The sequence below is a fragment of the Glycine max genome, chromosome 3 (assembly GCF_000004515.6).
Source record: "Glycine max cultivar Williams 82 chromosome 3, Glycine_max_v4.0, whole genome shotgun sequence".
NCBI classification, from domain to species: Eukaryota; Viridiplantae; Streptophyta; class Magnoliopsida; order Fabales; family Fabaceae; genus Glycine; species Glycine max.
In genome coordinates this window covers 7,450,493-7,522,581 of record NC_016090.4, presented here as the reverse complement: position 1 = coordinate 7,522,581, position 72,089 = coordinate 7,450,493, and the positions used below count along the sequence as shown (strand labels likewise).

At 33.1% G+C, this 72,089-nt stretch overlaps 2 protein-coding genes and 1 pseudogene across 5 annotated transcripts; 2 read left to right on the top strand and 1 right to left on the bottom strand.

Annotated features, from left to right (window-relative positions):
* Positions 1-1,747: 1,747 nt before the first annotated feature.
* On the bottom strand, positions 1,748-4,554 carry LOC100807694 (lupeol synthase-like; annotated as a pseudogene).
* Positions 4,555-26,197: 21,643 nt separating this feature from the next.
* On the top strand, positions 26,198-31,111 carry LOC100807167 (G-type lectin S-receptor-like serine/threonine-protein kinase At4g27290). 4 transcript variants are annotated; one of them, XM_041014362.1, is made up of 9 exons: positions 26,198-26,371; positions 26,629-27,846; positions 27,990-28,097; positions 28,972-29,117; positions 29,221-29,431; positions 29,568-29,805; positions 29,888-30,038; positions 30,121-30,477; positions 30,570-31,111. In XM_041014362.1, the coding sequence occupies exons 1-8, from the start codon at positions 26,317-26,319 to the stop codon at positions 30,424-30,426; spliced, it is 2,433 nt and encodes an 810-aa protein (XP_040870296.1). In that variant the 5' UTR covers positions 26,198-26,316; the 3' UTR covers positions 30,427-30,477; positions 30,570-31,111. The 4 variants fall into 4 exon arrangements, with proteins under 4 accessions (XP_040870296.1, XP_006576520.2, XP_006576519.2 ...); XM_006576457.4 differs by having other exon boundaries at positions 26,199-26,371; positions 26,626-27,846; XM_006576456.3 differs by having other exon boundaries at positions 26,354-27,846.
* An 8,933-nt stretch (positions 31,112-40,044) lies between these two features.
* Positions 40,045-44,176, top strand: LOC100806632 (receptor-like protein 6). Its single transcript, XM_014773525.3, has 2 exons — positions 40,045-43,435; positions 44,059-44,176. Exon 1 carries the CDS (start codon positions 40,211-40,213, stop codon positions 43,412-43,414), a length of 3,204 nt encoding a protein of 1,067 aa, XP_014629011.2. The 5' UTR covers positions 40,045-40,210; the 3' UTR covers positions 43,415-43,435; positions 44,059-44,176.
* Positions 44,177-72,089: the final 27,913 nt, after the last annotated feature.

The following is a 72,089-nucleotide window of genomic DNA, read 5'->3' as shown; positions in this document are numbered from 1 at the left end:
TAGAATTAACCACTAGCACAGGTACATATCTTTTGAGAACAATCCTGGTGTTTTTCACCTTGTATTGTTTTTACCATTTTATTGCAATTCTAATTTTTGGCTATGTTTACTTAACGACCTAAACAGAGGTCAAGCTATTAGCAAGATTGATAAATAACTTTCTACCTCAACCTCTTTTCACATTCCTAAAAAGCACAACTCTTGTTTTTCTTTGATTTTATTTTTATAATATTTTCCTTTTACCTGACCACTATAGTGGCTAAGTGATTTTCTTTGGGTTGACTGTCTTAAATGTAGCTTCCTTCTTCATCTTCTTTAAAACTCTTCCAAAGCTTTTTCACGTTGGGAATGGAGTCTTTAAACTTCAAGCTCTAAATGTTCTTTTCTCCTTAACTTCTTTTATCAAGAGCTACTTGATCTCAATCCATACACTAATAAAAAAACTCATTCTATGACGATCCTTTGAAGCTTTCTACGATGGTTGACAACCGTCTTTGAAGGTGACATTGTGGAAAGTGTTGACATTCCACAACAACACTTTCCACGACGGTCCCATAATACACTGACTTTGAAAAGGCACCATATTTAAGACGATCCTTATAGCAAAATCATCTTTGAATTCCATCATTCAAAGACGATTTTTAGTTAATGACCATCTTTGAATGACACCATTCTACAACGGTCATTAACTAAAAACCGTCTTAGAATGGTGAAATTCAAAGACGGCTAAGGCCTAAAAACTGTCTTTGTATGATTCATTTCTACGATGTTTTCTTCTTTAGGACTGTCGTAGAATGTTGGAATTCAAAGACGGTTTCTACATAAAAAAACGTCTTTGAATTGTATCATTCTACAACGTTTTCTTCTTCAGGATCGTTGTAGAATGGTACATTCAAAGACGTTTTTTTATTTAAAAACCAACTTTGAATTGCACTATTCCAAGACGGTTTTCAGTTATTGACCGTCATAGAATGGTACTAAGCTTAATCAGGCAGCATTTGCATACATATAGCCTCAAATCTGATATTCCATGAGTAGACCAAACATATTGAGATAGAACATGTTATCCAAGGACATCACCATTAGCATTTTTAATTCAAACAATGAACTGGAAGATGTTTTCACTAAGGCATTCAGAGTTCCTTAGATTAATTATATATCTAGCAAGCAACTTCATGGGGAGTATATTTCTTGTAATTATGTTTAATTATCCTTGTACTTACAACACTTAAATGTGTATACTGCTATGTAATATCACATAGTATTCATCATATGTCTCTCATTTTGTCTCTGTTAACATCATTAGATAAAAGCATTGACCATTATCCAAAATATACATTCAGGATTAACAAACATGGTTGAATTATGATCATCAAATATAAAAGAAAATAGCAACTAACGATCTTGGTGCACATGTTGAACTTACTTGCTGACCAACAGTAAAGAGAAGCAAAGTAGTTAGTATTTTTTCCCTTTAGGACATAATCAATTTCATCGAACGTGTGCCTGACCTGTTGCATTAATCTACAACGACTAACACATAAAGCAATTTAATGCATACTAAAATATAGTAGTCCCTAACAATCATATAGTATAATGATCATACATAAGTAAAATATTAAATTTCTGAAAATGTTGGCTGAAAAATGTCATACAAAGCAGACTATGAAATCTGCGCTCCGCATCAAGGAACTTACCATTTCATTTACTGCCACCAAAAGATCTTTTCGATCCTTGGCAAATTGCTTTAATTGACCCCAATCATATTGAATGACATGGCATCAAGGGTCAATGAAAGGGACATACCAAGCCTTTGTACTTTTACAGTTACAAGCTCTCCAAAATGCAAGTGAGCTGCAACACTTGAAGCAACAAAAGTAAAGACTTCAATCTTCCTCAAAGATGTAGATATTATTCTAAAATTCCAAATATGTTTAAAACAAGAAACCAAGCAAATGTGAAATATTCAAATCAGAATAAAACATAAGCTATTATTGTCGGCAAAAAAACCTTTATGTACATTTCATTGCAACATCAGTTGGAAACGAAGGTATTTCATCCTATAGCACGAACAACAAAATTATAAGGCTTTATCAATATAATTTGACTTCATCATTTTCATCAGTGTACAAAGCTTCTATTATAGCATTGAGGCCAAAATAATAGCACCAAACTTGTACAACCTATGATCTACTAATTATAATGATCTAAACACACAACAACCAATTATAACCACTAATGAATGGTACACACTACACTTTATATCAATGCTAATGAATGTCACAAATGAAAGTTTGACATAAAAAGACAGGAAAATGATGAAGTTTGAACACTAACAGTATTAACCAACCTTCCTTCCAGCAACTGCACAATTAATTGGCACAGATAACACAATTGGTTGAGGGAACTTAGTGTTAAGTTAAGCATTAGGAACAAACCTACAGTAGATTGAGTAGACTTGACTGCTGCTTCTGAATCTTCACTCTCTTTGCCATTCCTTTGGAGATCTTTAGAGACAAAACTGACAAGAACTGAGTCTTCACTCTGATCTTCATGATATGGAACCACACGAGATCCAACTTTGGACCGACCATACTTTTGCATTTTATCCTCAGCAGTTGTAGTTAGCAGTGCCCGTTTCATTAATGGGTTTGAAACTCTGCTTTTATCCCTTTTGCTCTTATCCAAAACAATTCCATCCCTTTCATAAAGATCTCCCTGATCAACCATAGCAATTGGATACATGACATAATTGTGTTACAAGGGCTATTCAAGCAATAACATACCTTGCTTTGGCTTGACAAGTAACTCTCACCCCATCCTCCATTAGGAAGCTATTTTGACAACAAAAAGTTGCAAGCTTTACACAAGGCAGGAGTGTTACGGTACTTTTTTCCACTATCTATTAACCCTTTTATGAAAAACCAGGTGCCATAGGTATAGCAAATTCCCTAACAACCAATCTTGAAAAGCGTAAATGTTTAGCATTTTTAGCTCACGTAAATGATCTTGTTCTTTTTCAACGAACTATAACTCAAGGAAATCAAGAATCCTCGTGAAATAAAAAATTTGTTTGGCATTAATATAATTAGTTTAGTCATAGATATAGGCGTATAGCACATTGCACATCATCTAATATGTCTTTAGGACTTCTATGGTAAAAAAATGAAGTCGTTTGAATGCCATAATGGCAAGCCTCCAAAAGTGAAAATAGTTAAATAAGTCCTAAATTCTAATGTTGATTGCATGTTTGGGTTCAAGTGTTCAACTTATCTTAAAGAAGTAATCACTTATTTTTGTCAACCTTTTGAAAAAACTTTTACCTATACAAACTAGTATATCTTGGGATAAAAGATAGCTAGAGACTTGCCAACCCCGATTCTGCATTGAGAATGTCCATGCTCCTTTGGATATGCGTTGATGCTTTGCTTTGAAAACACCTGGTGGATTTTCAAGTACCTTAAATAAAGAAAAAAATGGCATTAAATCCTTCACCATGGTTCTGATCCTTAGTGCATGTTTTGGAGCGTGTCGAGTACGCACGTCTCCCCCTAAAACTATGACAACAATTAAGTTGTTTTACATGGAAACAACAATTTGTTGATTCTGTGAAACATGGAGAGAGAAGTTATACGTGCGTTTCAAAATTGTATTCAAACACACATATAGCCTTTTAGGATTCTTCATGTTTAAGTATGCATTATTAAGTCTAACCTAGCAAGCCTTGACGAAGTCGTTTGCTTTCCTAAGTGTACATACATATTCTTCACTCAAATCACATGAAAGGATTGCTTGTATAGCTAATGCAGCATCCCACAGTTGAGAGCCAAAGCTTCGTAATTTTGTTTAGTGAATTAACATGCATAATTGCATTTTCATAAGTAATATAAAGGTTAATAGGTGATCATTGTGATACTAACCTAGGTTTTCAAGGCATCTTCTGCAAGTCAGAAGTAATTAGGGATTCTGGCTAAATGAAGCTGATATGCCTCTGAGTTTGGATAACCCAACGTGCAATCAAACATGACACGTCACATGTGAGTAACTGCATTTAGATATCAATCTCCTAGTAATAATAATGTTATTTAATGGTTAAGCTTGTTACTGTTATAAGAATTATGTTTACCTACGCTGCACTACCAATGCAAAGGTATCTACTATTCTCATCCTTATAACGTATATGATCAATAGCGACTTCTAGTGCCTTCTCTCTCAGCATGGAAAAGGGCCAACAATTCAGAAGGGGCTCTGCCACGTGATGAAGAGATGCCCATAACATATCTTGAGTAACAGGATGTGGCTAATAGAGATCCTCCTGAAATTCCATATTGCTCTTCGATTAAAATTAAAATTAAAATTTTATCTTGATGATTCATGTAAGGTGTGCATTGAAGATTACTATAGATTACCGACATAAAGATGCAATTTTAAAGAGAGAAAACTAGAAATATCTAAAAAAATTTCATCTAAATTTTGTCAAATGGGAAAGAAAACCCTAGGAACTATGCTTCAAGTGTTATTCCAATCGATTTGATCATAAGGCTGTTTGTACATTTACTTCATGCATTGGGACAGTGACCTTAAGTGCATGCTCAATTTCCTGCATCAAAGCCTTCAAAGTAGAAACGCATGTGAAGTATAAGCTATTAAAACACAAAGACATCCTCCGCAAAATAGCATGATGGAATTATGATATATTACAAAGCGTATAATATTTGACAACATCGAGCATTAATCATTGCTAAGGAAACAATGAAGTCCTTGTGATTCAGAAGCATAGAAACAAAAATACATGAATCTCTGGACCATTCCCACCTGCAGCACCTGTGTATAAAGAAAGAATTGCCCGTTACTAATTAATAACTTCACAAAATAGGGAAAGTTGCATGGAAAAATAAATCTCTTAACCCGTAATAAGGTGAATTATTTCTAGATTCCAAAAGTTCTTTTGACCTATTTCTAGCCAAGGTAGCTTCTTCTGTCTTCCTTTGCAATACCTGTAATGAAATTGTAAATAATGGGAAATATATCAAACACGTATAAACAGAAGATAAGAAATATATCAACCACCTTTAAGTATACTCCCTTCGTACATTTGTTGTAGTGACCTAAAGTGATAAACGATAATTAAGCAAGTACTAGAGAACATAAGTGAAAAGACTGTTGCCATATATAATCTTTCAGAACCAAATGAGACCTTGTCATATGTCTTCATGATTTTTGAGAATGCCATCAAGTTCAAAAACCTGCAAATGAATTGAGAATATCTTTGTTAGTTTTGTAAAGATAATCACACTTTGTCAAATTTTAAGTTAAAAAGTGAAAGAGGGAGCCAATTTCCCTATGACGTTTCACAAGTTCAAGCTTGTGATAGAATTCCTTCAAGACTTTGCTCATTTGTTCCTCTACCTTCCACAACTCTTTGTTGTTGAAAGACAAGTGATCATGATTTGAAGCCAAGAGCAAGCCTCTTAATGTTGATACTAGAGTTACAGGTGTGACGACATTAATCTTCACCTCGGCTCCACGTTCTTCATTGAGATTTGTAATTATGAAACAACAAGGACATTTTTTAATTAGTTATAGCATTAATAACTTCAAAATTGATAATAAAGACAATTTGAAAGGTAAAACCTTGAACTCAACAAACAAAAGTGTGGTTGTAATACCTCATATTTATCTCAGACGTAAATTGGAGTATCATCAGGAGTATCGAAATCCTCAGCTTGACAATCAACTGAAAAAATGGGCAGCTTGGTGGCACAAAAAGCACACATCCTGTCAACGCAAATACCCATTGCGAATACAATGCATTGTCCAAATCTTTTGGTGTAGAACAAAATCAAATAAACAAATATGTATTTTTATTCTCAAATAATACTCAATACAACTACAAACTTGTTTACAATATTTAAAGAAAGACATCAAATACACCATAGTGCTTGTTCGAATCTCATTTAAAGCTTTCTACATTGGATGTTTTTAACTCTTAAAAAATATGCTGCCCATTTTTTGTGAATTGTTGTCATGGTCTTGATGTCTAATGGTGTGCCATCACCAAACCACTACAAATTATAAAATATAAAAATTAGTGATGTTCATTTGACAATAGTAAAATATGTTAGTCAAGTAAAATTTTTTTAGAAAAGTAAATATACCATGCTCCAATCATTCTTCAACTCCCCGCTTATTATGTTCCAGATCTAATGCATGACATAGTAGCCACACTCATAGCCTCCGCTTTGAACGTGACTCTACATTCGATATGAAAAATAATTCAATCTTACAATTCAAATGTTACACAACATTAGGAATCAGAAATAACCATAAATTATATGACTAATCTTCACTTCAATCCACTGAGGTGTACCTTAATCAATTTTACCGTTAGAAGTAGTGTTTAATGTCTTCAATGCACTACATAGAAAGATTTGGATGTATAAACAAGGACAAAACTATTTATGTATCCACATTTAAAATACATTAAATGACTTATAATATAAAACTTAACTTGTTAATTGCATCTTTGATATGAACATTAGGCTTCTTGTGCAACGAACAGAACTAGACGACAACATTGTTTGTAGGACACAAAATAACTAACTGCCAATGGGCCCTGAATTCGACAATAATTAGGTATGAATAACACAAACATTCTTTACAGGGATATCATAAATTTACTTACCGATTAAAATAAGCTCCTAGGTAGACCTCTCGTTGGGATTCCTTAACCTGTTTGAATGTAATGTTGACATTCAACACGTCTATCCTTTGCATCATGTATAGACTGAGACTCAAGGAATCCATACGCCGAACCATGACCCAAGCTAAAACTCCACTCATCCATAAACCTATTTTCAACATTTCAAATGAAAAGTTAACATGATGTATATCATAATGAATATTATTAATTAGTCAATGATATGGAATTTACTTACATCATCCACAACTATAGTATAGCTATGTTCAAACACTTGTCACTTGATATTATTTCATTGACATAAGAATATGTTAAGAAGAAAGATACATCTACCTTTGAAATCCCAAATTTAGTCCCATCCGACAACAACTGAATAGGCTTTTCATAAATTTCTTACAAACTCTTAATCAAGTCACAAAAGGGATCATCTACAACAACATCATTCGACCTTTGAATAGGTTCAGTCACTCTCTTTGGAGTAATAGCTGAATTCTATATGGTTAACGAAAAGAAAAATTAAACTGATGTTAGTAACTAATTTATATATATGTACGAATGTGTTAATATATGTTAGAGAAAATGAAAATTACCTCATCTGATACAAGTTTCACAAGAAGTGTCGACCATGCAATGAATGTGCTAAGGGCCTGCCTGATATATTGTATTTCTGACGTCGGCATAGGGACTTGAGCGTCACCGTCAATAACTTTTTCAACAATAACCCTTACGAATTCATCTGCATAAGCCACATTGTGTATGGTAGATCCCCCCTCATATATTTGTCCCAAGGCCACAAAGTGTGTAGAATGTTGACGTTGCACATACAACTCCATAGTTAGCATCACATGAGCAACATGTTCTTCCCCTAATGGTTTGGTAGCAGTTTCAGCATTGCTCCCCTATGTGCTAACGCGTGCATCTAATAACTGTATATCCGTCTCAATCGAGGGTGAGTATTATGATCCCCTTTGGGAAAACTCAATTTCGATGACCTCCTTCAACTTTTATTTCAATATCTCTAGGGTCCGTTTGTTTTCTTCTCCAATCTCATTCTTGACTTCTTCCTTAATCTCATTCCTCCACTCTTCCTTAAGGCTTCCAATTATCTCAGCCAACTATTGTTGGGTGATGAATGTGGATGAGCTGCTGGAGCCACGTGATGCCCTTCCATAGTATTCATTTATTACCACACCAGAACCCACTGCACGAACATGATCACCATGATCCGGTCGTCCAATGGCAGTGTTAAGTATGTTGTGACGACCATGGGGAACAAACGTACCCTGTGTCGTTTGTTCTTGTAGCGAGTCCTTTATCAAACTCATAACCATCAAATGAGGTCGTTGTTATTATTAAAAAACAATTAACTAAAGTTATATGTAAAAATAAATTGATAATTTTATTAGATATTTCTTGTGCCGCCTGAGATGTCATTTTCCTATATCTCTTCGTGCGTGTCAACTTCCACTTAACATGTTTTTCAATGGGAGATGGGGGTCGTCAATCTGTGGTGTATTCCCAGTCATCATTGCCTCATGTTGTCTTTTCTTTATTTTCTTGTCTAATAGCTTCTTTTCAAGCAAATCATATCCCCCACGAGACAACAAATGAGGGCTATCATTATATTTTTTAATTTATTGTGCCTTTCTCCTGATTTCCTATCATGCAACATATATTATTCGAATAAAAACAATTAAAATTAAATGATAATGACAAATAGTTAGTACTAAAGTCAAACACATCCACATCTAACCTGCTAGCTAGCGGTTTTGTAGGTTGCAGCAAATTCCTCCCAAGTTTGTGGATCTAGACCATATTTTACAGAAGGATCATGTTTGTGTTGCCCCTCAGAGTTAACATACATAAATTTCATGGTGAGGGAAGATTTAAATTGCCTTCATCTAGTGGCCACTGTTGACATGACCTTTTTCTTGGCATTTTGTGCTTCTGGGATATCAAATTTTGCATGCATAAGACATTGTTGTGTAACAGTTAGATAATGTCAACATTTGCTCTTTGTGATACCAGAAAAATAAATACACATCCATGTTAAGTTGACTTACCAAAATGTCATCCCAGACGAGGTCCTTTAGAGATTCCAGTACATCTTTCCAATTGCTATGTACAATTGGAATCTTTTCTCTAGCTACGACCCCCTGATAGCTATGAAACTTTTTTTAATGGGGGTCCGATCCTCACCTAATTGTAGCATTGACATTAACCGTTGGTCTTGGTTGATCCAAGGTTCTTAAAGTCAACCTTCTTAGTCGTGTGGATTGTCTACTCTTCCTAGATGTAGCCTCTGACTGACCATCTGATTGTAGAGGGGACCTTAGTGGTGTTCCCATGACCTTGTGAAAATTAAACAAATTCATTAATGATAACGACTTACAAATAGCATATACGTAACAAACTGGAAATATCAACAATATAAAATTAGAAAACAAATAACGCAATATGTTATACATTACTTTGATACATTGCAGTTATGTCAGAATGTTCTCCCATAATACTTCATCATGATTATTAAGATTTGCATGTACACATCATCAAAGTCTTGTGCTTCATTTATAGAAGGCATTCTATTGGAAAAACCTGGTGTCTCACAAATGTCAAGTGTTGAATCATCATATGGGTGATTGATACCACTGTGTCTTCCTTGTAGAATCACTGAAAATCTTGAATCACATGGATCTTGGACGTAAAACACCTGTTGGGCCTGTTCTACCATAATGAAAGGTTCGTCCATGTAACCCACCTTATTTAGGTCTACTAAAGTAAATCCCAATTGATCTTGACGGACACCAATATTGTCATTAACCCACTTACACTTAAAAGCATGCACTCTAAATTCATTGTAATCAAGCTCCTAGATTTGTTCAATGACTCTAAAGTACGACATAGACGCTTGAATTGGGTTGTTGTCTAATGCACTGCAAAAAGTGATCAGAATCAACATCAACACTCATCCCACTGTTCTGCATGGTACTTTTATATCTTGTGACTTTGTGTAGAAGGAATTATTATTGATATCATATCCTTTCCAAGTAGGCACATTGAGATTTGGTCCAACAACCAAAAATTGTAATGTTTTGGAAGCATAGTCATCAATAAATATTGTGTCTCTAAACCAATTAATGAAACTTCTATTGTGCTCTTGCAACACCCTCATCATGTTCATTTTGGGGTTTGTTGTTGTGAATTTTTTTTTGTATATCTATGTACTGAATCACCTCTGCTGTGTTGTTTAATATATATAGATGCGCTTGGTTGACCTCCTGCCAAGTCATTGTCATAGCATTGTATCCTCGTGTACCCTTACCCCCCCTCCCCCCTCATATCCGGTCATGATGAGTTTCAAGAAGCCCGACAGATTTAACAGTTTCAATGTACTAGGAGCAAAACTCAATACATTATTCAGCAATGTACCTTTTGACAATGGACGCTTCTGGTCGGCATTGACTCTTGGTATAACCCTTTAACACCTTCATGTATCACTTAACTGGATACATCCACCATAAAAAAAAATAGGACCACACAATCGGATCTCCCTCACGAGATGAACAATTAAGTGAATCATTATGTCAAAAAATGATGGAGGAAAATACATCTCCATTTGACAAAGGACAATGGCAGCCTCATTCTCCAATTCATCCAATTTTTTAGGGTCAATGACTTTGCTTCATATAGCATTAAAAATAAAGCACAAATGAGTTATGGCAACCCTAACTTTGTCAGGCAAGATATCGCATAACCACTTAAATTGCCATATTCTGGATAGTCATTAATGGTATAAAAAATCATTGCATGCAACCTAAAGGTCTGCTGGAGATTTGCATCCCATACATCAACCCCATCTTCCCACAATCTTCTGAAGTCTTCAATCAACAGAGTCAGATAGACGTCAATATCATTACTTGGCTGCCTTGAACCCACTATCATCATACAAAGCATCATGTACTTTTGCTTGATGTACAACCAAGGAGGGAGGTTGTAAATCATCAGCAAAATAGGCCACGAACTGTGGTTAGTGCTTAAGTTACCAAAAGGATTCATTCCATCCGAAGCAAGACCAAGCCATAGATTTCTTGGCTCGTCCCCAAAATTAAGATACAAACGATCGATTGCCTTCCATTGTGGACTATCAATCAGATGTTGGAGCAATCCATCACTTTTTCTGTCGTCTGCATGCCATGTAAGGTTTTCTGCATCATGTCCTTTACCAAACAATGCATATACCTTGGTATTATTGGAAGATACCAACACATATTTGTTGGACGACTATTGTTTGTGGTTGCATCATAACTGCATTCGTCGTTGTTGACTTTGTACTGTGATACACCACATCTAGGACACTTAGCATTTCTGCAAATTGATTTATGTACAATATGCAATCATTTAGACATGCATGTATCTTCTAGTACTCCATTCCCACTGGACATAAAATATTCTTCGCCTCATAGTGATTTTTCGGCATAGTGTTATCTTCAGGAAGCTTTTGTCACTCGAGCCAAATCGTTCCTTCAAGTTTACCAAAGCTAACACTGCTGACAACCTTGTGAAAGTTGTGCACCCCAAATACAAAGGCGTCTTTGAATCATTTTCTATTTTCTCATACAAAGCTGCATGTGGTTGTTGAAAACTATTTTCATCAATCGGCTTTGAATCATGTCTTCTATACGATCTTCGATGTCTTCGTCAACCGGCTCAGTGCGAGCAACTATTGGTATGAAAGACAATTCCCCATGCCATATCCATTTTGTGTAATTCGAAATGATCCTGTCACATATAAGATGTGATCTTATTTCATTTATCGAGTGGTGTCTCCCGTTCAAACATTTAAGACATGGACAGAAAAATTTTATGCCCACACTTTGTGCATTATGTTCAGTAAATTGTATGAATTGTTCAACCCCATTCGCATACTTGTCACTTATGTGTGATGCTTTCATTCAACTTTGATCCATCTTTATCCTTTACTGTCACATTTCATTAAGTTATCCGTCATGCATGACAACCTCAATTCTTTCATTAAAGATGTGACCCTATCCCATTCAGAAAGACTTATTTTTATAGTCGATTCATATGTATAGGTAAATTCTCTTGTTAGATTTGACGAAATTTTGGCAGCATTTCGCATTGATCTCCAAGTACATAAAATGAAAGCGGTGACATATTCCACATCCACCACAGTCAAGTATGCACCCGAAGAACAAAGTGAAATGCACTATACTGAAATTTCTTCAAATCTTAGAAAAGAGAATTTACCTATACATATGAATCAACTATAAAAATAAGTCTCCCCAAACTGTCCAAACGAACAATTCAAGATTCAATACATTGACTAATGCAAACTATCCGTATTAATCAATGTATTGAATCTCAAACGGGAAACTAAGGTTCACTCACAATGCACGTTATAGAAGGATATAAAACAATGCTCATATATCAATTAGGTAGTTGTCATACCCTAATTTCGTCCGGGGGACCATCTGTTTGTTGGGATGTGACCCTCGCTTGACCACTTCGAGGCACTTGACACCCATCGTTAGGCAATCCGTGAAGTTCCGCGACATGTCGGGAGTTGAAAGGACGTGTTAATGTGCAATCCATAAAGTTCCGTAACATTCCGGAAGCCAAAGAAGGGATGATTGCGTAATCCGTAAGGTTTTGCGACATTACAGAAAGAAAACAAGTATCGTTACGTAATTCGTGAGGTTCCGTAACGTTACGGAAAAAGAATCAACAAAAAAGGGGCAAAGGGGGGTGTATTTAGTAAAATGTGGGGTGCAAATAGTAATTTTTAAATCTGGGCCCTTCTGGATATTCCCATAATCCTAAATAAGCATATTTCACTTAATGTGGGTGAGAAGGAAGAGAAAACAGAAGAAAATCAAATCCTATAGGCTTCCGTAACTTTTCCGTAAATTACGAAAGAAGGGGGGTGAACTTATCAAAATGGGGGGTGTGCAAATAGCAATTTTGAAATTTTGAATTGGGCATTCCGGAGTGTTTCTCAAAGCTGGATTGCTTCTGGAAGAAGTAACCCAGCTCGCCTGGGCGAGCTGGGCGGCAACCTCCTCCCCCTTTTTCCTATAAATAGGCTGAAGGGGGCTGTTCTAAGGATCCCTCAGCCCCCTTGCTATGTATTTCAGCTGTTTTGGGTGAAAAAAATTGTTTCCGTGAAGAAAATCCAAGCCAAGGTGCTTCCGTAACGCTTCCGAGATGTTTTCGTGAGCGAATCCGTGAAGATTTTCCGTCGTTCTTCACCGTTCTTCATTCGTTCTTCGTTCTTCAACGGGTAAGTTTTCGAATCCGAGACTTTCAATTCATTTCTTGTTTTTTAAGATTTCATCTTTATTTCGTTCATTTTCGGTTTTCTTTTCTTCCATTTTTAACGAGCTTTAACCCATCATTTAAGGTGTTTTCTCACCTAATAAATGATAAAATGAATTTCAACCGATCATTTGCGTTGTAATCTCATTTAGTTATTGTTAAAACAAAATCTAACCGATCGTTGACGTTGTATCCTCGGTTAAACCAAAAAAAGCAAAATAATAATAAAATAATCAAAATATCTTGAAAAATAATAATAAAATAATCAAAATATCTTTGAATAAAATAATAAAAAAATCAATCAGACGTTTTTCTTTGAAAGTTTCCTTGGATCAATTGACTAATAACCAAAGTGAAACTAAGGCTAAAATCAACTCACAAATCAAGCTTTGTCCGCAAAAATCACTTAAAAACCGTTTTAAGGTCCAACGCCTTAAAACGGTCCTCTTTGCTTTTATCGGTTAACATGGACCGTTCAAAAGCATAAAATCAACACATAACTTTACCGCTTTTGCAAGAACTATGTAGGTCTGATTTCCTCATCGCAATTGAGGATACGTAGGAGCAAAAGCCCCGCTTTTGTCGACCACCCCAAGAGATCGTTAATGGTCCAAATGCCTTAATGTTTCTCTCCTTTCAAAAACAAGAGATCGTTAATGGTCCAACGTCTTAACGTTTCTCTCCTTTCAAAAACAAGAGATCGTTAATGGTCCAACGCCTTAACGTTTTTCTCCTTTCAAAATCAAAAGACCGTTTAATGGTCCAACACCTTAAATGACCTTTTGTTCAATCAAAATATATCTTGCAAAAATAAGATAAAAACAACTTAACCAACGCTTAGTTCTCAAAGAACTACGTAGGTCTGATTTCCTTATCGCAATTGAGGAATACGTAGGAGCAAGGGAAACACCCTTGTCGACTACAAAAAAGATAAAAAAATACAAAAGGCATAAAAAGACATAAAGACGTAAAAGGGAACATAAAACAATTTGAAGTCATATTTGAACACTTGATTGAAGGTTGTCGTCCCTTGTGATGGACGCATGGGGTGCTAATACCTTGCCCGTGCGTAAATACAACTCCCGAACCTTTCACACTCAAAGTTCGTAGACCACGTCTTTTCTAGTTTTTTCGACGTTTTCCTCGAATAAACGTTGGTGGCGACTTTGTGCATATTCCTTTCTTGGAAGACGCACCCGTGAGCCCTCGCGTCGCCCTCCCGCCAAAGGGTAGGTTGCGGCAGTAGTAATAACCACAACAGTGTCACAAATAAATACATACCTCAAAAGAAGCTTAGTAACTACCAGAAGGAGTGCGGTGATGCAGTGCTATAGTATAGCAGAATGCTGACTTGATTACAATATTGTTAGTAAAACAATACTTGTTCTCAAGAGAAGATTTTATCTGTAAGGACAATGAGGGAAATAATCAAAACATGAATGTAAAACCTCATTTTACATAAGGGTGTAGTTTAGATAAACTTCTCATCAAGTACTTATAGGAAAGGATCCTTGATTTTCTTTATTAGCCAAATAAATTTTTATGTACTAAAAATAAATTTATGCCTAACTATGGACCAATAAAATTTCACTAATAACGTTTATCATATAATTAAAGAACTAATAATTAATACATACATATATATACACTAATATGTTTGATTTTATTTCATTATTTTAAGGTAAATTAAACTATCCACTATTATGTTATTATGTATGCTCATTTGCTAAAAGTTCATAATTAGAAAGCACTGCTCATTCGCTACATGCCTCTTTTTTCTAGGTCTTGTTATAACCTTATCTTATTATTAGGATTTTCAAATGAACTACTTGTGTTGCTGTTGGTGTTGTTGTTGATGTCTGCTGACCAGTCAAAGAGATGAAATGGATCTAAGACCTTGGATTCCTTTTCATCACCAACACCACCAAAACCCTATGTGAACAAAAGGTGAAGTGTGTCACCTTCTTTTTCTCCCAACTCAGCAAAGAAGTTCTCAAATTGTTGATTATTAGTACTATGATCCATTAAACTAGGCTTACAAGGGAGTCCATCACTGAACTCTCCCTCAACCAATAAATACATGTTTATTCTTAAAGTATAAATCTATTATTGATACTATTTGAAAAAGAGATTTGTGTCTCTATCTTTATTTTAAAAAAAATATTCATAAACTGTTGAACAATGAATATAAAAAAGCTAAATAGTCAAAGACTGGAAACAAGCCCAATGTTATAGAAGGTAGCATGGGTAATATAGACCAAATTCCCAGTTTTCTTCAGTTTGAACTTAACTGCAACAATAGTCAAATTTATTGCTTACAGAGTTGATGTTGTCAGACTGAATTAAGCATTGAGTAAAAGTGATATTTTTGAATTATTGTGTATCATGGTATTGAGATGGGGTGTTTAAAAGGGGTTCTCTTTTGCTTTCCACTTAGAAAAAAAGGGTAAATGAAGAGATGAATAGGAGCTTTCATTGATGAATCACACTCCAAATGGGCGTCAATCCAAGCTTTACATAGAAAGAAATACTGTTAGTCCTATTTATAGCTCAAGCAATGGCTGTGGCAAGTGGAGTGGACAGTAAAATAGAACATGTTTTCACAAAAATTAAAGATTACTAAAAAGTAAGTGCTAAAAACTAAAAAATTTAGGTAGTTATGGGCAGGGTTGTTCTACCTTGAGTATTGCATTTCATATGCACAAATATATAGTTTCCAATATCACACTTCATGGTTGTATTCATCCTATTAAAATTCCTATCGTCCTATAGTAGGAATATTTATTTTTGAAGTATATCTAGTAAGCATATTACAAGGAAAAATAAGATCAATTCCAATAAGAACATGTCTTCTAGATAATGAATAATTAAAACTCAACATTGTACTCATCTTATCAAAATAAGTTAATTTCACATTGGAACATTCACTCTATGCCCTTGGACAAAGAGTGGTAGCTACATATAATGCACCTACTATTTTGCTACACTCCTAGCCAATTCGATAGTGAATCATTGATCACCTTCTTTGGATAAGACCTAAAGAATGGAATACAAAGTTGAAAAATATATTATCTATTATAAGTGCTTCAAGTAAAGAAGAAAATTTTCCTGAATATAGGCAGCAACAACAATTAGAGCAAACTTCATTGTGCACAATGGTATTACTGATGAAAAAAAGTAAAAAGTTGTGTTTATATCCTCGAAAAAAAGGGAACCCTTCATGCAAAAAAAGAAAGAAACTTAGGGCTGTTTGATTCCCTTCTTACTTTTTTGTTCATTTTTTTCCTCCTAAAACAACTTCACACCTCTATCAATTAATTTTTCATCTATAATTATTAAGTTTTCATAATTGTATTAAAAAAACAAAAACATTTGGAAAATATTTTCTCATCTATTTTCTTCAAGTGCTTTAACAAACTCTTAGAAAAAATAAATGTCTCAAGGGTTCTCATATATGCTTTAGAGATAATATTACATAATATAGACAAAAGGGTGATTCTGATTTTTTCTTCTGCATGAAAAAGATGAAGAATAAAAGCATGAGAGAGAGAGAAAAAAAAGGACAACCTGAGTTAGAGGTAGAAGAGAAGACAAAGTTGAAGAAGCATATGAATGAATGAGGAATCATGGTTCCTAGGAACGAACTTCGATTACTTCAGAAATTGGCAAGGAATTAATCCAAAATTTGTATTGACCACCAATCAACAAAACCTTGAATTCAGAGCATAGATGGATCAATCTTCTTCCCTATTTCCCTAAACTAACAAACAGAAGAACATCCATTGGAACAAAACCTTTCTTTCCAGAGAGAATATCAAATCAAATAACAAGTGACTTCTAATAACTATCTAGCAAATTATCAAAAAATTCTGATGTGTGATATTGAGTAAATAAAACACTTCAAATATAAACACGAGCCCCCTTCCCCAATTCTTCCACTTCCCAATCTTCTCAGGTTGCAATAAGAGTATTGAAAGTACCAATAACTAACAACACCCAACAAATATTGGGAGATTTCTTTGTAAAATAGCACAAAACGCCTTTGTCTAAAGCCAAAATTAAATATCAATTGTCGCCTTACCTTTTATGATCGTAGTGATATGCTAACATCAATCCAATGTCAAATATCAACTTCCCAAGTGCTTTGAAAGCTATACATGAAAGATAAATATAAGGTGAATTGTACCATCTACAAAAAATAAACGAATGCAAGTTAGTTTTGGTTCAATGCTTCTAACTAATTTATGCGACTGTTCTAATACCAGACTTACATTTATACTAATTAATATAGGTCAACTACTAATGATGTTTATGACTAATAGAAGCTAAGACCAATAACATTCATTGCCTCGACTTATAACATTTAACTTATATAACTGGACACAGTGTTATTCTCTAGCAAAGTTCTTACAAAACACACACACACTATTTCATGCCACCAATTAGTCATAGACAAATGGCTATGGCACTATCATGTCAAAACTATTTCACTATGACACCAAACTAACAAGGATAAGTAAGCTTAGATCACTTTCTACAATCAACATATAATCTCATTACAGATGGATCAATCTTCTTCCCTATTTCCCTAAACTAACAAACAGAAGAACATCCATTGGAACAAAACCTTTCTTTCCAGAGAGAATATCAAATCAAATAACAAGTGACTTCTAATAACTATCTAGCAAATTATCAAAAAATTCTGATGTGTGATATTGAGTAAATAAAACACTTCAAATATAAACACGAGCCCCCTTCCCCAATTCTTCCACTTCCCAATCTTCTCAGGTTGCAATAAGAGTATTGAAAGTACCAATAACTAACAACACCCAACAAATATTGGGAGATTTCTTTGTAAAATAGCACAAAACGCCTTTGTCTAAAGCCAAAATTAAATATCAATTGTCGCCTTACCTTTTATGATCGTAGTGATATGCTAACATCAATCCAATGTCAAATATCAACTTCCCAAGTGCTTTGAAAGCTATACATGAAAGATAAATATAAGGTGAATTGTACCATCTACAAAAAATAAACGAATGCAAGTTAGTTTTGGTTCAATGCTTCTAACTAATTTATGCGACTGTTCTAATACCAGACTTACATTTATACTAATTAATATAGGTCAACTACTAATGATGTTTATGACTAATAGAAGCTAAGACCAATAACATTCATTGCCTCGACTTATAACATTTAACTTATATAACTGGACACAGTGTTATTCTCTAGCAAAGTTCTTACAAAACACACACACACTATTTCATGCCACCAATTAGTCATAGACAAATGGCTATGGCACTATCATGTCAAAACTATTTCACTATGACACCAAACTAACAAGGATAAGTAAGCTTAGATCACTTTCTACAATCAACATATAATCTCATTACATTAAAGAGCATTTATAATGGATGGGGTGAACAATAACAGACCATCAACTGAAACCAAAGGAAGGAAAAATGAACACGAGGTAACTAAGTATAATTACATCAAATGATATTGTAGAACATATGTACATTTGCTCCATGTTTTACACCATGTTAACACTGGCAGTCCGCTATCTTCTATTTTGATCCTTATAGCTGGAGTAGAATGCAATGCAACTTCAAGTTCAATAAATGCAAAAAAAAAAAACATCACAAATTTTCTGTTTGTTTTTAATAGTGTCATTTCTAGCTTAATCAACTACTAAAAACAAGAAAATAAAAGCTCAAAGATCCATTTCATAATTTGCATAGAATCCAGTGTAAATGTCAAAGGCATATCAATCAGCCAACGGAATCCACAGAATTCAAACCACACTTCCTAACAAGCTACTTGGGACATTCAATAAGTCCTAAATGACTATGAATCCCTAAATACACAGTGTCTTAGCATTTATTTCACAAGGTATTTTTCAAGACCACATAACGAAAGAGCAAGGGAACCTCACCGAACGACGATAGTGACAAAGGTAAGAGTAACACAGAGTTGCAGTTGGCGACAGCGTCAACAGCACGACGGTGAGGTCACGACACGAGATGAGCTACAAGGAGTTTATGGTGTGACCTAGGGTGATGGCACAACGCGAGCTATAGTGACGACATGGGGGGAGCTTGGGTAAAGGCACAACACGAGCTATATAGTGAGGGATTCGTGGGTTATGAGCGCAAGAATGAAGGATTATCAAAACCAGAGTGATGAGCACGCACGAGAGGCTACGACACAAATTAATTATTTGTATCTTTCAAATTAAAGACGGTCCTTATATGATAACCATCTTTGTCTCTCTGCCTTCAAAGACGGTGTATCTTGAAACCGTCTTAAATTATTTTCACTTAATTGCAAAAAGGCCATTGGGTTTATGATGCAATGGATTCTAAGATGGTTTTATAAGTAACCGTCGTCAAATAGGACATTTGAAGACAATGTTTGAAAACTGTCTTCGTATAGCAAGTTGGGATTTACAAAAATACCACCGCCTTATTTTTTAAGACGGTTATTTGACGATTATCGTAGAAACTGCGTCGTAAAATAGACTTTTTTTAGTAGTGATAGGGACATCACAATAATGAAATATCTTTAGACTAAAATATTTTTTCAATCCTTAATATATACTTGGGTTTTGTGTTTGCTTCCGGATAAATATTTTTTCTTTTTGCAAATACAAAAATGAAGAAATTTTTTATTAAACAACAATCACAAAATTAAAGTATTTATTAAGAATTACAAATATATTTTAACCATATCTTTATTAGTTGTATAATGATAGACTTTTTTCATACGCATACATACAACTGTGATCATGTATGAACGACGTGCATCAAATTTAACTTTCTTTGAAGTAAAAAATAGAACATTACAACTTTTTAACTCCTAGGTCTATTTCCATATATCTTCCCTTTGGTGCAAGTATGTGGCATAGCCAATCAATGCAATAACTTTCATAAGGAATTGGGGTTTATAGCCTTCTTGCTTTTTTCTTTTCTTTTTGTGGTTGGTGAAAAGTTCTTCAACAAGTCTTCCTTGTTATGTTGTATTTTGTATAAGAATATTGGTAGGAGATGCTAGTGATTTCAAGTTGATGTGACTACAAATCATAGATCTCAAAGAACAAGGAGAATGTTGGAAAAATAAAAAGAGGAGACAAGAGAGAATAAAGGTGATTCCATTTCATTTGGCTTATGTGGCATACAAGTTACATGGTTTGGTACTCTATTTATAGTAGTGCAACCCATAACCATTATACAACTCTTCATTTAAGATACTAAATGGGTATAATGTCAATAACCTATTACAATGGAATAGTGTCCCTTAATGCTTATTAAATCACACCCCTTCATCTTCTAACACTAACTCACAATCCTTCATTTCTAATTATTATTTCTAGCATCCCCCTTAATTAGAAAAGTCTCTACAAATTTTTTACACTCCAATTCTTACTCAATATTATAAAATTTTCAAATTTGAGGAGTTTCGTGAAATATCTGCAACTTGATCTTGTGTTCTCACATGAACTAACTCTACTTCTTTTCGTGCAACACATTCTCTAATGAAATGATATATTGTGCCTATGTGCTTGCTTTGTTCATAAAACATCAGATTATTAGCAAGAACTTGAGCAGATTTGTTATCAATATGAATCTTTATACTTTTCTCTTGGTCCATGTTAAACTCCTTCAACCGTCTTAGACATATGCAAGAAGTTGCAACTATGTACTCAACTTCACAAGTAGAAAGTGTAACAATGACTTGCTTATTAATGTTCCTAGTAAAAGCACAATCACACATAAAAACACAAATTCGGTAGTTCTATTTTCTATCATCAACATCTCTCACAAAATCACTATCACAAAATTTCGTAAACTTAGCTTATTAGAAGGTGAGTAAAACAAGCCAAAATCAAGTGTACCTTGAAGGTAACAAAGAATTTTGTTACCTTCATATAAGTAGGGGTAGGATACTCCATAAAGCAGCAAACAACACTAACCACATACATAACATCCGACCTTGTACATGTTAAGTACCTCAAGTTTCCTACAACAATTTCGAATGAAGTATGATCTTCCTTATTGCCACCATCGAGCTTTGACAATTTCAAGTTACCCTCCATGGGCGTGTTCACATGCTTGCGATAAAATACGATATTGTTGTTTTTGACAAACCAATTGATGTCCTAATGTGAATTGGTTGATAAAATTGAGTGCTTTTGGTGTTTTCGTGTTTTTTGCCTATGATTTTGATTCATTGATTTTAATATGATTGTGTGAAATTGTTTGAGGGATTTTACTCCCCATGTTGTGAGAAATATTTTTGTATAAATTGTTATATTGAGATTATGAAATGGTGATTGAAATTGTGAGTAAGTGACAAATTGAACCTATGATGAATGGTGAGATACATGTGTATTAAGATGTTGTATGTATTGAGTTGTGAGCTATGAACTGTGCAATCACACAATTGTAAGACCCTTTAAGGGCGACGAGTTTTTGCACGACGAGTATTGTGATGGGATCCACTATGGGAACCCGACGAGTTGAATCACTTTGAGGCACAACGAGTTAAAATGATTTTGAAAACAATTGAGTAGTTGTGTGCATTGCATAGTTCATAGGTAAAGTGTATATGATTCATGAGGTGTGATAACATGCTACTTTGGGATTATACCATTGTGATTGAGACCAAGTGTATGTGATAAATTGAGTATGTATTGACTTGTAATATATATGTGCATTGAGATGTTGTGTGCATTAAGTTATGAGCTATGAACTATACAATCATACGACTGTAAGACCCTTTAAGGATGATGAGTTAATGTGTGACGAGTATTGTGATGGGAACCATTATGGGGACCTGACGAGTTTAATCACAAGCACGACGAGATAAAATTATTTTGAGAATAATTGAGGAGTCATGTGGTTTGTACCATTCATAGATAGAGTCTGTGTGCTAAAATGTTTTATGGGTTGGACCTGAATTAGGAGGGAGAGGCCCTGACGAACTCTTCAGAGTGTATGCCTTGGGGGTAAATACACCCGGTTTGAGTGCTCCTTCAAGTCTGTGCCAATCCTACATGGTTGGAGCATTCTCGCAAAATAGCATGACCCTGATTAGTCTCCCTATGATTTTACCTAGTAAGAGTGACTTGATTTACTAGTGTGTGGTTTGTCTTATCATGTACTCCTAGGCGCCTGATGAGGTTTTTCATTGACATGGTACCACATTGCATATAGGATTGAGTCTTAGTGTATTTGTTGCATAACGCTTGTGTATTGATAGATATTGATTGATTTAGTGATATTGTGTTTTGATCTTTAGGTACAAAATGATGTGAAAATGAATGAGACGTGTTGTGTTGTGATGTGATGTTACACGACAAAGTGATAGAATGACGTGAGCTATGTTTAAGTAAGTTGTATCTCATTTATATGATATGTATATTTATGTTGTCATGTTTCTCTCTATTAGTTAGGAATGTGATAACTCACTCCTCAGGTGCTATTTGTGTTTGAATCATGTGATGGTCTCGAACTTTGTGTTCGTGGAAGCAGATGGTTAGGTGGATGAATATGGATAACCTCATGCTAGAGGAAGCTGGAACACAATGTTTTGATAGGATGTGACATTGGGGTATAGGTTTCTATATTAAATGCATGAAGTCTTGAACGACCTTGTTTTGAGCCGAGATGATTTTATTATTTATTTGGACAAGTTCTATTATGATGTTAAAAAAGTGAATGAGCCTTTTTACCCTTTGAAATGCTTTTATTTAAATGTGTTTTAAAACTTTTAATTAATTCTACATTCCTATTTATTTAATTATTAGTACCTATATGTGTGGGATAGAGGGTGTCACAGGTTGAGGTTGTTTTCGGCTGATCAAGGCCAAGGAATTTCTTGGCCAATCTCGACAGGGCTCTTTTTGGCTCACCGAACTAAGGTTAATTACAACCAACCTCATCTAGGGTTAGTTTTGGTCGACTTCTACCAGAACTATTTTTGGTCAACCTTGATTAGGGTTAATTTTGGTTGATCTCGCTCAAGGCTATTTTCAGTCGACCTTGGTTAAGGTTATTTTAGGCTGACCTTGGCCAAGGTTATTTTAGGCCAACCTTGACTAAGGTTAATTTTGGCAAAGGTTATTTTTTGTCAACATTGACTAGGGTTAATTTTGATCGATTTTGGCCAACCTCTTATACAAAAATAAAGAAGTATTATACTAAAATAAATTTTTGAATTTTGAGAATTAGAAAAAAGGTCAATTTTTTTTGCCTATGGACCAGCCCTAGCCCACAAGGCTTTGTTGGCTTTTTGGCCTTGTGGGCCATTTATATATGTGGCCCATTTGGCCCTAACCCACATGGGTTAGGGTTAAAATGGGTTAAGGCTGACCCATTTGACAACTTTACCTATATATGTCATCTCAATTTCACAAGACATAGCTTACTTGAAATCTTCAAACAAAGTTGGTAAAGATAATATCATCCACATAAAGAAAAACAATGAGAATATCACCATTATCATTTTTTTAACATAAAGAGCATACTCATTTTGACAACGAGGAAATCCATTATCTTGAAAGTATTTGTCAATGTGGTTATTCCATGCCCTTGGTGCTTGCTTTAGCTGGCCATACAATGCCTTTTTCAATTTCAATACCTTCTCTTTTTCCCTATGACGAAAAAACTCATTGGTTGTTCAACATAGACATCTTCCTCAAGATAGCCATTTAGGATGGCCAATTTGACATCAAGTCGAAAAATTCTCCACCCCATTTGAGCTGCTAAAGAGGCAAGAAGACAAATTGATTCCATACGAGCAACCAATGCAAACACTTCATCATAATCAACTCCATGTTATTGCTTATGGCCTTTAGCAACAAGCCTTCCTTTGTATCTTTCCACCTCTCATTTGACATTTTTCTTAATCTTGAACATCAACTTGAGTCCAATTGCTTCATGATCCTTAGGAAGTTTTGATAACTTCCAAGTGTTATTCTTCTTGATGACATTGATTTCTTCCTCCATGACTTGTCTTCACCTTTTTTATTCCATAGCTTCATCAATGGTTAAAGACTCATTGTCAACAAAAATAAAAAATAAATCATTTATAATTCTAGTTTCATCATATATTTTTTAAATTCTTCTCATTTTTTTAGTCTTTCACTTGATATATTAATTTAATAATTCAATGGTCAAATAACCTCTTGTAAGAGTTTTAGGTAAAAGTTTTTATAATTACATATAGAATTTAGTTGAACTCTATATTTAGAATAATTTTTGGCAAATTATATTTCAAAAAATAAAATATTTATGTATTTTAATTATTTTTATTTTTATTTTATATTCTTAATTAATGATGAAATATATCATGTATAAGATATATATTATTCTGAATTTATTATAGAAACAATATTTAACTATTCCTATTTAAATTAAATAAAAGATTGGATGTGGATTTTAATTAATATAATGTAGTTTCCATTGGTAACTTTTATATATAATATATATAATTAATCGCTCTCCAAACTAGTTTTTAATCAAAACATTATGAAATTCTTAATGATTCTAAAATGAGAAAAGGGATTGTACCAACTAATTTTCATGAAAAAATACTGATTTTTAAAAAATAATGAAATTTTATAAAGAGCTATGCATGAGAGGGGTGCATCTGTAGTGAAGCAAGTGACGAAAGATTTTCGTCGCGGTCAAACATTCTCGGCTGCTCCTCCGTGTAGGGAGACTTCACCTCCGGTAGAAGCTCCGGAGACACCGCTGACTACAGCACCTTTGTTCGCACGGACGCCGTTGTCGTCCCTGAGCTTCCCGATGAAGAAAAATTCAGAGAGTATTTGAATTTTGAAACATCGATGAGGAGAAAGAGAAGAAGAGGGAGAATCAAAAATTTGTTTTTTAGTTCTTGCAAATTATGTTTTAATTCATGCAAATTATGTATTTGCAAGAATTAAAAGATTTTTTTTTGTAAAGAGGAAAACAAAAAACATTAAATTATAAGGATTAAAATAATATTTAAGTCTAGTTTAAAGCATAATGTTAGACACTCTTTTTCACACTCTTATTTTAATACTTTTTTATGATTAAAATTTATTAGAAATAATTAATTTTAGTAGATTCCAAGTCTCATTTAATGATTTTATCTTCATTTAGACATGACAATTTAAATGAAAAATGACCATTTTGGCTCCCAATGTGTAAATTAGTGACAATTTAGTGCTTAAAAGATTGAAAATTCTTATTTAACCACTAAATATGTAAAAAGTGCAATAATTACAAGGACAAAATTGTTGCACTTTTTAAAGAGACTAAATCAAGATTTTTATTCTTCAGGATTAAATTGTCACAAGCTTACACATTTAAGAACTTAAATGATCATGTACCTTTTTTTAAAATATAATATTTACAACTTACAGTTTTTGTTTACCTTTTTATCTGTGTTGTCTAAAGTTGTCTAATGCCATTTGAGAAGGATGTGGATTAAATGAGTTAGATTAGAAAGAGATTTAGAGTAATATCCCTAGCATTCCTCATATTTTAAAACATAATAGTACACCTTTCAATTTTTTGTACCTTTCTATCTTCACTGTCTAAAGTTGTCTAATGCCATTTGAGAAGGATGAGGATTAAATGAGTTAGATTTTTTTTTTTAGTGTTAGAGATAATGTTTTTAGCATTCATCATATTTAAAACATAGTAGTTACAACTTACAATTATTTTTACCTTTCTGTCTTCACTGTCTAAAGTTGTCTAATGCCATCTGAGATGGATGTGGATTAAGAGAGTTAGATCACAATTATTTCAAACAATGGCCTTAGTTGTTGAAACTTGAAAAATTACAACTATAGAAACCAAAATATTATGTTTTGAAATACATAGACTAAAATGAAAAATTATTACAGAATAACTAAACCTTATAAGTTATAATTTTTTTCAGGTAGAAGTATAATTTTTAAAAACTTCTAATAGCCAGTGAAGTCAACTCCGTTCTTGACCAGAAACTATGGCCAAACTTTCCATGCTACATTTTGACTTTAACATTGTCTTTTTTCAGAAGTCTCAAAAGGGTAATTTACCAGGACAGTGACTAAGAGCCGCAATATTTAAGACTGTGGTCTCCACATAGACTAAAGAGACTGCAACTAAACCCGTAAACCACAAAATAAAAGTCTACTGAAAATTCTATTGAACGGCTTATGTCATAGAGTTCAAATTGCTATTGTCAAGATGGAAAAGAGCATCAATGAAAACGCTATTTGTCAGTGAAACTTTGACGTTTCTACAATGAAAATTGTGCTATTCTCAGCACTGCTGATGCCATTTTATTGGTTGTGCCTTTGTAAGTCTTAATGGTTTTCATAATGAGTTAGAGGAATAACCCCAATTCGACTCCATTATTGCTTATGCATTACTTTGGTTTGCTTAGTAAATTTTGTTACTCCTATATATATTCTGTGGTTTAAGTTTTCTTAGTCTTCAGCATGGCTGTTTTAAGATCTAACTGTGAAGCTTAGGACTCAATGAAGTTTATTCTTTTTCTCATGAGTATCATAGTTTATATACTGTTTTTCTCATCTCTCATAGTTTTCACAGCAGCAGAAACTTCATCCATCACACAATCCCAGCCCCTCAGTTACGGAAAGACCCTAGTTTCCCCAAGTGGAATCTTCGAACTCGGTTTCTTCAATCTTGGAAATCCGAACAAAATCTACCTTGGGATTTGGTACAAGAATATTCCACTTCAGAACATGGTTTGGGTTGCAAACAGTAGCATCCCAATAAAGGATTCTTCTCCAATTTTGAAGCTAGACAGTTCTGGCAATTTGGTCCTTACACACAACAACACTATTGTTTGGAGCACAAGTTCTCCAGAAAGGGTGTGGAATCCGGTGGCAGAGCTCTTGGATTCTGGCAATCTTGTGATAAGAGATGAGAATGGAGCAAAGGAAGATGCATATCTGTGGCAAAGTTTTGATTACCCTTCTAATACTATGCTGCCAGGAATGAAGCTTGGATGGGACCTCAAAAGAAATCTTAGTACTTGCCTGGTAGCTTGGAAGAGTGATGATGATCCAAACCAAGGAGACTTATCTTTAGGCATTACCCTGCACCCTTATCCTGAGGTCTATATGATGAATGGAACAAAAAAGTACTATAGACTTGGACCATGGAATGGCTTGCGTTTCAGTGGCATGCCACTTATGAAGCCTAATAACCCCATTTACCATTACGAGTTTGTCTCCAACCAGGAAGAGGTTTATTACAGATGGAGCCTAAAGCAGACAGGTTCAATATCAAAAGTGGTACTTAACCAAGCCACACTAGAACGTCGTCTTTATGTATGGTCAGGGAAATCATGGATTTTATATTCAACGATGCCACAAGACAACTGTGACCATTATGGATTTTGTGGAGCCAATACATATTGCACCACTTCTGCATTACCAATGTGTCAATGTTTAAATGGGTTCAAGCCTAAGTCTCCTGAGGAATGGAACTCAATGGACTGGTCTGAAGGATGTGTCCAGAAACATCCACTTAGCTGCCGAGATAAGCTCAGTGATGGGTTTGTACCTGTGGATGGCTTGAAAGTGCCGGATACTAAAGATACATTTGTGGATGAGACCATTGATCTAAAACAATGCAGAACCAAGTGCTTGAATAATTGTTCCTGCATGGCATATACCAATTCAAATATAAGTGGAGCAGGCAGTGGCTGTGTTATGTGGTTTGGTGATTTATTTGACATCAAACTGTATCCAGTTCCAGAGAATGGGCAGAGTCTATATATAAGGTTGCCTGCGTCAGAATTAGGTAAATACTTTTTTAACTTTTCCAATTAATCCTTTTATTATTCTTCTCACCAGAATTTCAATCATGTTTTGAGAATATAAGCTTGGTCCTTCAATATGGAATTTAACCATTGTTGTTTTGCTTGATCAAATTCAACCATGAAGAGTCTATCAGGCACAAGAGGAACTCTAAAATAATAATTGTAACCTCCGTTGCTGCAACTTTAGTAGTGACGCTTGCTATTTATTTCGTCTGCAGAAGGAAATTTGCCGGTAAAATTTTTCTCACATTTCCTTAAAAATATGGGTGACTAGTTCTATATATATCATATTTTAAATGGAAATTCTGCTAGTCGTCAATACCCTTGACAAATGCTGTTACTAGTCTTTTAGAGTATCCTTTGAAATCTAGGTTTAGTGGCCTTATAGCAGGGTTCTGTTCTGTGTCTCTTGGACAGAATTTCATAGTTTTTGAGGTTTAACAATGTTGAGGCATAAAAAAAAAAACTCACAAAATACTATGATTTATTTTCCCAGAGAAGTCATGAAAGTTGTGTGCATGATCTAGATCTCTCATTGCTTGCTTTGTTACAAATAATAAGATTGATTTTGTGTTTGATGAAAATAAACCATGAAGATCTCTGCCCCGACATGGACACAACAAAAACTAATTGCTATCACAATTAGTGGGATACTTTTATTTTACATTTTTGTCATATACAGAGTCAGAAGGAACATAACTTTTTGTCACTAAAATCACGATAGCTCTCTATCTCTTTCTCTTTATATATATATATATATATATATATATATATAGAGAGAGAGAGAGAGAGAGAGAGAGAGAGAGAGAGAGAGAGAGAAGTTGTAAAATTGAAAATTGGAAATGCTTAAAATTATCAGGAAGCACCTGTAGTGTAGTCATACCTTAACGGGGAATTTGAGGCCAGGTGGCCTTTTAGCATAGCCATGAACCTCATATTGGTTTAATGATCGGAGTTTCAACTTGCTACATATTAAAGAAATTGAGTGCACACAATATATTTTTTTGTTTCCTTCTCTAATTGAATATTGCAGATTTAACCTCTTCCAATCCCTCCTCATGTTTCATTATATCGTTGACTGCTTTATTCCTTTCTTCCTTGTCTAGATAAGTCAAAGACAAAAGAGAACATTGAAAGTCACATTGATGACATGGATGTGCCATTGTTTGATCTGCTAACTATCATTACTGCCACCAACAATTTTTCGTTGAATAATAAGATTGGACAAGGTGGTTTTGGACCTGTATATAAGGTAATTCAATATTTAAGAACTTAACAGATAAGTAACCCTGGATGTGCCATTGTTTGATTTGTTGTTATAGAAAACATATTCTCGAATGAATGCAATTATGCAGGGAGAATTAGTGGATAGGCGACAAATTGCTGTCAAGAGACTATCAACTAGCTCCGGACAAGGAATAAATGAGTTCACAACAGAAGTAAAACTGATTGCAAAGCTTCAACACCGAAATCTTGTAAAGCTCCTTGGCTGTTGCTTTCAAGAACAAGAAAAATTACTAATATATGAATACATGGTTAATGGCAGCCTAGACACCTTCATTTTTGGTATGTCATATGAATAATGCCTGCCTATATTAGGTGAACTTATGTTGTTTTACTTAAATTCTTATTTAGAGGCTTATTAATCTTGAATATCTAAATACTAAACAACATATTTGCTTTTCAAAAAAACAAAAAACAGATCAAGTGAAAGGTAAATTACTGGATTGGCCCCGGCGCTTCCACGTAATATTTGGAATTGCTAGAGGACTTTTGTATCTCCATCAAGATTCCCGATTAAGGATTATTCATAGAGATCTCAAAGCAAGTAATGTTTTACTTGATGAAAATTTAAATCCAAAAATATCAGATTTTGGAACGGCAAGAGCTTTTGGAGGAGACCAAACTGAAGGAAACACAAAAAGAGTAGTTGGGACTTAGTGAGTGTTGTCTTACTATACTACATTACTACACTTTTTTTTTGTGTGTGTCGTGATTGTTTTCTCTAATTGTTTCATGTAGTGGATACATGGCCCCAGAATATGCTGTTGCTGGACTATTTTCAATCAAATCGGACGTTTTCAGCTTTGGCATTTTATTGTTGGAGATTGTATGTGGGATAAAAAATAAAGCTCTTTGTGATGGAAACCAGACTAATAGCCTTGTTGGTTATGTGAGACTCAAAAACTTACTATTTATTTATGCCAGACTTTGAACATAAATAATTAACCTTTTTCTCTTCTTTTATGTTTCAGGCATGGACACTTTGGAAAGAGAAAAATGCTTTACAGTTGATTGACTCAAGCATAAAGGACTCGTGTGTTATCCCAGAAGTACTGCGATGCATCCATGTTAGTCTCTTGTGCTTGCAACAATACCCTGGGGATAGACCAACCATGACATCAGTAATTCAAATGTTAGGGAGTGAGATGGAACTGGTTGAGCCAAAAGAGCTTGGTTTCTTTCAAAGCAGGACTTTGGATGAAGGAAAATTAAGCTTTAATCTAGACCTAATGACTTCAAATGATGAGTTAACCATTACCTCATTAAATGGCCGGTGAAAGTTATTGAGCCAGCTGAAAATATTGCACTGACGCACAATTTGATTGCAAGTACGTACATTCACTACCAAAGGAGTATTGATTCAAAAGTTGTTTAGTTGTGCTTATGTATTAACATAATTTCGTACAAAATTTAACCACAGGTTCTTAAAGTGATATTATTTCTTTTCCATGGGCAAACAACTGATATTAATAGCATAAAAGTTGCATGTTGTGGTAAAGGATTCACTGTCCCTGCGGATTGCATCACTACATAGTAGAACCTTAGCCACGAATTACATGTTAGTCTGTTACTGGTGACAGGAGGATAGGCCTAACATGATGCTAGAAGCTGAATTAACAAAAAAAATACGATAAGAAGATAAGTGAAACAAGTCACTGGCATTGATCAACACCGAAACAATTCTGCCACTGCAAGGTGATGGAAGTACAATTTCAGGACCTCACAATGATAGTGAAAGCTGCTATGATAATTCATATATTTTAATATCCTTTTTGCTTCCCTGTCACACATTTGAATTGAATTAGATAAAGTTTGTATTGATGTGTTTTATTCGGAGTAAGCAAAAATGTAGTAATTCTAATGTTTTAGTTTTCTTTGTTCTTATAGTTTTTCACTCTCAGCCATGAGTGACTAAACTCTGTAATCAGTCTTTGGATTTTAATATCATGTGTGTTGAATTGAGACCTTGTGCCCCAATGGTTTTAGTTTTACTTACTGTTTAAGTTAATAAGATTTCTTCACCTTCATCTTTAGAATCATGTTGGTTTTAATGAATGAAACCACTTGTGCTGAACTCATTGCTGCGTTGTGTTTAACTCTAAATATATTCGAGATTTATGTTAAGAAGAGGCTTACTCGACTTAACCCATGGATGAAGCACTTATGTAAGTTCATGTACTTGAAGAATCAAGTTTCTAGCAATGCTTGTTTGTTAAGGCTTGAGATTTTGTGACTTAGATTGGTCTTGAACCTTGGAAGAATGCTTGTTATTTCCTTGTATTGACCAACCAAATCGTATTATTGGCACTTGTCTCAATGGGGAATCTGCATTTCAGATGTCCCTTGTTCATTTGGTTCCTTTTTTTTTTTTTAATTGCCAAATGTTTGTGAAGCATTTGAAACGGCAATCTCTCCTCATTCTCCTTTTACCCTTAAGTTCTTCTTCTCAACCACCAGATGAATCTTATATTTCCTGTTCATTTGGTTCCAAACTGAACATTTAGCAGGGATACCCCAACCCCCAACAAAAAAAAATTAAAAATTAACCACTAACACAAATCCATTGAGAACAATTTCACCTTGAACTGTTTGAATCCTTTTATTTCTATATTTACTTAACGACATAAACAAAGGTCAACCTATTAGCAAGATTACTAAATAACTGCCTACGTCATATCTTCTTTGCACCTTCCCAAAAAGCATACCTCACTCCCTAACTAAAAAAATGCAAAATTTTATTTGGGAAAAGGAATTAAAAAGAAGTTTTTGATTTTAAGGAATAAAAAAATATAAATTTTTATTTAGGAGACAAAAAAAAATACCCTTTAGTTTTTTATTTGATCGGTAAGAATTGAAGATAATATGAGCAACTTTACAACAATCACAATTCTGTTGAACTAATCGAACTAGACTCTTATGCTAGACTATCTAGTTTGAGAAACTAAAAACATAAGCTTTTATTTTTAAAACAACTACGTTCTAATTCAAAATATCTATGGTAAAATTAACTCTCCCAAGAGAATGTTTTTTATACCTAAGACTCAATCTCAAAATCTTAATAAAAGTTATGCATGTACCACTTGAAGCAACTGTTTCAATTCCATTGAATTATTTTGGTTAAATTAATTTTTTGTCCTTTAATTTATTATTTAAATTCAATTTGTTCCTCTAATTTTTAAAAGTGATTTAATTTGATCTTCTAGTTTTTTTTTGTTCAATTTGGTCATCCAATTTCTAAAATTAATTCATTTTTTTGGAAAATGTTCATTTTGTGGTGGTTTAAAACCATTTAGTGACGATTTTGAATTGTCACAAAGTGTGATTTCTTACTATTTAAATTTAAGGACCAAATTGAATTGATTTTAAAAAAATAGAAGACCAAATTGAACAAAAAAAATTAAAGGACCAAATTGAATCTAAAAAACAAATTAAAGGATCAAATAACTAATTTAACCAATTATCTTTCATAACATTTAAATAATCAGCTTATAGAGCTAAACTTCAAAGTTCATTTGTGATACCCTTTACCCCTCACATTTATGTACTAATAATAAAAGGAATAAGAAATCATAATTAATTAAAAAAATTTAAAACACATTTAAATAAAAGCATTTCAAAAAAAGTAAAAGACTCACATTCGCTTTTCTAACATCATAATAAAACTTTCCCAAATAAATATAATAAAATCATCTCTGCTTAAAACAAGGTCATCCAAGACTTCATGCAATTAATATAAAAACATATACTCCAATGTCACATCCTATCAAAGTATTGTGTTCCCGCGTCGTCTAGTACGAGGTTCTCTGTGACACCCTCTACCCCGACATATAAGTAAATAAAATATATAAAAAATATCGGTAACCAAATTCACACGGGTAAAAGGTTCACATTCACTTCACTATTATCAATTAAAACTTATAAAAAAAATATATTCGGCTCGAAACAAGGCCATCAAAATTTAAAAAAATATTTTGTTAAATCAGTGAGATAAAATAAAATAGACTAACATTATGCAATTAATATAAAATTTATGCCCCACTGTCACATCCTATCAGAGTATTGTGTCTCGACGTCCTTCAGCACAAGGTTCCTTTAAGCACTTCACCTAGTCATCTGCTCCCCCGAACACAAGGTTCAAGATCATCACAGGATCCAAACACAAACAACAAACCGGGAGTGAATTATCACATTCTTAACTACTAGAGAAGAACAAAACAACATATAGTAGCCAAATACAATTTACTTAGCATATCTCACATTATTTCATCACTTTGTCATTCAAAATTCACTTTTCAATCATCAATCAAACCTTTCAATCATCAATCACAATACACAAGAATCACACACTCCGATCAAGACATAATAACACATCAATTTCAAAATGAACAATGAGCAAGCGCCTGAGACAGTTATGCTAAGACTTAAGCTTATATGCAATGTGGTACCATGTCAGTGAAAAACCACCCTAGGGCGCTTAGGAGTACATAACAAGACACACCACACAATGGGTTTGTCAGGTCACTCTCACTAAGTAAGATCATAAGGAGACCAGTCAGGGTCATGATGTTTTGCGAGAATGCTCCAACCATATGGGATCAGCATAGACTTAAAGGAGCACTCAAACCCGGTGACCCCCAAGGCCTACACTCCAAAGAGTCCATCAGGGTCTCTCCCTCCTGATTCAGGTCCAACCCCTAAAATCATTTTAGTACACAGACACTGCTAGTGAATTATATAATACCCACGACCTCACACTCGTGTCTTAAACACGTACAACATATTGCGCTACAATTTAACACTGGTTCCTAAATAGGAACCTACACTTTCTCTTTAACACTGGTTCCTAAATAGGAAACCTACACTTTCTCTTTAACACTGCGCATTTACACTTTTCTCAAGATAACACTGGTCGGGTTATTGTACAATTCACAGCTTACAACACAAATAATGTCACATCAAGAGTTAATCACACACTTATTCACAAGCAAAACTCATTCACAATTTCACATCTCATAATGTCATAATCCACCATCACATGTTTTCACGTATCTCACAATTCAACACATGTTCTACTTTACACTTTTACTCAATCTCAATAACAATATTATAATCTCAAGGCAACATATTATTCCACAATTCATCACATATTTCATTTATAAGCATTGCTCATGAATTATACAATACCACGACCTCACACTCATGTTTCAACATGTTTAACATAATTGCGCTACAATTTAACACTGGTTCCTAACTTGGAACCTACAATTTTTCTTTAACACTGCACATAAACACTGGTCGGGTTATTGTATAATTCATAGCTCACGATATAATTAATGTAACATCAAGTGTTAAACACATCCACTTATTTACAATCGAATATCATGTCCACACTTTAACATCTCATAACATCACATCAACAATCTCATAACATTCTTAATGATATTCATAAGGTACAACATACACATGTTCATCAAATTTAACCATAATATTCTCAAACTCTAATACTTAATAATTTTTTGAATCATACTATAACACTCTACAATATTATTTATATAAATTATTAATATAAATAACTATCATTCTATATATATAAACTAGCATACATCATATTGAATCACAAATTACAAAGTAAGCTTTCAATGCACAAATTCTAAATAATTATATGAACACTTTGGTCAATTTCAATTATGATATTAATTTTTTAAATTATATATAAAAACCTAAACAACAAGAAAAAGAGAAAATACAAAATCAATATCTCTCTCTAAATTTCTCCTTTATTTCATCAATTCATATTAATTAGAAAAAGTATTTGATTGATAGGGTTCACGCTCAACACAATAACATATCAATTTCACAACAATTGGTCTATCAAACATATATAATTCACTGTAATAATTATAAGGATAAAATGAAAATTGCAAAAACACCCCAAAACTCATTCCAATTGATATCTCTAAGGATCCCTACACATGTTCTCGCTAATTCCCAATTGTGAATAACTCATCCCTTACCTCTAAGCGGGCTCACGTGTCTTCAGCCAGCGATAGCAGCATCTCTAGTGGTTCCCTGAGATTCCTCCAATTTTTTTCCTCAGCTGTTTCGATAGAGTTCCCAAACGTCAAAGAGACAGAAAAGGGATTGAAGCCTCCACTTGTACTGTCATCATGAGATTTATTTTTCTCCCCCCAAAAAATATTATTTCCCAAATCCCAACGTTGAAAACGTGCGAAATTTAATTTCGAACATTATATCCAAATTTCATGAAAATCCAACGGTTAACGAAACTGAGATCGTAGTTTTATCGAGACAGCTTTGGGTTTCAGCGGGAAAGGAAAATGCTACAATGCGAGGGGTATTTCTTGTAGCTCAGACATAATATCGAAATCCCCAACGGTGAAAATTCTCGGAAATGGGTTGCGAACGCGGTCCTCAAATTTCACGACGATCCAACGGTGAATGAGTCCGAGATCGTCATTTTTCTGAGACAGGTTTGGTGGCCTGCGGGAAAAAGAGAGGGTTTTGGGAGAAAAGAAAAAAAAAACGAAATTGTGAGGCAGAAGAGGCTGGGGAGTCAGTCCGAAAACTGACCTAGCATGTTGCTATTTATAGCTAGGGGCATTTACGACCTATTATTTACTATATTTATTTATTTATTATTTATTATTTTATAAAAACAAACTTTATTTTATTCTCTATCAAACAAATAAAAATAACACCCTTTTATTTTCTCTCAAATCATTATTTTAATTAATAATTATATCTCCTTATTTATTTATTTATAAAATCTCATCATCTTTTTAAAAATTCTATTTATTTATAAATAACAATCTTTTTTAATCTAGTTTACGAAAATCGGGATGTTACATTCTCCATAGTCATTCACCTAATCATCTGTTCCCACGAACCCAAATTTTGAGATCATCATAGGATCCAAACACAAATAGTACACAGGAAATGAGTAATCACATTTCTAACTAATAGAGAGAAATGAGACAACACAAATATACATATCATATAAATGAGATATAACTTACTTAACATAGCTCACGTCATTTCACCATTTTGTTGTGTAACATCACATCACAACACGTCTCATTCATTTTCACATCATTCACGTACTCAATGATGAAAACACAATATCACTAAATCAATCAATATCGATCAATACACAAGCGTTATGCAACAGATACACTAAGATTCAATCCTACATGCAATGTAGTTGTAACATCCCATTTTTTGTGAATTAAATTAAAAAGGTTTTTTATTTAAAATAAATAGAGTTTAAAAAAATGATGAGACTTTTGTAATTAAATAAATAAGGAGAAATAATTTTATTAAATAAAATAATGGTTTGAGAGGGAAAAAAAAGGTATTTTATTTATTCATTTGATAGGGAATAAAATAGAGTTTTTTTTATAAAATAAATAAATAGAGTAAATAATAAGTTGTAAGTACCTCTAGCTATAAATAGAGACGTGTTAAGTCAGTTTTCACATTGACGATGCCTCCTTTTACTCTTAATTTTTATATGTGGATTGTCGTGAAATTTTGATATGTGATTCGTGATTTAATTTCTCACACCTTCACTGTTGGGATTGACAAGAGAATGTCTGTGAATGGAGAAAGATGCATCACATGTAAGACCACAGAATGGAGGCTTCAATCCCTTCTCCTTCTCTCTAACGTTTGAGAACCCTAACAGAGCAACCGGAGGAGGAGTTCTAGAGAGCACCAAAAATGCCACAATTGATAACGAAGAACGCTTGAGTGACTACATCGAGGTGAGGGATGAATTATTCACAATTGGGGATTAGTGAGAACATATGTAGGGATCCTTAGAGTATCAATTGGAATGGGTTTTGGGGAGTTTCGGTAAATTTTTATTTTATCCTTATAGTTATAATTGTGAATTATATATGTTTGATAAACCAGTTAATGTCTCAATGAAAAATTGTTGTGAAATTGATGTGTTCTTGTGTTCAGTGTGAACCCTTAAAAAAATTGAACTCTTTTTGTTAACGTGAATTATATTCTAAATAATATTATTCAATAGGGGTGTTCAAAACCGAACCAACCCAAATGGAAAACCGCAAACTGCAAAAAAAAAAAAAAAAACGAAATCCAAACCAAACCACGAATTTTTGGATTAGTTTGTTTTTTTTTTTATAGAAACCGAGCAGTTTGGTTCGGTTTCGGTTTCTAGCTGAAAATCTAAACCAAACCGAACCAAACCACATATTTACATATTATATATTTTTTGTTTTTATTTTAGTACGTGTGACATTACCCATTAGGTGCGGATTGCGTTTCAGTTTCACTATTTGCGTTTCACTTATTTTTGTGTTGCGTTTCACTTACACACTACTAACTACACAAAAACTTTTAGCGCTGGAGGTAGAGTGCTTAGTTGTTACAAGAGTTCTCTTACCCCAAAAACCGTTGAAGTTTTAGTTTGTACACAAAATTGGTGTCGATGTTCGTCATTGACAATGGAGGATGAAGAGTTCGAGGATGAATTTAATAATCTTGAACAAGGTATTTTATTTTTATTTTAAACTATTCTAGTTGTTTATTCTTTTTTGTGTAATTTTTCGTTCATACTAATTAAATTTTTTTATATATTTTTAGAAATGGAATTAGTGACTTTTCTTTTATCGCAAATAGGTTTAAATATTTTTTTATATAATATAATCTATTTTTTTATTTTTGTTCTTATATAAAATGTGTTTATTTTATTTAAATATATTTTTTTATTATTGAAAGAATTTTTAATCTTCAAAGAACAGAAAATAAAATAAACGCATTTAACCTTCCAATAAAAATGAATGAAGGAATGCTCCCAGACAGATTGTTGTTACTGATATAGGGGATCTCTAATCTAGACGATGTCACATTTATGAATTCACCCAATTAACTAAACTCATTGTGTGAAAGCCAAATTGCTTGCAGTGATGGGATGTAAAAAGGGATGGAGGAATGCTCCCAGTGAAAGAATTATAACTCAAATCAATATAGACAAGATTGTGCAGTCCTTCAAAGTGAGATGATGGGATTATATCACTTAAATTATTATGAAAAAGGTCTAAGTGGGTAAGATTTTTCGCCATACCAAAGGATGGCATTGGACCTATGAAGCTGTTAAATGACAGTCTAATTTATTTATTTATTTAACGACCTACTATTAATAGTCATTTTAGGTGGTTCAGGGTGATTCACCATATCTGGCACTTAAAATTGATTCTAATGACGCTTTTCAACTTTCTTGAGAATGATGTTTTTCAACTTTGTGCTTGAGAGATTGGGATTTTACCACGTAAAATTATATTTGTTGTCACTGGGGCTTTATATTTCTATCGGTGGTTGGTTAATGGCTCCACTTTGAGTGGTCAATGCTTTTTCTTCATCCAATTGTAAAAAGGTGCAATGGTGCCAAAGTTTTGAATCGAAATCATTATTGTATGTGTTGTTCTTGCATTTTTCTATTAATTTTTCATTATCGAACTTATGTTTCTTGTAATCAACGACTACAGTAAAATAGTGGTCCAATGTAATTTTTCCACTAGACACTGCTCACGGCCAACCTTGATAGTTATTTTCACAATCTTCACCAAAATGGACCTCATCATTGAGCAATTTGTAAATGTCATGATTTGGCAAATCTCCGATTAATTTTTTAAAACTTTTATTTTAATCAATCAGCCTCCAATAAGAAGAAAGCTTAACTTTTAAATTCTACAAGAAAAAAAACAATAAAATAAATGCTATGTTAATGTTTTTTCCTTACTTCAACAATGTATTGAATCGAATTAATGGGTTAAATTAAAAAAAAGGATCACTAAAATTCATTTCATTTGCTATTTTTTTTTAAATACCGAAACATTTTAATGATACAAAAGGCTCCTTATTTATTAATTGGGTTTATTTTTTTGTTTAGGTAACAATTGTAAATCTTTCAATGGACTATTTTGTTTTTGAATTTTAAAGGATTTTGTTAAAATTCATGAGCATTCACCACGCATAATTTATAATTGATTTTATTTAAATGCATATTTTCTATATCCAAAAGTCTTATTTATGATAGTGATGAGACTTACAATAATCCTTACATCTGTCAAGAAAGAATTTTCAATTCTATATTGCTTGCTCAAAATAAAATGGTCCTTATATTAAATGCTGTGAGATTTTCACCATATTCAAAAAAGAAAATGTAGTTTTTCCATTGGGCCCTACTCAGCAGCTTCCAGTCTACTCTAGCTGTCTACTCGTAACAATTTTCAATTTGACATAATAAACTGCCTAATTTTTGACAGAGGGAAGGCTCTTGGAACTTGCAAAAGAATTATTTTGTAGTTTTCGGATAACTTCTAAAATGGTTTCAAAAGTAAAACAGTTTCTCTAATTTTTTTTCTGACTGGTTAAAAAATCCCAGGACCACTGAAGGTTTGAAATCATCTTCCAAACCATCAAATCACAGGGAAGACTAGCATTTAACGAAAGCTTCTCTTTACAATAGAAATAGTATATTATACTCCTATTAATAGAATTTACTGAAGAGTTAACGTCTCATGCAATAGTAATGTCACTGCAGAGGATCCATTGCCCCATGATTGACACATCTTACAACAACAATCTTCACTGCTGAGTCAACTTCACCAAGTCAATTTCACTTGCTCATTTTGAGGGTCTTCTAAATTTACTTACATAATATTTCATTTTGTGGGGTCATCCATTCATCTCCTTTCACACTTCCTCTTATCTTCCAACAATCTTGTTTATGGTCAATTAGATGAAATTCTAAACTCTTCCTCCTCTGCATTAGATCCTCTAGTTTTATATATAATTATTTCAGAGTCCTATTGATGGTGCAATTTGCATAGATAGAAATTCAAAGGCGAAACTTCGATGTTCTTGCTGAGTGCAGATATCTGGGTCCCTAGAGAAAGCCAACATTGAACAAAGACTTTCCAACATAAAATGTGAATTTTTAAACACGACCTTCATTTTGTCTACAATTAAAACTTCTGTGAGCGAAGGTGTCACTCATAATTATCATCTACAATGAGAATTGTGGTTTTCTCAGCACTTATGGTGATGCCATTCTATTGGTTGTGCCTCTTTAACCACGTCTTTGTGGTTTCAGGCCTTTGTCTTGATGATCAGAGGTCTTTGCTGCTCCAACTCAAGAACAACATCACATTCATACCCTGGGCATATAGAAGTAGCAGCAGGCTGAAGTCGTGGAATGCAAGTGATGATTGTTGCAGGTGGATGGGAGTAACCTGCGACACCGAGGGTCATGTTACTGCTCTTGACCTCAGTGGAGAATCAATCTCCGGTGGATTTGATGATTCAAGTGTTATTTTCAGTCTTCAACATCTCCAGGAATTGAATTTGGCTTCTAATAATTTCAATTCTATCATCCCATCTGGATTTAACAAGTTGGACAAGTTGACTTATCTGAATTTGTCATATGCGGGCTTTGTGGGGCAGATTCCAATAGAGATTTCTCAGCTGACAAGGTTGGTTACTCTTGATATTTCTTGTCTTTCCTACTTAACTGGGCAAGAGCTGAAACTAGAGAACCCAAATCTACAAAAGCTTGTCCAAAATCTCACCAGTATTAGGCAACTGTATCTGGATGGAGTAAGTATAAAAGTTCCAGGACATGAATGGTGCAGTGCCTTCTTGTTGCTGCGTGACCTGCAAGAACTTAGCATGTCACATTGCAATCTCTCAGGACCTTTGGATCCTTCCCTGGCAACTCTTAAGAATTTATCAGTCATTGTTCTTGATCAAAACAATTTATCATCCCCCGTGCCTGACACATTTTCCCATTTGAAAAATCTGACCATCTTAAGTCTTGTTTATTGTGGGTTGCATGGAACATTTCCACAGGGGATATTCAGCATTGGATCATTGTCAGTCATTGACATATCGTTCAACTATAATCTCCAAGGTGTCTTTCCAGACTTCCCACGGAATGGATCTCTTCAGATTTTAAGAGTAAGTAACACAAGCTTCTCTGGAGCATTTCCAAACTCTATTGGTAACATGAGGAACTTATTTGAATTGGATTTTTCCTATTGTCAATTTAATGGAACACTTCCCAATTCACTGTCAAACCTCACAGAACTCAGTTACCTGGACTTGTCATTTAACAACTTCACAGGTCAAATGCCTTCACTTGGTAGGGCAAAAAATCTCACGCACTTAGACCTTACTCATAATGGTTTGAGTGGTGCAATTCAATCATCTCACTTTGAAGGACTGGATAATCTTGTCAGCATTGGCTTGGGTTATAACTCAATCAATGGGAGCATTCCTTCATCTCTTTTTACACTCACACGGCTGCAAAGGATTCTGCTTTCCCACAATCAGTTTGGTCAACTAGATGAATTCACAAATGTGTCTTCTTCTAAATTAGCCACCCTCGATTTAAGTAGCAATCGTCTTTCAGGGTCATTTCCAACATTTATATTACAGCTTGAAGCACTCTCTATCCTCCAACTTTCTTCAAACAAGTTCAATGGATCAATGCATCTAGATAACATTTTGGTTCTCAGAAATTTAACTACACTAGACCTTTCATACAACAACTTATCAGTCAAAGTGAATGTTACAAATGTTGGCTCATCTTCCTTTCCCAGCATTAGCAATCTAATATTGGCATCCTGCAACTTGAAAACTTTCCCTGGTTTCTTGAGAAATCAGTCCAGATTAACCAGTCTAGATCTCTCAGATAACCATATCCAAGGGACAGTGCCCAACTGGATTTGGAAACTACAGATTCTTGAAAGCCTTAATATTTCTCATAATTTGTTGACTCATTTGGAAGGACCTTTCCAGAATCTTTCTTCCCATTTGTTGTACCTTGACCTTCATCAGAATAAACTTCAGGGGCCAATACCGTTTTTTTCTAGAAATATGTTGTATTTCGATCTTTCAAGCAACAATTTTAGCTCTATTATCCCACGAGACTTTGGTAATTACATGTCTTGCACATTTTTTCTCTCTCTCTCAAACAATACTTTGAGTGGCAGCATCCCTGATTCCCTCTGCAATGCTTTTTATCTTAAAGTGCTTGATCTTTCCAATAATAACATTTCTGGAACAATTCCCTCATGTTTAATGACAGTGAGTGAGAACCTTGGGGTGTTAAATCTGAAGAACAACAATCTCTCAAGCCCTATTCCTAATACAGTCAAAGTTTCTTGTGGTCTGTGGACTTTAAATCTTCGTGGAAATCAATTAGATGGGCCAATTCCAAAGTCTCTTGCTTATTGCTCAAAGTTAGAGGTATTGGACCTTGGATCAAATCAAATCACAGGTGGCTTTCCATGCTTCTTAAAAGAAATACCCACGCTTCGTGTCTTGGTTTTGAGGAACAACAAATTTCAAGGTTCCCCAAAATGTTTGAAAGTCAATATGACTTGGGAGATGCTTCAAATTGTAGACATTGCTTTTAACAATTTTAGTGGCGAACTGCCAAGAGAATATTTTACAACCTGGAAAAGAAATATAAAGGGTAACAAAGAAGAAGCTGGGTTAAAGTTCATAGAGAAACAAATTTTGGACTTTGGTTTATATTATCGAGATAGTATCACAGTTATCAGTAAAGGTCAAAATATGGAGTTGGCTAAAATTTTGACAATTTTCACATCCATTGATTTCTCGTCTAACCATTTTGATGGACCTATACCAGAGGAGTTAATGGATTGGAAAGAACTCCATGTCCTTAATTTGTCAAACAATGCTTTGTCTGGTAAAATCCCATCATCCATAGGTAACATGAGCCAACTAGAGTCCTTGGACCTTTCACAAAACTCTCTGAGTGGAGAAATTCCAGTGCAGCTTGCAAGTTTGTCATTCCTTTCATATTTAAATCTCTCCTTCAACCATTTGATGGGGAAGATCCCAACAAGTACCCAACTTCAATCATTTCCAGCTTCTTCTTTTGAAGGCAATGATGGACTATACGGTCCTCCATTGACTAAAAATCCAGATCATAAAGAGCAAGAGGTGCTGCCACAACAAGAATGTGGAAGGTTAGCGTGTACTATTGATTGGAATTTTATTAGTGTTGAATTGGGATTGATTTTCGGCCACGGAGTTATTTTTGGTCCACTCTTAATTTGGAAGCAATGGAGGCTATGGTATTGGCAACTTGTGCACAAAATTCTTTGTCAGATCTTCCCTCAGGTGTATCTTGAATATGTAACTTGGAGAGGACAAACATACGAAGCTTTAAGGTGGAGGCATTAGTAATTAATATCATGTTTGCAAGTAAGTGAAATCTAGACACAATATTCTAATTATTCTTTCTAAATGTTTCCTTTTCCGAATTTGATAGTTGATTTGGTTCTATGCCTTGATGCCTAAAAGATAAATTTGCAAGGAATATGTATCGGAAGCTTGAAAATATATTATATATGCTACATTTTAGTCACTACTATGATAAAGTGATTTTTTCTCTTCATAAATAATAGCTATTAATTGATATGATTAAATGAGTAGTTTATGATATACTTGTTAAATGTTCTTGTAAAATAAATATTTATCTATCTGTAGTATATAAAGTTAGCAAATGTAGTACAATGAGACATATCAACAACATAAAAAAATTCCATTATTGTATCATTGATATTGGTAATTTGTTAATTTCTCCAAAAAATCTTTTTTTTCTCATCCACTTTATCAAATGTTTAATGCATATTTGAGAGAGCTTTTATGAATATAAAGTTACAATATTAGTCGCATTGTCCTTAAACTATCTTTTTTTGTGATGTTCAATTACATTTATTTTGGGTAACTAAAATCAATGAGTACATGACTGCCAATGATTATAATTATATTTTCTCCATATATAGTTTCAATCTCATTCTCTGTTCTTGTGTTTTGTATTCCAGGATTAACAAATAAGATAAGTGCTGGTGGAAACAGGTCTGGTCGGTAACATTGTCGTAATTTGTTCAAGGTCATATGTGGAGTAATAACTCTTTCTGTATCAATATGTTTCAACTATGCAGTTTGTTTGCTTTATATTTTCTACTCATGCATTCAGTATTGCTAAATCTGATGTGAGAAATGAAAGAATGGAAATGGCTTTGTTATATATATATATATATATATATATATATATATATATATATATATAAACTGAACTACATTGACTTATCAATATTAGTATTATATTTATTTTTACAATTGTGATTATTTACGTTGCATTTATAGATAGAAAAACATTGTTAGGATTTAATTTCAACTTTTTTGGCTGTGCATATGATTGCATTAAGGAGTGAAAGCCCCAACCACTTGAATTGAATTATTGCTGGATTTAATTTCAATTAGTTTATAAAAGTCATGGTTTGATCAACTTTGTAAAATTGTCGTTAACAAAATTATAAGTGAAATGAAAGAAATGATTTTAAAAAGTATTAGAATATGATAATTGTAATCCGAATTTCTATGAATATGTTTTTTTTTTAAATAGTCATTTTTGTCCCTAAATATGTAATTCACCAATAAATATGTCTTAAAAAATAAAAATAAAAAATTTAGTCTCCCACAGAAGTTTAAAAAGTGCAACTAATATATTTTGTGTTAACTTCCTATCCGTCCATCACCATTAATAAAATAGCTTATGTGATACAGAAGACAAATTTGTCACTGAAATAATTTTGTCAACGTAGTCATATCTAATGTCAATACGGGGACATATTTGTCATATAACATTTTTTTTACTTTTTCTTTTCCACTCATAAATGCATCCCTGAAAGAATAAAATATAAAATTTAGTCATGAAAGTGTAAAAATTGTAACAAATATATCTGAACGTTAATAATAAATTATGACTAATTATTATAATTTGAAAAATTTTCTAATGATTGCGATAATTTTATTTTAACAAATTCGTAAATTAAATTTAGTCTAAAATAAAAAAGAATACTCATTTTATAAATTATAAATAATTTTTTTACACTCTCATACTTGATGAAAGACTCAAGTAAAAAATGCTTATTGTAAAGCATTATGGTTAAATTAGATCATGAATAGTTTTTAGGAAAAATTGCAATGATACTTTTAGTTTGTAAAAGACACTCACCTCTTTTGGAAGGATCTTTTTTAGGTTATGATTTTTTAAATGATCAGTCAATAAAAAATAATTTTGTATGATTTAAAAAAATAATTTAAAAATCAACAAACTTTTATTATATCATTACATATTCTAATAGACATTCATATTTTATGATTCTTTAAAAAAACAATTAAATACTCATACATACTAGTTTTATAAGAATTTTTTTTTCATAATTTATTATTAACATTCGGATATATTTATTATATTTTTATTCTTTCAAAGACTAAATTTTGTATTTTTATCTCAGGTATGTATTTGTGAATTAGAAAAAGAAAAAGTAAAAAAATATTATATAATAAATATGTCCATATACTAACAATTAAAAATGATCAAATTAACGTGAGACCTCACCAATATTACCATAAAAACTTATTTTGAACTTCCTCAATCTAGATTATCAAACATATCACTTTATATATATATATATATATATATATATATATATATATATATATATATATATATATATATTCTTGTTTATCTTTCTCTCTTAAGTGTCAAATAGCATTTTGGTGTCCAAAAATCATTTTTTGTTTATCTTTCTCTCTTAAATGTTTTGTAAATGCCTAACAAATATTTTTGCTCCCTAACAAAGGTCAAGCTGAAAGGTATTAAGAATAATTGTGAACAAAAAAATTTCCAATCTCCACTCACTTTTCCCTTTTATCTCTTTATTTAATTCAATTCATACTTTTTTCAATCTTCATATGCCTTTTGCAGCTTCGCATTGGCAGAAATGAGATGCTTCCATAGGCAGTACCCTTCGTCTTGGCATGGGGACCCTTCTGGATCCACTTCAGCTTATAGCCCAATCAGCACCTACCCCGTTCTGAACCACCTTCAGCCCCACAATCCCCGTTGATGCCTTCACCTTTGCTAACAGATAGAGGCGTTGCCAACGCCGGGAAGAATGGGATTTTGGCTTTCTCGACGGCGTCTATATATCTATGGTTTCAAGTGAGAGAGAGAGGTTAGAGTTTCAACCCATGTCACCATCTAATTAGCCAATGAACTAGCTTAGATCACAACACACGCAGGTTCACACATATTTGAAGCTAACTGAGGATAAAAAGAAATACATTTAAATTTTGGTAGGATGAAAATCACCAAAAAATTTATAGAGATAAATTCTGAATATTTCAACCATTAATATTTATAAAAATAAAAAAAATATATTTTAGTCTTTTAAATTTTTTTTTAAAAAATCTAAAATCACATGTTGATATGATACCATCAATGATTTTATATTTTTGAAGAATGAAATTAAAGAAAAAGTTTTATAAGTACCAAAATCAAAGACAGTTGAGGTAATAAATGTGGTATTCCAAACGGAAATTAATAAAGGAAATCACAAAATATATGATGAAGAAATTACTTATAAAAAAAAATATGATTCTCTTTCATACCACGTCCATTTTCAATTCTCTTTCTACGTTTTTTCCATTCATATTATATCTCTTTTTTTCTTCTTTTTTTCTTTCCCACTTTCATTATCTTTATTTTCTTTCTTATAAACCATTTGTTTGAGTAAGATGAATTGTTTAAGCAAGATTTCAAACTCTATTATTATAAACAAATAAAATATAATTAAAAGAGAAGATATAAAAAAATAGTTACATTTCTAATAAAAACTAATTATTTATAAAATGAATAAATATTACACACTTAATTATAATATAACATGATAACCTAAACAAAACTGATGTACATGGCATTTCTCATGCATTGCCAAAATCAAAGGACACTTCTTCCTAAGTTCCTAAAAACTTTTTAGTTCTTCCACCCCCACTTGCTAATTATAAGAAGGCTTTTATATTCTTGGGTCAAAAGAAAATGAAATGAGTTCTTTTCATTCCTATTCCCATTGCAAGACCATTAGAAAACAAAAGGAAATCATTCCATTAATTAGAAAAAGTAAAATAATGCATTCTTCTTTAGCTTACTTTAATTTCCACGATAATCATTACTACGAAATGAGTTCTTTTCATTCCGATTCCCATTGCAAGATCATTAGAAAACAAAAGGAAAGCATTCCATTAATTAGAAAAAGTAAAATAATGCATTCTCCTTTAGCTTACTTTAATATCCAATTTTATATTTTTTATGATGATTTTCAATCATCTTTAAAATTGTCATCATAAAAAGTGTTAATTTTCTAAGATGGTTTTAAAATCATCTTTAAAACTTGGTTTTTACGTTGGTTTATATAAAAATCATCTTAGAATATTTTTTAAAATAATAAAAAAATTAAGTAAAAAACGTCTTAGAAAGTAAACTTTTTAGGACACAATTTTTTATAGAACAATCTTATAATATTTTTTTAAAAAAATTGAGGATTCTAAGACAGTTTTTTTTTTTAAAACCATCTTAAAACTAAAATGATTTTTTTTAGAAAATTGTCTTAAAATAAAAAAATTAAAAAAGTTTTAAATTTTTTTTCATGCACACAAATGCATACTTCCAATTATTAGCCTGAGACAGTTTATAATTTTAAGGCCTTAGAAATTGACAAATACCAATGAACGTAAAGATTTTTTTAAATTTTTTTCATGTTACAAACTTCATGACAGAGATATAGCCAAAAAAATATTAAGGCAACTATAAATTAGATGCATAAAACTAAAAATTGAAACAACAACCAACAGCAGCAATACAATAAGTCCAAAGAATTTATCCCTAAAATCTCAATGACCAAGAATTAAAAATCAACATGATAAGGAACTATAGAAGGATTTAGAACTCAATGGTTTGTCTATAGACATGATCTCAATGACCTAAAATTATTTCATTTTTATTTAAATATAATTAAAAGGTTATAAATATATACAAATTAAATTTTAATTTATTAGAAAAAAGTAAGTACACCATTAATAATAAACTGTCACAAAATAAATAAATGAAATATGAAGAATTAAAATTATTTTATTAATATTTAAATTATCTAAGTAAATATTTACATTATATGGATAAATACTTTTCAATGGTTGTTCTTCCTAATAGAGGTAAGTCATTAACACACAAATTTTTTGCACCACACTTCAATGTCTTTGTCCATAGAAGGAATTGTTTTTGGTTTTAGAATAAGAATAAATAGAGTTTGACCTTGACCTCTCAAGTATCGTGGTTGCACTACTATAAAAAAACTTTTCTAAGACGGTCAAAAACAGGATACAACGACGATTGTCGACCATCATAGAATCTCACGTCGTGGAAACTTGAAACTTTCAACGACAGGCCAAAAAACACCATCTTAGAAAGCGAGGAATTTTTGAAGATAGTGCTTACGTCAATACCGTCTTTGAAAGTTAGCGTTCTAAGACAGTGCTTCCGTCAGCACCGTCTTAGAATGCTTACTCTCAAAGATGATACTTACCTAAGCACTGCCCTTGAATTAAATATTATTTTTAATTATTGATATTTTTTCTGCTTGATATCTCATCATAAAAATAAATAATTAAAAATAATTAATATTAGCATGATTGTAATTAATATTAATAGTAAAATTTATTTTTTAAATAAATATTTAAATGATAGATTAAATCAAAATAAGAGGTTTATGTATTATTTATATTTAATCTATCATTTAAATATTAATTTTATAAATAAATTTTAATATTAATTACAAGAGATTAAAAAATAAAAATTCCTAAGATAATTTCATATAAAATACAAGTTATTATAATTTTTTATATAAAGTTACTATAATTCCTAAGACAACATGGAAGGATGGAATTTTAATGTTATATGAACTTTATAACATACAATATACTGTCAAATTGTAGATGACAAGTTTAACTCACTTGGGCGGATTACTATCTGATTTGCAGGTAGGCAAGCACTCCACTAGACAATCATGACTGGGCTCCAAGAAGTATGCAATCTGTAAAAGGAAACAGCACATGGATGAGCAAGATGCACGATTTTGCCAATCTTTGCACGTTAAAGTTGTGACATACAAAGATGCATAATCAAAGAATGGACCAAAAATTGTAAAGATTAAATTTTGGAAAATAATAACATAAGTCAATCCTGGTGGCTGTAGTCAATAATTGTCCTTAGCATTGTGAATTACAATGCTAGTAGATAATAATAGAGAACCACAAGATTACAAGTTAAAGCTAAAACTTGAAATATTATTGATATTTGACCAGATAAATGTATTAAGCACATACAAATTCAATTTTAAAATTCTAAACTTAGAACAAACAACAGGATCTTTAGGGAGACAAAATATATTATGGCAGTGTCCAAAGGAAATGGTAGAGTTTGTGTCTAGATGCCTAACTTATTGACAAATTAATATTAGAGCACCAAATTGAGGCCATAATGTAACAATTGATAACTTACCACACATGCTACGTGCCTTGTTTGAGCCAAATTGAGGCCATAATGTAACAACACCAGGTTTGATTGGTGTTCTAAAAGGCCAAGCTCTACCAAACATTCTCTTTCTCACTAGGAGGCCTCTCAGAACCCCTAATTGTTTGCAACTCTTTGGTAAGGTTCCATTTTATTTGGACTACCAAACATTCTCTTTCTCACTAGGAGAGGCCTCTCCGGAACCCCTAATTGTTTGCAACTCTTTGGTAAGGTTCCATTTTCTTTGGATGTGGGAGCATCGGGGAAATGGTAGCATGGCTCTAGTATGTTGTACACGTTAAGCCCATCAATGGCATGATAGCATAGCAATGATGACCATGTACCCAACAAAGAGCCAGTATTGTTAATTAGTTTTTATCATTCATAATAATAATAATAATGAGCCAGTATTGTTGAATTTCCTCATTAGAAATTTCAAAAGGACAACCACAAGTTCTTTAGATATGCATGCATCCAAGTTAGAGCTGATAAGGTTAGTTCTATCTAGTTTCTATCTAGTTTAATTCTCAAACTTCATATATCTCTAAAATCACACACACAGCAAAAAGTTAGTATTTATATATTTAGTTTAATTCATATATCTAGTTTAATTCTCAAACTTTATATATATATATATATATATATATATATATATATATTACTTTGAAATAATAATTAATTTTATATGTTTTCAATGAAATTTAGTATTTACTATAATTGGGACAAAATTACCCAAAATCCAATAAGTACACACATACCCAACAAGCAAAGGAAGTTGCTTATAATTTAAATAAGCATTGAAGCAACATGAATCTCCACCAATTTTCATGAATTATTATGCTTGCCATATTGACTGGACTTGTCATTTTCATACATCAAAATATCAAAATCAAAACATAATGTGTAAGAATGGATCAAAAGCCTTATGTTCCTAACTATTAATTTCAATCATAAAGCTAATAGTTGCATGGTCTAAAATAGATCAGTTCCACTTAAACATAATAGCTAGTGAATGTACATCCTCTGCCTACAATCTCACCTCCCCAAAACCATGCAAAACACTCCAGTCCAAACAAAGCAGCAAAACTAACTTTTTCCAAGTTTAGGTCCTGCCTATTTTTCACAAGGTTCTTTGCATGATCTAATTCCTTCCATAATGAATTGTAACGATGAGGAATACTACAGAAAATAAGTAACAAGTTCAATGCTTGAAAGAACATACCAGCTATGTTTGTTGTTCAATCCCCCCTAGAACAGCTTCAATTGAACACATGCAATTCTATGCTTCTATTAAAGCTTACAAATTACATTGTAGTAGCTAAAGGAGATGTAGGATACCACATAAGTTTTCTAAAATTTTTAGTTCTTATAAAAATACAAGTGATAAACCATATGCACATGCAATTCCCATTTATTAATTAAAAGCTAAATCTAGCATCAAGGAAAATGTCATGGCAACATTTACATGTGTGGTTTTTGACAATGATGAGGAAATATTATGTTACAGATTTATAGGTAAACTACATTATATCATGCCACTAATCTAGCTAATTTATTACTTCTCAACATATTTCCCTAGTGAATAGTAGTTGTAGCTTGCCCACCATACAAATCAATCTTTTGTCTTTTAAACTCCTCCAAGATCAGAAGCATGCCTGCCTTTGCTCAAAATCAGAAATATTTAAAAGTGGGAAGGATTTCTTACTTAAAAACACAGTTGCTCCAACACAGGTTATTGAGAAAATTCTATATCTATACCAAGTATAAAGGCTATAGATTCAATACCTTCATAGTGCAGCAAACGCAGAGTTGCAATGGGCTCTCCAAGCATTTCTGGCTGATAAAAAAAATTAGCATCCAAATCAAGTGCAAGGGCTATTATCTTTGCAACTGCTTTCCCTACTTCTCTGGATTCCCAAACAAAACAGACAGAAACAAAAGAAACACAAAAATGTGAATCCCTTTTCCTCTATAACACAGAATTTAATTCTAAATGAATAATCATGGCTGTTAAAAAGGATCTAATATTTTCTACATAGGAAGGAAGCAATTACATTGACAAGAAAAGAAGCAAAACAAGACCTTAATCCACTCCCACCAAAGCAAGGAAGAACAAGGCAACTAGATGAAACACAATGTGAATTGAGGAAGCAAAAACTTGTTTGAGTAAATTGACGAATTGGTTAATGTTAGGGTTAGAGAGGTCGATGCAGTTGAGGGCAGAGAATTGTGTGCTCTATTTTCCCATGTTTTCAAGAACACTGAAGGAGAGCTTCAGGTAAGGTTCGTGAACCACTTTAATTTGCACTTTGCAATGACAAACAATAAAATAAAAAGTGAATGTTTTTTGCTTATATAAGCCATATTCAACACAACATCCTGGGCCCACAATCTTTGTCACCGTTCATCGTAGCAGCCATATTTATTTTTTTCTATATAAATTTTCTTCTTTAGTTATGAATGAATCCAAAGAAAATGAATGAATATCTTACTCATAGTTATGATTATGAATGTTATTTGGAGAATGAATATCTTACTGAAAAAAATGAATGAATATTTTACCCAATGTTGAGTACAACAACTTCTAAAAGTTGTAATTAATATACAAATGGTATGTTGCAGAATGAATAATATCCATATGATTGTTGCAACTGAGTAGAGAGAAAGAACTACTTACATGGCCTCCATAGTAAGTAGTGACCCAATGACAGCGAGGTGAGACACCAAATTGTTTGTTGCAGTCCTTGGCATAGCTCTTTAAGCTAAAAGGGTTGGGTTGAAACATGGTATAATTTACTATGCCGAGTCTAGTTAAATTTCATAATTTAAATTAGGTATGTTCATTATGGGTTTATGACTTTTGTCCCATGAGGCCTTGCCAGAAAGATGATGCTTACTTACATTTTTTAGCAGACATGGATGTGACTGAAATGAGGTGTGTAAGCGCTTAAGGACTAGAGGTACATGCATGTTTTGGCTAATTGCAAGAGAAGGCCCTGGGAACAATATCTCTATGCATCATGGCATAGTGGATTTGGCTCTCATCCAAGCCTAGCTCATTCGTTATTTGTTGCCCTCTACACAGATCACAGTTCACACACAACACAAACACTACACTCCCAAGCTGTCTCCTTTCATTCACCATGAAAACCCATCAACAACCAAAATTGAAAACCAAAACTAACACAACAGCAATAGAGATAACAGAAGACAAAAAAGAAAAAACTCTGTTGTGCCCTCTCACTTTCTATCCACAAGAAAAAACTATGTGGCTGGCTATGTGCAATCACAAAATTTCATTTTATTCATTCATGGTAAAGAAACCAAAACCAAAAAGGGGAATCAAAGAAAACAATACAAAGACAGAATTCACACACAACCGCACCATGGCCATACTGAACAAACACCAAGACTCAACAACCAAGACTAAATTCACTAAATGTGGAATGAATCAACAATTAATAAAAAAAGAGATTAAAATGCAAAATCAAACCATTGGCTTACTGTGATGTTGAAAAATCGAAGAAGAGGAGACAAACCAAATAGGAACGCTCACAGGATACTACGATTAGGGTTCACCATGACTAAATTCACAAAATATGGAATAAATCAACAATTTCAGTTAAAACATGAGACTACAAAACGAAAGAAAGAAAAAAAACATAAAATAGGAACGAAACTTGATCGAAGACGAGGAGCGAAGACGGTAGTCAACCACGCGCGAGAACCTTGGAGGTGCTGGAAAGCCTTCACGACGATCGACTAAGACGAAGAGGGAGAAAGGGTATTGCAAAATGAAAATAACACCACGGAGGTGCTGGAAAGCCTATGGAGACAATCGACTAAGACGAAAAGGGAGAAAGGGTGCAACTCAGACGAGGGTTAGGGTATACGACTTCATGAGGGAAAAAGATGAAATTAATTAAATTGCTTCAATTTCAAAGAGGGTGTTTATAACGACCGTCTTTGAGTAATTGAATACAACGACGTGCCTATTAACCCATCTTTGTAAAGTGAATTCGACGTTGTTTTTAATAAAAACGTCGTTGAAATACAAGTTGCATTTACTAAAGTGCCATCGCCTTGTAAACGACGACGTTTTTTGCACCACTGACGTTGAAAATGCGTCGTAGAATATCAATTTTACAGTATTGTTGCAATATTTTCCTTTAACAATGGTCCACCAGGACATGGTTTCCTTTCAAATGAGTGATCCCCAGTTCCTACAGATAAACAGGAAAAACATATTTGTTTAGTCCTTTTTCCTCCTTTTTCTTTTTGGTCACAAGAATTTAAGGTATATTTCTTCTTTGTAATCAGAAAATTGATATGGTGACTTATTTATTAAGGCAATGAATGACATCTAGAGTTCAACCGTGTTGAATATTGTTACTACAGGAAATGACGAAAATATAAAAGAGGAAATGAGGAAAATATAGAAGTGAATAGGAAACAAAGTGACAACCTACCAAGTATGTTTTACCTAAAAATGTACTCATGTTATTGTACATGAATTATCTAGTTGGGTTTCTTTGTTTTCTGTAAGCCATAAATAGGATGAACTTGCATTAAAATTTATTTTCTTCTCAATTTTCAACATTAAAAAAGGGAAATTGGAACCATTCAAGCATCTAAGTGATACTCTAAGATGGAATTATTCCCTTGGAGATAAGAATTGCACCTACATGAATCTGTTGAATAACGTTATGACTTACCAAACAGTCAAATAGATGCACTACATGAATCTATACATTTAAGAAAATACAAAATAAAATAAGTTTGTGGAAAAACATTGTGATCTTAATGAAGTAATTAGGGAATATATTTTGAATACATGTCAGAACTAAATTTTCTAAATATTGAATATTCCTACTATTTAATTAGTTATTAGAATATTTGGCTACTTTCTTAAGGCACATATATGCCTAAACCTTGAAAAGATAATTGCTTCAGTTGAAAGCCAACAATGAATTAACAAGATAGCTCATAGAGGCTTTTTCCAATCACACTCAAGGAAATTGAATCTACAAAAGATTTTAATTGAGCCTAATAACGCCATCCACATCAACTAATCAATAAATATTGTGATATGCTAATCCACTCAATAGTATATAATACAATAATAGAGTACCAAAATCCAATGGAAGCATATAAGTAAATTAGTTGTCCTAAAATAAGATTGTATTGTGTATACCTTTTTTGTTGGAGGAAAATTATAGGGTTGGAACTCACATTTTCTTTCATCTCAATAAAGTTATTTACTCTTTTGATAAGCTCGACTTTGGGTAGGAAAGCTCACAAACCCTGCATTTTCTTTCATCCTAATAGCAGTCCCAATAAGCACTAAAATCCTGTAGTACATGCCAGCCAGGGCATAAACGATGTTTCTCTCCCTTTGTTAATTATGCAAATAAAATTAACAACTAAATAATTTAAGAATCTAAAATACGAATCTAAGAATTCTAATAGCTTCGCATAAGTAATTTGAATATTTTCAAATGCACGAAATGAAGAAGATTAATGTCGTTCAAGTAAAAAATATAGAAAATGATGTAACGATCCATCTCGTCGCTATGATATCACCACTCTAAACCGCAAAAATTTCAATTTTTAATTGAAAACTCAGTTAATCTGCTTATGAAAAAAATGAAAGTAAATTTTTTACAACATACATTCACCGAACAACGCATCATTACTTAAATGAAAGTAAATTTTTAGTTCATGCATATAATTAAATTTGTGATTTACATCCTCAATTCAAAAAAAAAATATGGAACCGGCTACAGAGGAGTTGATTAATTAACAAAACACAACTCTTTCCCAAAATAATCCATACGACACTCTCACTTAGGAAAACTAGGCAGTAAGTGTCGAGGTCACCCTGTCGTGCACATACACCCCCCCCCCCAACGGTGATCAACCCTGAGTCTCAAGGGAGTTCCAAATCAAGTAACATGCCCCCAAGTACATGTATTCCTCCTCATGAGAAACTACAAGTACTTACTGACAAAGTTTATACTATTTTCATGCAATATGAAGTATGAAACACGGGCACTATCAATGCACTGATCGTGGATAATTAAAGATTATAAACAATCCCCCTCCAGAGATGCTTAAAACTCTTTAACCACTCTATTTTCCTCGTTAGAGATATCCAACAAGGTCACTACACCCCCATGTACATACACAACATACATCACAATGACATCTTCAACATCATCAACATCTCATCTCAATGTCATTATCAATATCAAAATCTCATCTCAATGTCATTCTCAACATCAACATCATTTCATCTCAATATCATTCTCAACATCAACATCATCTCATCTCAATGACATTATCAACAACAACAACAACATCTCGTACTAACATAATCATCAATAACAACATCATCTCATATCAACATAATCATCAATAATGATATCATCTCATATAAATATTATTATAAACACCAACATAGTCCCGTATCAATTATTATCAATATCATCTTCAATAACAACATCATTCTCTATATCAACATTATCATAAACATCAACGTCACCTCATATCAATTAATGTCATCAATAACAGTATCATCAGTAAGTCACATTTCGCATATGTATACATATATAGTTCATGCCTGAGATTCACACTCCTCAGGTCTTCAGACAACATAAGTCTAATAAAAACAATAATGTCATTTATCTATAATATACATATTGCATCCCATTAGTAAAAAATATTGTTTTCTTGAAAACCAACATGCAACAAGGATAGACATACATCCCCATAGTTAGGTTCCCTGACCCCAACTATGGTATTAAAAGTCGTAAATTATAATAAACTCTCATCATCTATCGTGAGCTCTACGTCAATCCTCTTTGCGCCGCTCAGAGATCTCTATCATTTACGTTCGTCTGTCCAAACGTGAGGTTCTATATACCAAATTGAAGGAAAATTATTATAGATTTTAGAAATAAGTTTAACAACAACATTCGGGGTTAATTACCCTTGTCAAACATAAAGGGCTAAGGGGTTTTTCCGGATTCTACGAAAAGGAGATGTCATTTTAAAATTCCAATCATGCTAATGTGACTGGGGTTTAGTGAAGGTCACAAAAAAACAACATCAATTTTATAAAAAGATAATTTTTACAACGTCTCATTTTCAAGGGTTTTTCCAAGAAAGTGTAAAAATACCCTATTATAGTATCCAAAACACAAGAGAGACTAAGAGAAACGAAAACTAAGAGAAAGGCTTAGAAGTCAAGATTAACTCAAAGAAGCTACGAAAGGAAGGATTGAGGGAATTTTCTCCATTGAACCCTTGAGGTGGATTCTGAGGATTCCGCTTCAATTAAAACGTTCCTCTTGGTGTGGGGGTTCAATGGCTTATGGTAGCCACTGGTGGTCGTGGGTGGTGGAGAAGAAGGTGTTAGGGTTTGGGTGGGCATTTGGAGAGGAGGAGAGTGAAAAAGTCATGTTTTTCACGTCGAAGAACATATTTATAATATGCAGATCTCATTTAGCGAGCTTATCTCGTTAAGCGGGAGTCCATTTTTTGCGCTTAGCGTGACAATTTGTGCTAAGTGCGACAATTCTCGCTCAGCGCAATTCCCTCTCGAGTTGGTATTGCGCTTAGTGCTCTTCTCACGCTAAGCAAGAAATCAAAAGTTTTTATTTTAAAAATCCCAACGGCAAAATTGTGCAGAATTGTCTTATTAACCTCCTGCCAAAATTTGAAGATGATCCAACGGTTAACGAATCCAGAATCATGATTTTACTGAAATAGGTTTAGGTAAAATTTGAAATCTTATAATTTCAACTTAGCTCAATAAAACTCCACATAACTCAACATCCACATCAAACAAATCACACATGACTAATTCAAGCCATAGCTCAACTCATTCAAGTCAAGCATATAGTCAAATAACACGATAAATACAATTAAACATGAATTTATAATTAGCAATATTTCAGGGTGTTACAAATGAACTTTGAATAAAACCCTAAATCACACATATAGGTACCTAAAGTGGGCGGAGAAGGTTGAAGTGGCGGAAAATGGAGGTTGATGGAAATTGAGTTCAGGGTTCAAAACTGAGAGTCAATGTAGTAACTGAAAAAATGGGGGAGTTATGCGATAAAGAAAAAAAAATGGGAAAACCAAATAGAGTATAATAAAACAACGAAAAAAGGCAACGAAAAAGAAAGACCAAACCGTGGAAGATATGATGAGCAAAATGGTCTTCATTATCCGTGTCTTAACCGTTGTCGTCATCCTCCTCTTGGTCTCCCCCTCCATGGTGGAGATCAAAACCATTACCATAACCTTTGACACCCAACCTTTAATCCTCTTCGAGAAATTCGGGTTTTGGCCATCACGGCATCGTTGGTGTCCATGGTGGTGTCGTCGTTGCAAAATGGTCTTCATTATCCATGTCTTAATTATTTACAAAAAATATCACCATATTTTAAATGACATTGATTTTTTTTATAAAATTATCTTAAACCGTAGATAATTTTTGTAGTAATGAAGTAACTTTTTCATTAGTCACCACTCCCAAGCTGTCTTCTTTAGCCGTCTATTCATAGCAATTGCTCAATAAAATGGAATTTTATAGCAAATGGTTTCATGGGGAAAAAAACATATGAATCTTTCCTGAGCTACCTTTACGACCTTTGTTAAAAGTGCAAAGACTAAATCACCTTGGTATTATAATTATGCACTGTTATGCTTTATTGACTTTTATGTCCTTCAATTAAAACAATTCCATCTAATACATGATTCCGAAACAATTCTAACAATGGTAACTCAAAAAAGAAAAAAGAAAAAACACCCTTATAAAAGAACAATGACAACCAAATTAAAGATAAAAGCTCAGAGCAAAAAAAGCCAAACTCAAAATGGAAAACGATATTTAATTCGTTGCCAAAAGTATTTGTCATCAGAACATGCATTTTTTTCTCTACATAAAATTTAAATGATATTAAGCACACAAATTTGGTTACAAGGATAAAACAGCTAACAAAAATAAAAAGTTAATAGTAGTAAAATATAATTACACCAAATAACTAAGAAAGCATAAAAGTGAAACTTCTACATTTGTGTTGACACTGAGTGGTGAAAGCCAACATTGAAGTAAGACTTTATTCTTATAAATTGAGTGTTTTTAACTATATCTTTCGAAAAACTACCATTTTTATTTTAGTTTTCCTACCATTTAAACTTGTACTTGTATTTGCAGTTGTCACAATAGTAATTATCTATACAATGAAAATGGAGCTTGTCTCATCACTTCCATCCTAAGAAGCTGTAAGTTTTTAATCTCAAGTTTTTGGGTCTCCTGGTGAAAACCCATGTTAAACTAGACCCTTTTCTGGCCAGAATCTCACACGTATTAGGCAACTATATCTGGATAGTGTAAGTATATTAGTTCCAAAAGATGAATGGTGTAGTGTGCTGATGCCACGCATAACTTGTAAGAATTAGGCATGTCATGGTCCAATCTCTCACAACCCTTGGATCCTTGAAAAGAATTGAGAATCTATCAATCATTATTCTTGATTGGAACAAATTATCATCCCAGTGCCCAAAACATTTTCCCATTTCAAAAATCTCAACATCCTAAGTCTTAATAATTGCGGGTTGACTGAAATATTTCCACATAAGATCTTCAACATTGAAACATTGTCGATTATTTACATATCTTGGAACAACAATCTCCATGGTTTCTTGACTAAATTTCCATCCAGCGGATCTCTTTACAACTTAAGTGTAAGTAACAAACTTCTTCAGAGCAATTCCATTCTCTATCGGTAACATGAGTAAATTATCTGAATTGAATCTTTCTAAATGTGGATTTAGTAGAACAATTCCCAATTCACTGTCAAACCTAACAAAACTAGTCCAAATTGATTTGAGTTATAATTTTTAATGGGAGGATTCCTTCATCCCTTTTTACACTCCCATCACTCCAAGTGATTCAACTTTTAGAAAATGAGTTTAGTTAATTGGATGAAATCGTGAATTTGACATCTTCTAGACTAGATAGCCTTAGTAAAAGTAATAATAATCTATCTGGGAGGATTCACTACTACAAAAAAGTGATTCTACGACACTGCATCAAGGACAGTTCTAGAAAATCGTTGTCTTTAAAATAGAAGAGGTAATTTTTTAAATAATCATAATTTTTCAAAGTCGGTTCTTGCAAAATTGTCTTTAAAACATCTTTTTGAAGACAGTTTTTGTCAAAACTGTCCTTGAAATTAAACACTCAAATTCAGTTTTACAAACGAACCGTCATGGACCTTCTTTTTTCATTTATGCTTGCATCTGTTCCTTTCCTCTCCGGTGCAGATACCTAGGTCACACCCCTTCCCCTCCTCTCATGTTCACACACCTAGGTCATGCCGCTTAAACCCGAGGTGTGATTGCATATGCTGTATAAAAGTTTTGATGATGCCAAAGATTGAAGCAATTCAAAGTTTACTACAAGTTCAAGTCAAGATTAAGAGATCAAGAGAAAAGATTCATGATAGTCCATTATTTGTTAAAAGAATCTCTTAAAAGATTGAAAAGGTTTGGCCTTAAATGCTTAGATTTTCAAAATCTCTTATAAAAAGTTTTAAGTGTTTTTACATCTTTGAAAATAGTATATTTCTCTCTGGTAATCGATTACTAGAAGTTGTAATCGATTACCAAAAGAAAAAATTGATTTTGCAAAGCTGTTTTAGAAAGTTTGAATTTGAAATTTAAAGGCTGTAATCGATTACCAATAACGAAATTTTTTGAAATTCAAACTGAAAAGACATGACTCCTCAAAATTAACTGTGTAATCGATTCTCAAAGATATGTAATCAATTACCAGTAAGAAAATTTTAAAAATAACTCTGAAAAGTCATATCCTTTCATGATTGTTTGAAAAGCCACCAAAGGTCTTTAAATATGTGACTTGTGTTCGAAAATCTTTAGAGTTTTTCAGAACTTCATTGTCTTATTCTCTCAAAAAGCAAACCTTTGGTCAAACACTTGCAAATCAATTAAGAATTCTTCTAAGTTCTTCAAGTTGTATTATTCTTCTATTAAAGAGAAAAAAAACTTATGTACTTGAAAAGCAAACTGTTGTTGTAATCAAGAGACAATGGGTCTCTTGATTTGTAAGCTTTTCTGAAAACAAGGGAAAGGTATCCTTAGGTGGTTCAGAAGTTGTAAAGGAATTTACATGGATAGTGGAAATCTCAAGTGAATTGCTTGAGGACTAGACGTAGGCACAGGAAGTGGCTGACTTGTATAAATTGAGTTTGTAATTCTTTCTTCCCTGATCTCATTTACATTATTAATTGTAGTTTAATTTTATTTTGCACATTTAAAGAGCATTGAATAAATTGGTCATTGCTTCTTTTTCTGCATATTAAGTCTGCATATATCTTTTAAAGAGAGAAATAAAATTTGTTAGGGGAAAATTTTGAAACTGAATTCACCCCCCTCTTAAGTTATTGAGGCCACTTGTTTAACAAGTGGTATTAGAGCTTAATTCTTGTATAAGGTTTACAAACTTCAAGAATAGTTATGGCCTCATCAAACTTTTTATTTCTCGAAGGGAACTCTATTAATAGGCCTCCTATATTCAATGGTGTAGGTTATCATTACTGGAAAACTCATATGCAAATCTTCATAGAGGCTATAGATTTAAACATCTAGGAAGCTATTGAAATCAGTCCTTACATCCCTACCATGGTAGCAGGAATGCAACTAAAGAAAAACCCAGGGAACACTGGGATGAAGAAGAAAGGAAAATGGTACAATATAACTTAAAGGCCAAAAATATAATTACATATGCATTAGGCATGGACGAATATTTTAGAGTATCAAAGTGCAAGAATGCAAAAGAAATGTGGGACACCTTACAAGTAACCCATGAAGGAACAACTGATGTGAAAAGATCTAGAATAAATACCCTAACCCATGAATATGAATTGTTTAGAATGAATCAAAATGAAACTATACAGGATATGCAAAAGATATTCACACATATAGTAAATCATCTTGCATCATTAGGAAAGATATTTCCTGATGAAGATCTTATTAACAAAGTTCTGAGATATTTATGCAGGGAATGACAACCAAAGGTAACAAAAATTACAGAATCAAGATATCTTACTAACATGTCTCTTGCAACTCTTTTTGGAAAGCTTCAGGAACACAAAATGGAACTCATGAGACTAAATCAACATGAAGAAAATGACAAGAAAAAGAAAGGAATCGCACTTAAAGCTTCATCTTCATTTCAAGAAGAAAGTGATAAAGAAGACTTGAATGAAAAGAAGAAGATGATGATTTCAATTTCTTTGTAGAGAGATTCAATACATTCCTAAGAAAAAAAAAAGAAAATAAAAAAAGATCAAACTTCAAACCAAAGAAAAGAGGAGAAAATTCATCTTCTATTCCAAAGTGTTATGAATGTAATCAACCAGGACATCTGAGAGTTTATTGTCTTAGTTTCAAGAAAAGAATGGAAAAATCTGAGAGGAAAATCTTCAATGATAAGAAAACAAAGAAAGCTTACATCACTTGGGAAGATAACGATATGAATTCATCTGAAGACTCAGAAAATGAAGTCATGAATCTAAGTCTTATGGCCAAAAAATATGAAAGCGAAGAAGAGGTAACATCTTCTAACAATAACTTATATATTTCCTATGATGAACTTCAAGATGCATTCATTGATTTACATAAAGAATCAGTCAAACTTGCAAAACTAGTTTCATTTTCTAAGAAAACTATTTCAAACTTAGAAAAAGAAGTTTTGAAATTAAATGAAGAATTAGAAAATCTTAGAACTGAAATCAAAACTTTAAAACCAATTGGCACAAATCAATCTTCTACCATAAAAGTAATACAAGATAGAAATATAACATTTGACTATCTAGTATGAATTCATCTACCTCCATTGAAAATGTTCTACTTGTTGATGGTCTTAAAAATAGTCTACTAAGTGTTAGTCAATTATGTGATAAAGGCTATCTAGTATCATTTGATTCTCATAATTGTGTTATTGAAAACAAACATGATAGAAATATAACACATATAGGATATAGATCAAATAATGTATACATGATAAATTTAGATAAAATATCAAACCATGATCAGTGTTTTCTTATTAAAGATGATGATTCTTGGTTATGACATAGAAGAATTTCCCATATAAACATGGAACATTTAAATAAACTAATTTCTAAGGATTTAGTTATTGGTTTACCAAAACTTAAATTTGAAAAAGATAGATTATGTGATGCTTGTCAAAAAGGAAAACAAGTAAGGGTTTCCTTCAAATCAAAGAATATTGTGTCTACAACTCAACCCTTATAACTTTTGCATATGGATCTTTTTGGCCCCTCTAGAACTATGAGTTTTGGAGGAAACTACTATGCTCTTGTTATATTTGATGATTACTCAAGATTCACATGAACATTATTTCTCACTCATAAAAGAGATATTTTTCATGCTTCCAAGAAACTTGCTAAAATAATTCAAAATAAGAAAAATCTCAAAATTGCATCTATTAGGAGTGATCATGGAGGAGAATTTGAAAATAAGTATTTTGAATCATTTTGTGATGAAAATGGTATTGAATACAATTTTTCTGCACCTAGAACCCCTTAACAAAATGGAGTAGTTGAGAGGAAAAATAGATCTTTAGAATAGATAGCCAGAACTTTGCTTAACAATACAATCCTTCCTAAATATTTCAGGGTTAAAGCTGTAAATACTGTATGCTATATAATGAATAGAGCTTTAATTAGACCAATCTTGAAGAAAATTCCATATGAATTGTATAACGGAAGAAAACCGAACATTTCTCATCTTCATGTGTTTGGATGTAAGTGTTTTGTGCTAAACAACGACAAATACAACTTAGGTAAGTTTGATGCAAAATCTGATGAAGGTATATTCCTTGGCCATTCCTTGAATAGTAAAACATCTAGAATTTATAAAAAAAGAACTATGATCAATGAAGAATCTATCCATGTTGTTTTTGATGAAACTAACCCAATTAGGCCAAGAAAGGAAACTCTTGATGATATTTCATATTCTTTAGAAGGTATGCATATTCATGGTAAAGAGCACAAAAACAATGGAAAGGGAAATGAAGAAGACTTTCAAATTGATGAAACAAAAACAAGTACAGATCTTCCAAGAGAATTGAGAAATTCAAGATACCATCCTCTTGATAACATCATCGGTGACATATCTAAAGGGGTAACAACTAGACACTCTCCTAAAGATGTTAGTAATAATATGGTTTTTGTTTCTTTAATTGAAACTATAAATTTAAAAGAAGTCATAATTGATGAACACTGGATTATAGCTATGCAAGAAGAGTTAAATCAGTTTGAAAGAAATAAAGTTTGGGAATTAGTTTACAAACCCGATAATCATCCAGTTATAAGAACTAAATGGGTATTCAGAAATAAATTGGATGAACATGGAATTGTAATTAGAAATAAGGCTAGGCTAATGGTCAATGGATATAATCAATAAGAAGGAATAGATTATGAGGAAACTTATGCTCTAATAGCTAGATTAGAAGCCATTAGAATGTTATTAGCTTTTGCATCCATAATGGACTTTAAACTCTATCAAATGGATGTTAAAAGTGCATTTTTAAATGGTTTTATCCAAGAAGAAGTATATGTGGATAAACCTCCTGGCTTTGAAAACTCAGAAAAGTCCAATCATGTCTTTAAATTGAAAAAGGCTTTATATGGTTTAAAACAAGCCTCTAGGGCTTGGTATGAACGTCTCAGTAAATTTCTTTTAGAAAAGGGTTTTTCAAGAGGAAAGGTTGATGCCACCCTTTTTATTAAAAGAAAATTGAATGATATACTCTTAGTATAGACATGTTTTGATGATATCATTTTTGAGTCAACTAATGATTCTCTTTACAAAGAATTTTCTCAAGATATGCAAAATGAATTTGAAATGTCAATGATGGGTGAGTTAAACTTTTTTCTTAAACTGCAAATAAAGCAAACAAAGAATGAAATATTTATCAGCCAGTCAAAATATTGCAAAGACCTAATTCACAGGTTTGGGATGGAAAATGCTAAACACATGGCTACTCCTATGAGTACTGCTTGCTATATGAATAAAGATGAAACCGGTCAGTCAATAGACATAAAGAAATATAGAGGAATGATCGGATCTCTTCTTTATTTATCTGCAAGTAGATCTCATGTAATGTTTAGTGTTTGTATGTGTGCAAGATTTCAAGCAAATCTCAAAGAATCTCACATTAGTGCAGTTAAAAGATTTATGAGATACTTATTAGGCACCATCAATTTAGGATTATGGTATCCTACGAATTCCTCTTATAATTTAATAGGATACTCTGATTCTGATTTTTTCGGATGCAAAACTGATAGAAAGAGCACTAGTGGAACTTGTCATTTTATTGGCTCTGCTCTAGTATCATGGCATAGTAAAAAACATAATAGTGTTGCTTTATCCACTGCTGAGGCGGAATATATTTCTGTTGGAAGTTGTTGTGCACAAATACTATGGATGAAACAACAACTTTCTGACTATGAATTAATCCTTGATTATATTCCCATTCAATGTGATAATACGAGTACAATCAATCTATCTAAAAATCCTATTCTGCACTCAAGAACTAAGCATATTGAAATTAGGCATCATTTCTTGAGAGATTATGTTCAAAAAGGGAATTTGTGTACTAGAATTTGTTGACACAAAGAATCAGTTAGCTGATATCTTTCCAAAACCTCTCCCCAAAAAAACTTTCTTTGCTATTAGAAGAGAATTAGGACTCCTAGACATAAATAACTTAGAAACATAGCCATTTTGTTTGTCTATTTTTTATTATTTTTCTTATGATTGTTTATGATTGTCTTTTGATTGTTTTTGATGATTGTGCTTGAAAGTTATGATGATTGTTAACTTTTGATTCTTTTTTAATGATTGTTTATGATTATGTTTTGATTGTTTTTTATAAGTGTTTTTGATTGAGTTTTGATTGTCTTTGATGATTGTGTTTGATAGTTATGATGATTGTTGATTGTTTTTATGATTGTTTTGATTGTTTATACTGAATGTATATTTTGGTTGGTGAAAATAGTTAATTTTAATGATTATTTCACTTCAAAATCCATGTTTTAGGGACTGGTAATCGATTACCACTTCATGTAATCGATTACCATAGAACAAGCCCTTGTAATTGATTATAACTAGTTGTAATCGATTACCAAAGGGGTTTTAGTAGTTGCGAGATAAGCCTGTAATCGATTACCATGAACTATAATCGATTATAGCTCATCCCTGACTATAAAAGCTGCATTTTCTCTCTCCTTGCACAGACCCTCTTCTTCTTCTTTCTCCTTGACGACGCCCTCTATTCCCAAAACTTCAAATCTCCATATCTTTCTCGTTTCTTGTCCAAATCACTTCAAACAAAGTGCAAATTTCATCTTTTTCAATTCTCTAAAATCCCCACCGAACAAAATTTGCAGAACACTCTCAAATGGAAGAACCATCAAAGAAGAGAAAGGGCTCAACTTTCTCGACCACCGCTGCAGGACAACACCGCCACAACACATCCGGTGACCCACCAGCACCACCTAATCCTTCTTTTTCTTCTTCACGGTCATTAACTCTATTTTCTTCTGATGAACAACTTCAAATGTACCATTCCCTATTCTCAAATTGTGTCATTCTCGATCCTAAATATCTAGACATAGAATTCTTTGATGGGGAAACCTTTGATTGTTATCAGATTTTTCAAAATTCTGAGTTAATTGATTTTATGTATCTCGAATTGCCATTCTATCCTGAATTAGTTTGAGCTTTTTATAATAATCTTCAAATTTGGGATGGTGTCATTTTCTTTTAGGTGCATAAAATACCAATTGTTGTTGATCAATCTCTATTTTATTCTTTGACAAAACTGAGTAGTCAGGGTGTTCCTTTTGAGGACACTCTGGTTGATGATTCGAAGCATATCTATTCAACTCATGATGCACGTAAGATGGTCTGTAATGAACATGCTGATATGACCGACAGATTTCTTGCTGGTTTATTTACCTTTGAATGTCGCATTATGCATTATATTCTTTGTCGTGTTTTGCTTTCACATTCCACAAATATTGCTCAGGTCTCTGAGGAAGATTTAATTCTGCTATGGGATCTTCAAACTGGTCATCAAATTGACTGGGCCCATCTTGTCAAGTACCGTATGCATAAGGCATTACGGGCCATTGCACCTTTTCCTTATCCTCATCTTGTCACTCTATTTTTTTCAGCATTTTAGTGTTCCTTTAGAGGATGAATCATTTGTTAAGGTCAAATGTTCATTTGCTATTGGTGTTGGTGTTGTTGCCTCATTTGGATACCGAAATGATGTGGATGGCCAATGGGTGCGTAAACATGACCTTCCACCTCCAATTCCTGATGGACGCACACCCTCCCCAACACTGCAACAGGATTCCTCATCTTCTTTACTAAATGACGTTCTCGCTGAGCTTAGGGATCTTCGGGCTTTTGTCGACGATCATTTAAATGCTATAGACTCACGCATCACGCGTCTTGAAGACGACATGAGCTTCATTCGTTGTTGCTTTGATCCTCATGCGGATCCATAGAAGATTCTTTTACATCCTACTTTTATCTAGTATTATAAGTCGTTAATTTTCTGGACAATTTACTATTTCTTCCTTGTATTTGGCTTTGGATATTTTAGCACTTGGTTACTTTGTGCTTGCTTTAGATACTTAGCACTTGGTTATTTCATGTTTGCTTTGGATATTTCGCACTTGGTTATTTTATGTTGCTATGGATGATTAGCTTTTGGTTATTTTGTGATGCTTGCTTTGGATTTTGTGGCTTCGTTATTTTGTTCGGTCTTTTCGACTTTTTGATGTTGTCAAAGGGGGAGAGAAACTCAAGAAAATGGGTAGACTGTCTTTTCTAAAAAAAATAGAATATCTTTTAATCATATTAGGCAGTAAATTGCAAATTTAAGAGGGAGTAAGGGTGAGTGCTCGTCTTGCAAATAAAATATCTTTTAATCATGTTTTCAGATAGTTGTCATCATTAAAAGGGGGGAGAATGTGATTGCATATGCTGTATAAAGGTTCGAGATATTCTGCTCCCACGAACACAAAGTTCGATATCATCACAGGATCCAAACACAAATATCACAGAGGGAGTGAGTTATCACATTCCTAACTAATGGAGAGAAACAAGACAACATGTAGGTATAAATATCATATAAAAAAAATGAAACTTACTCAAACATAGCTCACGTCATTTCACCATTTTGTCGCCCAACATCACATCACAACACATGTCTCATTCATTTTCACAATATTCACGTACTCAAGGATCAAAACACAATATCACCAAGTCAATCAATATCAATCAATACACAAGCGTTATGCAACATATACACTAAGACTCAATCTTATATGCAATGTGGAACCATGTCAGTGAAAAACCTCGTCGGGCGCCTAGGAGTACATGACAAGACAAACCACACACTAGTAAGTCAGGTCACTATCACTACGTAAAATCATAGGGAAACCAGTCAGGGTCACGCTATTTTGCGAGAATGCTCCAACCATAAGGGATCAACATAGGCTTAAAAGAGCACTCAAACCGAGTGTATTTACCCCCAAGGCCTACACTCCGAAGAGTCCGCCAGGGCCTCTTCCTCCTGATTCAGGTCCAACCCAGAAACATTTTAGCACACAAACTCTATCTATGAACTGTACAAAACACACGACTCCTCAATTGTTCTCAAAATAGTTTTATCTCGTTGCGCTTGTGATTAAACTTGTCGGGTCCCCACAGTGGTTTCCATCACAATACTCGTTGCGCATGCATTAACTCGTCGCCCTTAAAGGGTCTTATAGTCGTGTGATTGTACAATTCATAGTTCACAACTCAATGCACACAATATCTCAATGCACATATATATCTCAATCACATACATACTCAATTTATCACATACACTCGGTCTCAATCACAATGGTATAATCTCAATTTAACATGTTATCACACCTCTTGAATCATATACACTTTACCTATGAACTATGCAATACACACAACTACTCAATTATTTTCAAAATCATTTTAACTCGTCAGGTTCTCACAGTGGATCCCATCATAATACTTGTCGCCCTTAAAGGGTCTTACAATTGTATGATTGCACAGTTCATAGCTTACAACTCAATACACACATTTCAATACACATTTATTTCACCATTCATCACAGGTTCAATTTATTACATACTCACAATTTGAATCATCATTTCACAATCTCAATATAACAATTTATACAAAAGGTTTATCACAACTTGGGGAGTATAACCCCTAAAATAATTTCACACAATTAGATCAAAATCAATTAATCCAAATTATAGGTATAAAAAAGTGAAAACACCAATAACACTCAATTTTATCAACCAATTAGCATCAGAACATCAATATTGTATTTATAATCATAAAGGAAAAAAAATTATAATTCAATAAACATCCAAAAATAAACCCCAATTTAATCCTCTAAGGATCCCTACACATGTTCATTCTAACCCCAATTGCGATAAACTCATCCCTTACTTCTAAGCGGGCTCACGTGTGCATTGTGACAACAATAGCGACATATCTAATGGTTTCCTGAGATTCTTCAAGTTTTTCCTTCGATTGCTCTGATAGGGTTCCCAAACGTTAGAGAGAAGAAGGGATTGAGACCTCCATTTTGTACTACTTCGTGCGATTCATTTTTCTCTCACCATGAACATTATTTTGCAAATCCCAACGGTGAAAGTATGAGGAATTGAATCGCGAACCACATATCAAAATTTCACAACAATCGAACAGTTAACAAGTCCGAGATCGTAGTTTTTCTGAGGCAGATTTGGGTGTTTGCAGGAAAAGAAAAAGTTGCGATAAAAAGTTGCGAACCTGGTGCTCAAATTTCATGATGATCCAATGGTGAATGAGTCTGAGATCGTCATTTTTCTAAAACAGGTTTGGTGGTATGCTGGAAAATGAGAGGGTTTTAAGAGGAGAAGGGAAAACGAAAGTGAGAGAGAGAGGAGGCGTAGAGAGTATCGTCAGTCTCAAAATTGACATAAGATGCCCCTATTTATAGCTAGGGTACTCATAGTCTATTATTTACTCTATTTATTTATTTTATTATATTATAAAAAGGAACTCTATTTTATTTTCTATCAAATGAATAAATCAAATATATTTTTTTTCTTCAAACCATTATTTTAATACAACTATTTCCCTTTATTTATTTAATTATAAAAACCTCATCATTTTCTAAAACTTTATTTATTTATTTTTTACTAAAAATCCTTTTTAATTTATTTACAAAAAATGGAATGTTACATATGTAATCGATTACCAGTGAGGAAATTTTAAAAATAACTTTGAAAAGTCATATCCTTTCATGAGTGTTTGAAAAGCCACCAAAGGCTTATAAATATGTGACTTGTGTTTGAAAATATTTAGTTTTTCAGAACTTTATTGTCTTATTCTCTCAAAAGCATACCTTTGGCCAAACACTTGCAAATCAATTAAGGATTCTTCTAAGTTCTTCAAGTTGTATTATTCTTCTCTTAAAGAGAGAAAAAAAACTTTTGTACTTGAAAAGAAAATTGTTGTTGTAATCAAGAGGCAGTGAGTCTCTTGATTTGTAAGTTTTTCTGAACACAAGGGAAATGTATCCCTAGGTGGTTCAGAAGTTGTAAAAGAATTTACACGAATAGTGAAAATCTCAAGTGAATTGCTTGAGGACTAGACGTAGGCACAGGAAGTGGCCGAACCAGTATAAACTAAGTTTGTAATTCTCTCTTCCTTGATCTCATTTACATTATTGCAGTTGAATTTTATCTTGCACATTTAAAGAGCATCGAATAAATTGGTCATTGCTTCTTTTTCTGCATATTAAGTCTGCATATATCTTTTAAAGAGAGAATTAAAATTTGTTAGGAAAAAATTTTGAAACTTAATTCACCCCCCTCTTAAGTTATTGAGACCACTTGTTTAACACGAGGCTCGTGGGAATCTCGCTAGAGAACTGGTTGTAGGAAAGGTTTATCAACTAAAGCTGAGAGAGGTTTGCAATGGAGCTCAAAATCTCGTCAAAGAAAGTGTTCGACGAGATGTTGAGGGTTCTGAGGCTGAGGGGGAGTTCGTCAAGGATGTTGCCAAAGATGTGGTTTTGCACGGTGCCAAGAATCTGAAGGCCGATGAGGTTCGCGATCTCCACTAGAATCTAAACACATGAGCATGCATTTGGATAGCGATGAAGGAATGGTGTCATTAAAGGAGCTTGAATAGAGGCTTGTCTTATGCAACATGTACAACTCAAAGATACACACCCCCTGAGGGTGCCACTGAGTTGAAGATGAGTCAGATGCAGCTCCGTGACAAGGTTCTTTGTGATCTTTTCTTCTCGTTTTGTATCATTCTTTTGGGGTTTTGTGTCTTTTTTCCTTTTTTCTCAGCAACAAAAACTTGAAGGTTAGATTATTTGGTGAATTTGTATATGCATTCATTGAGGTGAGTTTTGGTCTTTAAATCTAGAAAAGGAAACACCGTGCAAGACCTACTCTACTCTCCCCCTACCTTTTCCTTTTCTTTTTCTTTGAAATTAAAAAATTGTTAGAAGGTTGTGCAAAATAATTTGGTTGTTTAAAGATTTTTCTTTGTGTTTAATTATTGTTTCGCAGATATGAGTTGGCTGAAGACTGAGTTGACCACGACGATACGAAACTTCATTCACATAGTTTTTACTAACTTATAAGAAGGGCAAATAATTCAAAAGTCTTGAAATCTGCTAGGCTTCCGATATTATATTCATTAATTGTTAGTCAAAAGAAAATGAGACTTATTAATTAACTCCTGAGAGTTATTTTCTATCCCATTAATGGGGCAAGACTTTAGAAGTTACAACTCTCCAAACTCGACAATTCACGACAACTGATCAATTAAAATAATTAATTGACTAGACGTGTGGAATGCTCTTGGGTAGAACGTAATTTTGTAGGGTTGAACAACTTCTAAAATGGTTTCATGGCAAAGTATAAGAACACGTACAATTTCCTGAGCTACGTTTATATATAATCTCTGTTAAAAGTACAAAGAGTACCAATCTTTGTATATATTTATAACTGTGCACAGTTATGTTTTACTATACTAACTAGTGGATACTTAAACCAATTCCATCTAATACATAATTCTTAATCAATATTATAACAATGATAATTCCAAAAAGGAAAAAATAATGCTTAGAAAGTAACCTTGATATCCATATTAATTAAGGACAAAAGCTCAAAAAGTTAAAAATGCGAAGTCTAAATGGAAAACGGGGGTCATTAGAAAGTAGTCCTTATTTTTTTTCTCTTGCATAAATTTAAATGCTAT

Bases quoted from the DNA above. Each gene is read 5' to 3' on its own strand.
- LOC100806632 (XM_014773525.3), top strand. From the start codon at position 40,211: ATGAGAATTGTGGTTTTCTCAGCACTTATGGTGATGCCATTCTATTGG.
- LOC100807167 (XM_006576456.3), top strand. From the start codon at position 26,553: ATGAAGTTTATTCTTTTTCTCATGAGTATCATAGTTTATATACTGTTT. The intron at 29,118-29,220 runs GTAATTCAATAT...GCAATTATGCAG, and splicing joins GTTTTGGACCTGTATATAAG to GGAGAATTAGTGGATAGGCG. The intron at 29,806-29,887 runs GTGAGTGTTGTC...TGTTTCATGTAG, and splicing joins AAAAGAGTAGTTGGGACTTA to TGGATACATGGCCCCAGAAT.